This window comes from Nicotiana tabacum, chromosome 8, assembly GCF_000715075.1.
Source record: "Nicotiana tabacum cultivar K326 chromosome 8, ASM71507v2, whole genome shotgun sequence".
NCBI lineage: Eukaryota > Viridiplantae > Streptophyta > Magnoliopsida > Solanales > Solanaceae > Nicotiana > Nicotiana tabacum.
Window position 1 is genome coordinate 13398710 of NC_134087.1, and position 72089 is coordinate 13470798.

General features: G+C 39.1%; 1 protein-coding gene across 2 annotated transcripts; it reads right to left on the reverse strand.

Moving 5' to 3' along the window:
- Window positions 1-26131: 26131 nt before the first annotated feature.
- On the reverse strand, window positions 26132-32904 carry LOC107783669 (uncharacterized). 2 transcript variants are annotated; one of them, XM_016604675.2, is made up of 9 exons: window positions 32733-32904; window positions 30551-31043; window positions 29714-29827; window positions 29423-29632; window positions 29220-29312; window positions 28812-29054; window positions 27575-27688; window positions 26992-27464; window positions 26132-26575 (listed from the first exon to the last, which is right to left on the reverse strand). In XM_016604675.2, the coding sequence occupies exons 2-9, from the start codon at window positions 31025-31027 to the stop codon at window positions 26323-26325; spliced, it is 1977 nt and encodes a 658-aa protein (XP_016460161.1). In that variant the 5' UTR covers window positions 31028-31043; window positions 32733-32904; the 3' UTR covers window positions 26132-26322. The 2 variants fall into 2 exon arrangements, with proteins under 2 accessions (XP_016460161.1, XP_016460162.1); XM_016604676.2 differs by having other exon boundaries at window positions 30551-31063; window positions 32733-32857.
- Between the last annotated feature and the right edge of the window lie 39185 nt (window positions 32905-72089).

The following is a 72089-nucleotide window of genomic DNA, read 5'->3' on the forward strand; positions in this document are numbered from 1 at the left end:
CTCTGAGTCTTCTAAATCATGGAGAAGGGTGCACTTCGTGTGACTTCTCTTCTGTTTAGAGTCTTACCCAATTTTAGAATGAGGTTCGGATAAGTTGCAAAGCCGGTGAAGCTTCTGTATTCCCGGTACGCTGCCCCCCTCGGCTCGAGTTGTCCGCTCGGGTAAACCAGGTCTAGAACAATAAACCCAGGTTTCAAACCTAGTATAACAAAGCCTCATGCCGGATCCCTAGTAGGAACGTTTGTTTGCATTGCGTGCATTTGACTTAGGAAACTCAACACATGGGTTGGGTTTGTCTAGGACAGGTGTACCCCAAATGGAAAGGCCATCCTGATGCATCCTACTTGCTACTTGTGCATTTATTTGTTTCGGATTTGCATGTTGACCGTTTTATGAATAATAGGAAAAAAGTTGGGAAAAGAAAATCAATGTGAGGGCTCGGAGAGATAATCACTTGTTTTGAAAATCAGTGTCCAAAAATATGATGAAACTCTGCCAAAATTTTGACAAAAATTTTCTGTTTGAAAAATAATTGGTTTATTTTCATCCAATCTGCCCGAACTACGCCAGTTTGATTCTCACCGGATGTGGGATATGTAGGCAACCCTCATCGGGTCCAACTTCCCTTTCTGCAAAAATAGCCCAAAAACAACAAAATTTTATTTTTGTCACAATAAGCAGGGTAATGCTGTTCTTGCTTAAACTAAGCCGAATGTCCTCAAAAAGGCGCCGGAAGGCTGTTTTTGCAAGAATAGCCCCTTTTGGTCATTTTTGTAAGGTTAGTAGGCACAACCATAAAATCTTCTTCCCCGAAGTGTTGCAAGGCCGTATCTGCAAAACTGGATTTTATTTTCAAAGTAAAATTTTGAAAAAAAATTGGTATCGCTTTTGGGTCAAAATGAGTGACTAAAACACCTTAATAAATGTGCAGGATGAGCGCAAATGAAATTGAACCCTTCACAGTCCTTAAAGAGATCCCCTTACAGCTCCACATATGGTGGAATGATCTTGGAAAGGCAATAGAGAAACAGTGGTAAGAGTTCTGGGAGGCCTCATCGGACTATTGAACATCAAGCCAAGGTTGGACATAATTGAAGCTTTAATACCTTTTTGGGACCCGACTCGCAATGTGTTCCGCTTCTCTGACTTTGAGCTCACACCTACATTAGAGGAAGTTGCAAGTTATGCGGGCCTTAACGGAAACTTTAGAAGTCAATATACATTGGCACCAAGACTGGTATCCCCCCACAGATTTCTGGATTTGCTGAGTATTAGTCGGGATATTCGGGACAGAAATTTATCTGAGGGGTATTGCATGCTCCAGTTCTTGTATCATCGATATGGTAACCCCGGCATTTTGAAGAGCTGAACACTGGTCTAACCCATGCCGAAAATAAAGACAAATGGGAGGCAAAGCGGGGTTTAGCTTTTATGGTAGCCTTCTTGGGTGTTGTAGTTTGTCCACGAAAAGATGGTAATATAGAGATAGGTCTCATGGGAATGATCGATGTTGCAACCAAGAAAACCAAAAGCACTTTGGTTCCTCTAATCTTATCTAAAATCTACTGAGCCTTGACTATCTGTCGGGAAGGAGGAAAGTTCTTCCAAGGTTGCAATCTGTTACTACAATTATGGATGCAAGAATATCTTTACCACCGGGTTGGGTATATGAATTACGGTTTGACCGGTTTGAGCTGCATTGAAGAATTTGAAAGACGAGTGGTAGGTATTGAATTCCCCGAGGGTACTGAAGCTTGGCTTTCACACTTGAGATCCTTGACTGACAATAAAATTGAGTGGGCATTCGGATGGCTTCCTGTCACCGAAGCAATGTACATGTCAGCTGAAGTGTGTTATCTCCTCTTGATGGGCATCCGGAGCATCCAGCCTTATGCTCCACACATGGTTTTGCGCCAATTAGGAAGATTTAAAACCGTCCCCAATGATGAAGATTTGAGTAAACATGTCATTGAATTGGGCCCAAAAGCCGCATTTCCAGAAGGGAAAATTCACCAAGTGTGGAATGAATCTAGGGTTCTTGAACCTAAGACCATGGTGCAAAATCTAGCTAGAGGTGAAGTGGACCCTAAGCACATTGTCTGGTTCGGCAAAAGATTACAGATTCCTGAAAGGCCTGCAAAGATACCCCATGTCCAACAGTTCACCGATGGGGCACAGGTGCAACGGAACTGGTTGACCAAAGAAAATGAGTACAAGGCCAAAATAAGCCAGTTGGAAAGGCGAGTCATGGAGCTTCAGTTTGAAAATGGTGTTCAAGCCGCCGCAGACAAGGGAGAAAAGAAAAACTAACTCAGGAAAATGAGGCCATCAAAGCACAGATCCGGAAGATGAAAATAGGTGCTAGAAACCCGGAAAGTAGTCGGGTTGATGAAAGACTTATAAGCGGTCTGCAAAAGAAAGTCCTGGAGTGTCAAGAAGACCTGGAAAATTCTGAATCCAGTCTAGCAAAAATTCGGGCACAATGGACAAAGAAGGCAGAAGAGCGGGGATGGGTTGTGCAACAAATGAAGAGGAACTATGATGGGACCATCACTAACCTAAGAAGAAAGGTAACCACTCTCAAGAATGAGGCAGCCAAGCGGGCTAAAGATTTCAAAGCTGATAGGGAACACTGTTATGATTTGATGGCTCAAATGGAGGAAGGAATGCAACAGTTGCAAGATCAACACCTTCATGACTCTCAAGTGTTAGAAGCCCAGAATCAGCAGATAGGGCGGTTGCTTCAGGAAAAAGGCAGAATTAGAGAAAGGATCAGAACCATTAGTGAATACATTACCATGAAATGCCAAGCGTGCGAGGACATGACTCGTACCACCTTTTTCGCTGTAGTGATGACTTTCGTCCGCAAAGTTATGAGTGATTTGGAGCGACTGCAAGTGGATCTCGTATTTAGGCCCGCGGCGAGACCGAATGATGTCCCGCGGGCACCAGGAGTATTAATGTATTCTTGATTTTTACTTGAGTCTGTATCTTTCTTTTCTGTTGGAGTCTGTTAGTTTATCATTTCTTGAGTCTGTATTGTCATCTTGTTGTTGGAGTCTGTTGTTTTCCTTTTAGTTTTGAATCGTTGTAATCCAGAGTATTTCCCTTTTATGAGAAAAATTGAAAATCCCAAAATATTTTATTATTTAGTTTTACATTTTATCGCCTCAGAACTATGCTTGGCCTGATTCATGCGGGGTCATGATACGTAGGCAATCTACATAGGATTCGAGCATAACAAAAAAAGAAAAAAAAAAGAAAGAGCAAAAGAGAGTGGAAATGGAAAGAAGAAAAATGGGAAAGAACAAGTAAAAGCTGGGATGAAGCATGCAACCATTGCAAAACATGTAGAAACACATTTAATTGTATAGGTGCATCACACCCCAACGTGTGATTACCTATCTGTTATTTGTGTCAAACTAACTGTTTGCTGCTATTCCCAGTTCAGGGTGTTTACAGAACAGTGGTTGGTTTTCGTGGTAACCTGGCTTCGCACCCGTACTTTACTAGATCGAAGGGGAGCATCAGAATGTCTTCAAAAATGACTCTGCCAACAATTCCCATCACGGATGATAGCCCAATCTTGGGCATCCCGACCTCAGAATCGGCAGTTGCCGAAGAAAACAGAATCCTGCATCTTCGGGTTATGGAAATGTGGGACGCTTGGGCAAATGGAAGAGAGCCACCAAGCGCAATCTCGAGATTCCCCGAACTTTTTCCTAGATCAGGTGGTACTTCCAATGTTCCAATCAGTCACCCAAATACCCCATTAAGACATCCAACTATCTCAGCTCATTTCGTGGGAACACCTTCTGAGGTTCGCCCCCAGGTGTTCATCTCCAGTGTAGCTTCAAGCATCTTCACCACTCCCCCATGCTCGGCCACGGCACATCCTACACTGCCTAGGCCTAGTTTTGACCCCTCAGCCTTCACCTTCCAAACACCCACCTTTCAGATAGAACCTCCTCAATTTCCCACTTATACTTATCCTCAACCACCCCAATTTGAGTTCACTGCGGGAAAAGAAAAGACCACCAAAACTCTTAAGCAAGAAGAGATTGTGAGGAAGATGAGGAGTATGGAACAGAATCTCAAAAAGCATACAAGGTTTGAGTGGACAAAAAAGTGTATCCTATGCCGACTTGTGCATGTTTCCCCATGTGCACCTACAATTGGGATTCAAAACCCCAAAAGTTGAGAAGTATAATGGACACGGTGATACTATTGCTCATCTCAAGAGATATTGCAACCAGTTGCGAGGAGCCGGTGGAAAGGAAGAACTCCTCATGGCCTATTTCGGAGAAAGTCTGGTGGGCATCGCATCTGAGTGGTACATGGACCAATATACATCCCGCTGGCACATCTGGGATGATCTTGCTAGAGACTTCGTCAGGCAGTTCTAGTACAACATTGATATTGCTCCAGATAGGAACTCGCTGACGAACTTGAAAAAGAAATCCTCGGAAAGCTTCTGGGAGTACGCAGTTAAATGGCGAGAGCAGACATCTAGGGTAAAACCTCCGATGGATGAGGTCGAAATGGTCACAGTTTTTCTCCAAGCTCAGGAAGCCGACTACTTCCAAAATATGATGTCTGCTATGGGTAAACCGTTCGCCGAAGCCATCAAGATTGGCGAAATAGTTGAAAACGGATTGAAAATGGGTTGAATTCTAAGCCAATCCGCTATTAGAACTACTTCCCAAGCCATTCAGGGTGGGTACGGAGGAATAGCGAAGGGCAAGGAAAAGGAAGAAACATCTATGGCAGCATCGGGTGCAAGAAAACACCGTACTCACAGATCCTTTTTCTTAGAAAGAACCCCGCAACACTACTACCCCCACCATGACGTAGCCTATGCTCCTCAGCCATACCCGATCATGAATGCTCAACCTTATGTCCGGCCACAACAACAAGCCAACTGGAACCAAGCTCCATTTCCTAGAAACCAACCTCCTTACCAAAACCACTACAACCCCCGGCCTCCACAAAACAATTTCCACCCTCATGAACCACCCAAGAGGCCAAATTTTACACCAATTGGCGAACCCTACTCCAGCCTGTTACCAAAGCTTGTTCAAATGGGTCTGCTACAGTCTGTTCCTCAAACTAGGCAAAACCCCGCATCACCCGCTTACAGAGCCGGTACCCGATGCACCTATCACTCAGGGGCAGAAGGGCATGGCACAGATGACTGTTGGACTCTGAAGAGAGCCGTGGAAAACTTGATAGAACAAAGGAAGATAGTGCTAAGGGACGAAGATATCCCCAATATGACTAATAACCCCACTGGCAGCCCACAACAACAGGCCGGTAATCAGAATGATTTGTGAGGATAAAGAATTTGACCCGGTGTTGAAGGCCATCATTGCCATTGCTGATGTAGAAAAGAAACCAAAAGATGCCCTGAAGCAAGACAAAGAGGAGAAAAAGAACAAAACCACCCCTTCAAAATCAGAGAAGAAAGTTGAAGTGGGGACTGGGGCAACGCTTCCCAAAGATGTTGTTCTCTATGTCCCTCGGGGCCGCAAAGAAAGGCACATGACTTTGAGTCCTCCTAGGAGATTCGAGCTAAACAAGGCAGCCCAAATGTATGTGCCCAAGGGAGCTTATGTGATGCGGGGGCCAATTAATCCACCAAGGCTGAGTGAGCCCGTGGTTATTGGCCGCGCACCGCAAAAGCCCATGACAGATCCTACCGTTGTTCCCTGGAATTACAACAAATCAGTGGTAACTTACAAAGGCAAAGAAATCTCGGGAGAAGTTCAAGAAAATAACTCGGCTGAAAAGTATGTCAATTTGGAAGAGGTGAACAACGCCACTAGAAAGCTCTTCCCATCTAAGAAGCCCGTGAGTGCCGAAGAAGCGGAGACCTTCTTTCAAAAGATGAAAATGGCGGATTTTGAAGTGATCAACCAGCTTTGAAAATTTCCCAAACAAGTCTCTTTATTGGCTTTTCTGATGAACTCCACCGAACATCAGAAGATATTGATCAAGACCCTTAAACGAAGCATATGTGCCTGTTGAGACTTCTGTAGAACAGTTGGAGAGGATGGCATAAAGGTTTTTCGCAATTAACCAGATTTCCTTCAGCAAAAAATGACTTGCCCCCAGAAGGGGCCGTGCATAACAAATCCCTGCACCTGACAGTCAAATGCGAAGGGTACTACGTGAAAAGGGTTATGTTGGACGGAGGCTCTGGGGTAGACATCTGCCCACTCTCAACTCTACAGCGCATGGAAATCAGGACTGAAAGAATTTGACCCAACAATGTCTATGTACGGGCTTTTGATGTTATAAAAAGGAACACAATTGGAGAGATCGATCTGATTCTGACCATTGGACCAGTAGATTTTGAAGTAACCTTCCAAGTTCTGGATATGGACATATCCTACAATTTTCTTTTGGGGAGGCCATGGATTCATGCAGCGGGGGCTATACCTTCTACCCTTCATCAGATGGTAAAATTTGAGCATGAAGATCAATAGATTGTGGTCCACGGGGAAGATGAGAAATCAATTTATCGGGACCCATCAGTCCCATGTCTTGAAGCAAGAGAGGGGAGTGAGCACATAGTTTATCAGGCCTTTGAAATTGTGGTCGCAGACTAGTACAAAGAGGGAAACCCTTGCCCCCAACCCTTTCTTTCTAATGCATCAATCATGGTGGCCAAAGAAATGATCAGACATGGCTTCAAACTGGGGAAGGGGCTCGGGAAATCCTTGCAAGGGATAACTGAACCTGTCACCCTGACCGCCAGTGAAAAGATCTTCGGGATAGGTGTCCGACCCACTCCAACTGATGTAAAATGGGCAAATGATAGAAAGAATGATGGTTGGGTCTTGCCTCAGCCGGTGCCGCATCTGTACAGAACATTTGTCAAGCCAAAATACCATGAGGAAAAAGAATATGAGGCATTCACGGTCGAGGAGTTTGAAGAGATCTGTGGGGCAATGATGAAGATACTATATGAAACCCACATGGTCCAGCCAGGGGAGGGCTCAAGCACCGCTGAGGTGCTGTATATGGGACCTGACGCTAAGCTACAAAATTGGAAGGCTACGCCATTCCCAATCAGGCGGGAGTCCCGGTAGACCTATCCTGCCACCTTTTCTGCATCACGAGTTATTTCAGCGTGTAACTCGGATGTTTTCTTTAGTTTCTTGTCTTTTAATTTTCCAATGTAAACCCTTTTATCTTCAAATTCCAAGAAATGAAATCAATATTTCATCATTCATCTTTCTTTATTCTTTCTGATTTTTGTTATTTTTCCCTTTTGTTTCTTCTTTCAGTTCTAACAATACGGCTTTAAATAACATGACATGCTTGCAGATTTCATGCCCAGATCCGAACACACTGTTTAACTATGAAATGATGAACCAAGAACCGGAGTACGATGAAGAAGAGGCTTTTAGGGAAATAAATCGAGAATTAGAACAATTTGAGAATAAACCTAAGCCGAACTTAAATGATACGGAACCAGTTAATTTGGGTAGTTCTGAAGAAATCAAGGAAACCAAGATAAGCATCCACGCACATGAAAAAACTCGAGACGCCTTAATCCAACTCTTGTTTGAGTTCAAAGATGTATTTGCTTGGTCATATGAAGACATGCTAGAACTGAGTGTTGATTTGGTGGTTCATAAGTTGCCTACTTACCCGGATTGTCCCCCAATCCAGCAAAAGCAAAGAAAGTTTAAAACTGATATCAGTGACAAGATCAAAGAAGAGGTCACAAAGCAGTTGAAAGCAGGGGTGATCCTAGTGGTCCGGTACACTACATAGTTAGCTAATGTAGTCCCAGTGCCAAAGAAAGACGAGAAGACCCGGGTATGTGTGGATTATAGAGATTTAAACAAGGCAAGTCCCAAAGATAACTTCCCTTTGTCGAACATCCACATCCTTATTGATAACTGCGCCAAGCATGAGATACAGTCCTTTGTGGATTGTTACACAGGATGTCACCAGGTGTTGATGGATGAAGAAGATGCAGAGAAGACAACTTTTACCACACCTTGGGGTACATACTATTACAGGGTCATGCCATTTGGTCTTAAGAACGCCGGGGCAACCTATATGAGGGCCATGACAGCCATTTTTCACGATATGATGCACCAAGAGATAGAGGTGTATGTGGACGATGTAATCATCAAATCCAAAACCCAGGATGACCACGCTCGGGACTTGAGAAAGTGTTTTGAGCGGCTGCGCAAATATGATTTGAAGCTGAACCTAGCCAAATGTGCATTTGGGGTGCCATCCGGCAAACTCTTGGGATTCATCGTCAGTCGGAGGGGCATCGAGTTAGACCCAACAAAGATAAAGTCTATTCGAGATTTGCCTCCTCCGAAAACCAAGAAGGATGTTATGAGTTTGTTGGGTAGATTGAACTACATCAGCCGGTTCATTGCCCAGTTGATGTCCACATGTGAACCCATATTCAAATTGCTGAAGAAAGACGTAGCAGTCAAGTGGACAGATGAATGTCATGAAGCTTTTGATAAAATTAAGGAATATCTGTCAAATCCGCCAATCTTGGTCCCACCTGAGCCAGGGAGGCCTTTGTTCTTGTACCTGGCAGTCTTGGAAAATTCTTTCAGCTGTATCCTCAGGCAACACGATGTGACCGGAAAGAGAGAGCAGGATATTTACTATCTGAGCAAGAAATTCACCAGTTATGAAGCCAAGTACACTCTGTTGGAAATGACCTGTTGCGCTCTGACTTGGGTCGTTCAGAAGTTGAGGCATTATTTGCAAGCCTACACCACTTACCTCATAACCAGGTTGGATCCTTTAAAATACATATTCCAGAAGCCAATGCCCACTGGGAGGCTAGCAAAGTGGTAGATCCTGCTTACGGAATTCGACATAGTATATGTCACACGCACGACAATGAAAGCCCAGGCGTTAGCAGATCACTTGGCTGAAAATCCAGTCGATGATGAATACCAACCTTTGAATACTTACTTCCCGGATGAAGAGGTAAACCTAGTTGAAGCAATATCCGAAGACATCGACGCTTGGAAAATGTTATTCGATGGAGCAGTAAACGCAAAAGGTGTTGGAATTGCGGCAATCTTGATTTCGCCCACCGGTCAGCATTACCCGGCCACAGCTAGGCTTCGGTTTTTCTGCACAAACAACACTGCTGAGTACGAAGCTTGCATTATGGGTATGAACATGGAAATCGACCAAGATGTCGAAGAACTATTAATCATGGGAGACTCAGATTTGATTATTCGACAAGCTCAAGGAGAATGGGAAACCCGAGACGTCAAGCTTATTTCTTATAGGCAACATGTGGAAGAACTTGGTAAGCGATTCAAGTCAATAGAGTTCAGGTACATTCCTCGTTGCCACAATGAACTAGTTGATGCACTTGCCACTTTAGCCTCAATGCTACCATACCCGGGTAATGCCCACATTGACCCCTTGGAAATCCATATCCGGGAAAGGCATGGTTATTGTAATACGGTTGAAACAGCACCAAATACCCAACCATGGTATCATGACATCAAAAGGTTTTTGAAAACACAAGAATACCCCGAGCAAGCCAGTGGAGAACAGAACAGAACCATTAGGCGTCACGCAAGTGGTTTCTTTTTGAGTGGCGATGTCTTGTACAAGAGAACTCCAGACCTCAACTTGTTAAGATGTGTTGACGCAGAAGAGGCTGGAAGGATCATGCATGAGGTACACGTGGGAGTATGCGGACCCCACATGAACGGGTATGTTTTAGCAAAGAAAATCCTTCGAGCGGGCTATTACTGGATAACCATGGACAAGGACTGTTCCAGTTTTGTCCGGAAGTGTCATCAGTGTCAGGTGCACGGTAATTTGATTCATGTACCTCCCAGAACTGCATCCCATGTCAGCACCTTGGCCATTTATTGCTTGGGGTATGGACGTCATTGGGCCAATCGAGCAGAAAGCCTCAAATTGGCACATATTCATACTAGTTGCCATTGACTACTTCACGAAATGGGTTGAAGCCATCACTCTCAAATTCGTCACCAAGAAAGCTGTGGTAGATTTTGTGCACTCCAATCTTATCTGCCGTTTTGGCATTCCTGCAACTATTATCACAGACAATGCTGCAAACTTGAATAGTCATTTGATGGGAGAGATATGTGAACGATTCAAGATAACGCACCGGAACTCTACTCCTTATCGGCCCAAAGCCAATGGGGCCGTCGAAGCAACAAACAAAAACATCAAAAAGATTTTGAGAAAGATGATTCAAAGTTCCAGGCAGTGGCACAAAAAGTTACCGTTTGCATTGTTGGGATATCGCACTACTGTGTGCACATCAATTGGAGCCACCCCGTATCTTTTGGTTTATGGAATTGAAGCCGTAATACCCGCAGAGGTTGAAATTCCTTCTCTCCGGATCATTGCTAAAGCTAAAATTGAATATAGTGAGTGGGTTAAAACCCGGCTGGAATAGTTAACCTTGATCGATGAAAAGCGGATGGCCGCGTTCTGCCACGGGCAGTTGTACCAACAAAGAATGGCCTGTGCCTACAACAAGAAAGTGTGGCTTAGAAATTTCGAAGTGGGGCAACTCGTGTTAAGGTGTATCCTTCCCCATCACCAGGAAGCGAAAGGAAAATTTGCTCCTAATTGGAAGGGCCCATACATCATTAGAAAGATATTGCCAAAAGGGGCATTGTATCTGGGCGATATCGAAGGGAATGATCCCGAAGCAGCTATAAATATGGATGCAGTCAAAAGGTATTATGTTTAGCTTTCCTGCAGTGACAATCTTGTCCAGTTGGGATAGCGAAGGCTTTCATTCTCGCTACCCAAACACTATCCACCCTTTTGCAAACCCATTTGAGCCGGTTACTTTTCTTTGATTACCCTCTTGGGAACCGTAAAGTGTTAAAAAAAAGAAGGCAAAAACAACAAAACAAAATGTTTCCCTAAACTACGTTCGACTTGATTCTGAAAGGATACGTAGGCAGCCTCTCTAGGGTTCATTCACACCAAAATAAAAATCCAAATTCCCCCAAAAGTGAAACTGGGGCGGATGACATAGTGGATCAGCAATAAGCCTACCAGAATGGTTCTGAAGATATAATTCCATCCAGATTCTTTTACCCAAACCTTGTCCAAGTCCTTCTGATCAATTGGCAAAGGCGTCGGGATTAGAAGACACTGTTGTTTGGATCTGATACAATCAAACTGAGAGAAATAAAATGAGAGAGTCTTATCAGTGAAAACCTATGGGCACCATAAGGCGACGGTGAGCAGAGAAATTGAAAACGAGAGAGCCCATTTAGTGAAAACTCATAAAGAGCATTATCGGGCGACGGTGAGAAGAGAAATAAGAGAGGTCAATTGGCGAAAACCCGCAAAGGGCATCATCGGTCGAAAAGAAGACGCTCTCACCACTGAATGAGTCCTGGCAAGATTCCCTAGTTTTGAAACATGGGTCTCAATGAGTTTATGAGAAGTTGGAAAAGTTTGTATGGGTCGGGCATCCAGTCCAAGAAGCATGTCATGTCTATTTGAAGCCTGCATGCACCCCAGATAAGTCGTTCCTTCCTTCTCGAAAGGGACACTTCTCTTTAAATTCATTTTTTCTTGCCTTTTGTTTACTTTTTCCTTGAATCCCTCTCGGTCTAACTCCACTTCCGAAACAAATACAATGAAAAGGTGGAAAGATTGGCTTTACAGGGCTCTGCCTAACAAAAGCTAAAGAAAAGTACCCAGCCTCAGCGGGTGCATCAAGTCGATCCCGACTGGCCATGATGGCTGATGCCTTGAAATCAAAGTTATTGAAAAAGGAAAGAAAGTCAAAGGCAAAAGTCCTAAAGGCAAAATAAAGTGAAAGGGTCGAATCCCCATACCGGCGAGTCTTCATGAAATCTTAAAAGTTGAGTCCCTAGGGTTGAAAGAGAGATCAATCTTCAGAAAATCAGCAAACAACAGAGGTTCTCGCCAAAAGTTGGGCCGAGATCGAGTGATCGAAACCATCAAGCCACAAAACCAACCACCATTTCAAAACTAACAATTGTTCTTTTTTGAAAAGATTGAAACAGGTGCAGCCCAGGGCAACCATGCAAAAGTAGGTGTAGACGAAGGAGAAGCTGCGCAAAAGCTAGAAAAAGCTTCGCAGTAACAATCACCCCAAAAGGGAAGTTTTTCTCCAAAACTCTTTCCTGCATTTTATTAAAATAAAATGAAATGAAAAACGAAAAATGAAAAAAAAAGAAGAAGAAAAAGAAGAAGAAGAAAATCCAAACAAAAATGATAGCTTCGGATTCCCAACCTCAATCTTTTACTATTTTTGCCAACATTAGGGCTCCAATCCCTAAGTTGAGCCTTTTAGACATAGGGCCTCAATTCTCTAGTCGTCTTTCGCCAACATTAAAGCTCCAATCCCTAAGTTGAGCCTTTTAGACATAGGGCCTCCATTCCCTAGTCGCATTTTTGCCAACATTAGGGCTCCAATCCCTAAGTTGAGCCTTTTAGACATAGGGCCTCCATTTCCTAGTCGCCTTTTGCCAACATTAGGGCTCCAATCCCTGAGTTGAGCCTTTTAGACATAGGGCCTCCATTCCCTAGTCGCCTTTTGCCAATATTAGGGCTCCAATCCCTGAGTTGAGCTTTTAGACATAGAGCCTCCATTCCCTAGTCGCCTTTTGCCAACATTAGGGCTCCAATCCCTGAGTTGAGCTTTTTAGACACAGGGCCTCCACTCCCTAGTCGCCTTTTCGCCAATATTAAGGCTCCAATCCCTGATTTGACATTTAGACATAGGGCTCCATCCCTTGATCTTTTCCTTTCTGGATAGATGTAATCCTTATTTCATTTTATATTTTAAAAAAAAGAAATAGCTTAGGTTTTTGTTACAATAACTCACGAAATTTTCCTAGTGAAACTGGGGCAGAAAAATTTCGTTCGTTTGTTGTTTTGGTGTCTGAACAGGTTTGACCTCAAGGCACAGGGTTCGAGACAACCAAAAGAATGAGTCTCAATCCAAAATAAAGAAAAGAAGAAGAAAAGAGCCAAAAGAAGTGAATTTAAAGTGCTGAGGCAGACAAAGATGTGGACTGCTCAAAACTTGATTAAATGCACAAGCTTCGCCTGTCCCGCCTTGATCCAGTGCTGAAGAAAGAACCAGCACCTATAGCTTGCGAGCATCAAGATTCGGATCGGGGTCCACATCAAAATCAGCTAAGACTCAAGATCAAGTTTCAAGAGATTTATAAATAGGAATCTTGTAACTCGTAGTTGATAGGCTTAACTAGCTTAGATTTTGATTTTCCTTTTTGGTGTAACAAGGAGGTCATCAAGCAGTAGCAACAGCAACAGTGAAATCACAGCTCCGGTAGTCACAGCTACCAAAACTTCCAGAACTATATTGACCTGATTCCTTTATAGCCAAGGATATGTAGGCAACCTCTGAAGCAAGGTTCGGTCAGATTCTTTCCAAAAAAAAAATGCTTTTCATGGAGTGCCAAGCAGGCAAAAATCCTTCATCGTTGCTCATTTTATCTTTGTCCGAAAACCCTTCGTGTCTCCGAGCAAAGAGGAGCAGCTGTGAGCACGTGATTTTTGCCTCGCATGAATTACTCCTACAGAATTCCCAAAAATTAGGATTTTTCTTTTAATTATTTGATTTTTAGGGATTATTGCATGATTTTTGTGTTTGTTTGCATTTTGTGTGCATGTCTAATTTATTTAATTCATAGAAAATACAAAAATATGTTCATTTGCATTTAGGATTTAATTTAACTTGTTAGGATTAATTAATTAATTAAGTTGTTTTATAAAAAAGGAAGTTATTTTGCACCTTTTCATTTTAATGTTGATTTTGAATAGTTTTTCTTCAATTTATTATTTATGGTAATTATTTAGGATTAGTTAGTATTTTTGATGGGTTAATTTGGTTTTATAACTTAATTTAGAATTTTTAGTATTGAGAAAGAAAGAAAAGGAAAAGAAGAAAGAAGAAGGAAAAGAATTGACTTGGAAAAGAAAAGAGAAATGAGGGGATCTCATGTGGGCTAAAATCAAGTCCCTCTGAATAGGCCCAACGCTTCCCTCCTGAATCCGGTTCAGCCCAGGCCCAAATTCCAAATATGCCCGGTCCAAATTCTTCCCCTCCCCCCTTTTTCTTAAACGGAACACTCTCGTTCCGAATTTGGTAACGCCAAAGAGATCCTGGCCATCAATCGTCCATCATCCAACGGCCAGAGTTCCGCCCCTCATTACAATTAATATGTCCGAATTCCCTTCAGACACAAGGCCAGTTCTGTTCCCCATCTCTCATCTTCCTTGTCTCTTTTACATCTCTCAACCCTAGTTCAACCCTAAGTTCCACCATTTTCGAAGGAAGAAAGCTCCGAATCACTCCGAAACTCTCACCATCTACTCCTTATACCCCTTCAAAACGTTAATCTGGTGCCAATCTCCCCAAAATCCCCAATATTTACTTCAAGTCTAGATTTGAAAATTAGAAAGAAAATAACGTTTCAATGCTCGACTTGACTCAGAACTTTCGTTAAGCGATTGTTCTTGCTTAGAACAATCGATTAACGACGATTTTGGATTGTGTCGAGATTTGTTTTTCCCGGACCGGACCAAGAGCATTTGGCCAAGTTCATCATCTTCAGCGGTCCATGGCAGATTGCATAAGTACTTTCCCTCTTTCTTTCTTTTCTTCTTGTCCTTTGTTTATTTATTTTTTCTGGTTTTCATATTTTTTTGTGATTCGAATCAGTTTTTTTAAATTTTAATTAGTGGTTTTAGCTATTTAAAATCGTGTAATTAGGATTAGTACCTTATTGGATTTTATCTTCGCCTGACTTTGGATTTCTGCTTGGTTCAAATCGGACTTGTTAATTATTTTTGGGCTTTTGTCAGCCCTTGCTTGATTTGTTACCAGGCTGATTTGTGATTAGTTTTAGGGCCTTTGGTAAGGTAGACTTGGGGGCATTAGAAACATGTCTTTGTTTGGAGCTCAAAGGTTTTGGGTCAAGCCGAATCTTGTTTGGTTGCTAAGGGTAAAAACATAAGACTTAGAGGTTAATTTGGGGAAATTGGGGATGGGGAATCTATTGGTAGCTGCTTAAGAAGCTTCCTAGAAGTTGAAAACAGGCTTACTTGGCAAACAAGTCAAAATTTCAGGGATTAAGTAGCAAAACTAAAAATTGGAGAAGGATAAAAGAGGAAAAGTTGAAACTTATTTCTGCTGCCCTAACACCCTGTATAAAAGGATCACATTGCTGAAAATTGGGGGGAGGAGAAAAAGAAAAAGGAAAAAAAGGAAACGGCTGAAAAACTTGAAGAAAAATACTATTCAATTGAACTTTGTTCTGAATTTCGAATCTTCATTTCACTGGAACAATTTCTAATTATCTTTTGAGGTGGATAATGGTTTGAATTTGGGGAATTGGAAGATCTGGGTTGATTCTGTTGGTTGATTTTCTGTTCCATTAAATTTTCTTTGGTGATTTTGAAGTTTCCAAGTTCTGAATCAAATCTCTAGCTTATTTGAGACTAAAAACGGCTTAAGTATTCCTGTGATTTTAGCATCTTATGGTTTTAAAAGCTCCTGGGGGGTTATTTTGAGTTTTAACTTGGGTCATTCAAGCTTGGTTTGAGTTGATTTCTGCTGTTGACACCGTTTCTGCTGTTGCTGATTCCCTTCCTTTCCTCTAATTTTGCTTTCCCATGTATATGTCTGAATCTTATCTAATGTGATCCTCAAGCTGGAGATTGAAATAGAAATGAAGCTTTGAAGTTTAAGCATCCATTTATTTGTTCTTAGTTTAGTTTTACTTCTTTTTTTTGCATGTGAATCTTTTTCTATTTTGTATTTATTTAGCCAAATTTTCTTAAGTATAACCAAGTCATGTAACCAACAATATATGCTCATTTGCGGAGTAGGTGTGGAATGTTGTTTCAAATGTAATCGATCTAGAAAAATGTTAGATCTTAGGGATGTGTTTGAACTGGAATTTTGATCCTTCAGCTGTGATCGTGAGTCTGATTGACTTCAGGTGTAGTTATAGGGTTGTATGTTTGTTTAAATCAGTATTTTAGGCCCTGCATTCCATCATCTGAATCTTGTAATGTGATTGGATTCTTTCCCCGGTGCTGCTTGAGTAATGAATATATGATGACACTGACTCTGCTGTAGTGCTCAAACTTGACTTTGTTAAATTAATTCCAAGCGGTTAGTATTTATCATTGCTTGAGTTTAATTTCGCTACTACTCCTTTTCCCTCTAAACGGAGGAATGACGGAAAGCATCAGTAAATTTGGGCCTGTCGTGGTTTCAATTATAGGACTTGCATATGGGCTCAATTCTGAGCCCACTAGATATTGTTGCCTTTGTTTCACTTGGTATTTACGTGGTTTATTGGCAGCTTCAGGCGTCATGGGGATTCAATATTGAGGATTGTACATGGGTTGGCTGTAAGGCCGTTGGAATTTGGGCTCACCTTCGGGCCCAAACTGGACAATCCATTTGAAATGTAATTTGGATTACTTCTTTTCTATTGGTCCCTTCACCTGTTTGGTGCTGGGGTCAATCCCTTTTTGCCCAATTTTTTTTCATTTCACATAAGCCTTTGGTTAGTTTGAGAGAAACATTTCATTGCTCTTAAGTGTTTATTTAAGTTCATGAACTAATGGAGGTGAGCCATATTGGATAAAACAAGTAGTTTATGGCCTTTCGAACTTTAGTTTGAATACCCTTTTAAAATGGAATTGAGATGCGTCATGCCAAATAAAATCACAAACGCGTGGCCCTCATTTAATTAATCCTTAGACTTTGAGGCGTGTCATTTAGCAAATTTCCATGGCCCTCGCAAAGTTAACAACGCATAGCTGCTTTAGGCGCATTATTTTAATAATATCACCTTCCTAAACTCGGGTGCACATTTCATGTGACCCAAATCCAAATCTCAATAACGTCGAATAAGGTGTGTTTCAGATTGCGGGTGCATTTCATGTGGCGCGATCCAAAGACATGTTTTAGACGACGTTAAATCTTCTTTAAAATTAATTAAAAGCGGTTAATAAATCTTAAAATAAACCATAGGCTAAAACATGTATTAAAATCAGATAATAGTCTAATTATAATAGTTTAAGCGACCGTGCTAGAACCACGAAATTCGAGGGTGCCTAACACCTTCTCTCGGGTTAACAGAATTCCTTACCTAGAATTTCTGGTTTGCAGACTTCAAAAGAAAAGTTGAATTTTCCTCGATTCAGGATTTTAAAATAAACCGGTGACTTAGGACACCAGAAAATAAACCATCCCAAGTGGTGACTCTGAATAAAAATAAATAAATAATTCCATTTCGAATACTGTCACTTTAATTGGGAAACTCCCTATATATACCCTCGGGTGTGTGAAAAGGTAGTGTGACAGAGTCACCAACAAAATTCACACTTACTTCAGGTTTAGCACACTTGTAGAATCTCCTTCCGGGTTGTTTGTAGTCGTTCAAGTGAAGTTGTTCGCAATCTCTCCACAGTAGCACCTCTTTCTCGATGTAACACTAGAACTAGACATAGAAAAAATACTATCAGAGTTGACTGGTCGAAGAAGAAGAAAGAATTTTTAATGAGAAGTTATAGCATAAGAGAGGGAGGGATATCTGCAGATAGGAGTGCACAAATTAGGCTTCACACATTAATAAGGGTGAAGGGTCTAGAAGGGTTAAGGTTGGGTTGGGTAATGGGTTAGGTCGGATCTATTCTAAATGTAACCGGATGGTTTTGGTGTTGCGCGTGTCCCATCCGTTAAATTAAGGGTATATGTGTTTAATAGTATAACGTTAGGGGTTTGGTTGTCCTAATAGTATAACAGAGGCTTTTTAAACTATTGATGATAGTAGAGGGACAAACCAGACCCTTTGCCGTTCTTTCAATTACACCATTTTGTTATGGAGTTCTAGGAGCAGAAAAATTATGATCTATGCCATGCTTATTATAAAATTCAATAAATTTAGCATTTTCAAATTCAGTACCATGATCTGACCTAATTGATGCAAGTTGATTACCTAGTTGTTTCTTAGTTTTCCTAACAAAAGAAGTGAACTTGTCAAATGCTTCATCTTTATATATTAGAAACAGTGTCCAAGTAAACCTAGAGTAATCATTTACAAGCACCATAATATATCTCTTACCATCCCTGCTCAATGTTCTCATTGGTCCACAAAGATCGATATGGACCAGTTCCATCGTTCTGGTGGTGCTTACCATTTTCTTGTTTTTGACGGAGGATCTTACTTGCTTCCCCCTTGCACAAGCGTCACAAACTTTATCTTCCTTGAACTTAATTTTAGGCAGTTCTATCACCAAGTCCTTGGAGACTAGTTTGTTGAGTTGAGTTAGACTAGCATGTCCAAGTCTTTTGTGCCAAAGGAGGGGATCATTATCCGACACACTTAAGCAAGTGAGTTCATTATCTGACAGTGTGGATAGATCTACAATGTATATATTGTTCACTCTTTTTCCCTGCAAGACTATCTTGTCAATGATAAGATTAATCACAAAACATTTCGTAGAGGTAAATGCAATTATATTTCCTTTATCACACAATTGTGATATACTTATTAGATTATACTTCAGTCCATCTATCTGATAGACATTCTCAATAAAGTGAGAGCCAGTCTTACCTACCTTGCTAACATGTGATGGCCCAAAATATCATCTTTAAATTTAACATTCATTCATGTATTCTAAGACCTCAAAAAGCACTATTTATCATTCCTTGACTTGTGTGCGCGGTCCGTATAATTTTTTGGAAAGTTTTTATGTGAAAAATAAATTAAAATATGAAATAGAGCTTTAAAACTCAACTAAGTTGACCTCGGTCAACATTTTGAGTAAGCAAATCCTGATCAGTATTTTGACGGTTCCAGTAGGTCCCTATCATGATTTGGGACTTGGGCGTATGTTCGGAATCAAATTCGGAGGTCCCTAGCTCAAATTATCGCCATTTAACGAAAACTAGAAATCTAAAGGCTAAAGGTTTCCAAAGTTTGACCACGGAGTTGACTTTATTGATATCGGACTCAGATTGAGATTTTAAAATTGGAATAGCTCTGTTATGTCATTTATGACTTGTGTGCCAAATTTGAAGTCATTCCGAATTCATTTGATATGTTTCGGCACGAGTTTTGTAAATTAAAAAGTTCAAAACTCATAAGTGAGAATCGAGATGTGAATTGTAATTTTGATATTATTTGACGTGATTTGAAACCCCGAGTAAGTAAATATTATGTTACGGGACTTGTTTATATATTTGAACGGGATCCTAATTGGCTCAGGTGAGTTTCGGGGTGTGTTTTGAGCGAGTCCGGACATTTCGGCACTCTGATGTTATTCTGGAACCTTTGGAAGTGCGAAACGCACATTTTTAGTGCTAAGGCAGAAGAAAAAGTGTTGTGGTAGAAGAAAAAATGTAGACCGCAGAGGAAAAGTGTGGACCACACAATTCTTCTCGCGACCGCATTTTGGAGATTTTCAAAGATTCGATAGTCTAACTTCAGAAACATATATCATTTAATCTACAAAGAATTTGGAGATGATTCAAAAACAAAAGTTGTAGCATGTTGAATCTAGTTTCCAGAAAGGTATAGAATTAATCATTTGAAAATTTGTAGAGAAAGTTATAGTCAAGTTATTGAAGCCTGGTAGTGGGGCAGGCTATGAAGTGCGGCCGCACAATTTGGATTGCGGCCGCAGAAGTTGGAAATGTGTGACCGTACTTGAAAATGTGCAAACCGCACATTGAGAGGTCAAATTATGTAATATATATAACCGAGGGTTAGGGTATTATTTCATATTTGGACTTTGGGAGCTCGATTTGTGACGTTTTTTCGTGGATTTTTCAAGAAATTCATCGGGATAAGTGATTCTAACTCAGATTTAGTTAATATACATGAATATGTCATTGTTTTCATCATTCAATTAGTATTTTGAGATGGAAATTACGGAAAAATTGTAGAAACTTCATAAATTATAATTTTAGGATCCGAAGGTCAATCCGATGTTGGAATTCAATAATTTTGTGTATGGTTGAACTCGTATCGAAACAAGTATTCGGATTTCGTAATTTTTCATCGGGTTACGAAAAGTGAGCCCCACGTTGATTTTTGGTTGAATTTTTCGAAAACACTTAACTTAAGTTTCTTTCAAATTGTGAATAATTTCTAAAGCTCCAGTTGAATTGTTGGTCAATAATTTGATATATTTTACTGGTTTGAAGACTAATTCAAAAGGAAAATTCATGATCAAGTAATCACTTGAAATTGCGAAACAAGGTAAGTGTCTTGGTTAACCTTGGCTTGAGGGAATAGAACCCTTGAATTATCTGTTATGTAAATTCCATGTGTACGACGTATAGGCAAGGTAACGAAGTCGTCAAATTAATTGTTTGCATAATTGTCTGAAAATCATAAATTATTTTAAATCATGAATTAATTGTAATATTAATTATTTCTCTCATATTCATTGCTCAATAATATGCCTTGAATCCATGCTTTGATTCTACATGCTTAATTGATTTATGTGACTTAACTGCTACGTGACATTTAGCATACTAAATATTAAATTGACTATTTCCTCCTTAATTTTTATAATTAATTGCTACTTGTCATCACTTGTTTCCTAAATAAATCATAATTATTGTGTGCTTGTTGTCTTATAATTTCATATTAACTGTTGCATTTATTGGAGTAATTTCTTTTATATGAATCGGTAAATTATATTATTGGAGGAGCGGGTTGCACGCCGCAACAGAATTGATTGAAATGAATATATTGGAGGAGCGGGTTGCATGTCGCAGCAGAATTGAAAATGAAAGATATATTGGTGAATAGGGTTGCACGCCGCGACATAATTAAACAAAAAATTGATTATATTGGTGGATCGGGTTGTACGCTGCAAGGGAAATTGAATGTAAATATATTGGTTGATCGGGTTGCACGCCGTAACGGAATTATATGAAAAATGATTATAATAGAGGATCGGGTTGTACGCCGCAATGGAAAGTTGATTGAAGCAATAATTGATCATGACTGCTGAGTTGGCATTGATGGTTGATATGACTACCTGTTTTATTTCTGTTCCTGTCATCCTATTATTATTGTTGTTATTATTATTGCGTACAGGTTAATGTAAGTGATCAACCTTAGCCTCATCACTACTTCATCGAGGTTAGACTCGGCACTTACTAGGTATATGGGATCGGTTGTATTCATACTACACTCTGCACTTCTTGTGCAGATACCGGAGTTGATCCTAATGCGCACAATAGACTTGCTCGGATTCAACTATCCGTAGGAGACTTGAGGTATAGCTGCATGGCGTTCGCAGTTCTGAAGTCCCCTTCCACTTTATCATAGCTGTGTATTTCTTTCAGACAACTTTATTTTCACTTAGACCTTTATTTGTGCTATTCTAGTAGCTCATGCACTTATGACACCAGTTCTGGGATGGTATTTAGACATCGCTATTATTATGGATTATTTGCTTTATTTCAGATTTTATTTTCGCATTGTTTCTTGTTGTTAATTAAATTAAAATTTGTTTAAAATGGCTAATATTATTCTAATGTTGGCTTGCCTAGCAAGTGAAATGTTAGACGCCATCATAGTCCCGAAAGTGGAAATTTTGGATCGTGACACAACCCCAATGATCTCACCTTTCTTCCCATTTCTGAAGGAGACATATTGCCTCCTTTAAGGTCCTCAAGTGAAAGGAAATCGTTCTTGCTTCCTGTCATATGCTTTGAGCAACCACTATCCATGTACCATATTTGGCTGCTCCCCTTCACTTGGACCTGCAAAAGGAAATCAGGGGTTAGTCTTAGGAATCTAAACTAGTTTAGGTCCCTTTCTATAGGCAAAAGGGTGAATCAAATTCTTTTTAGCTTAAGTTGGTAGCCTATTTTTCCTTTGAACAAATTCTTTGTTCTTTTGAATTGCCTTTTTTGTGTGCAGTGCATTCATTTTTATAGTGACATGTTTTATCATAGTGTGTGCAAATCTTGTTCTCAGAAAATATAAATTACTTGCTTTTGGGATCCCACTTAGGTGCAGGGTTCCCAAAGTCAAGTCCTCTTCTGTTGCTACTATGGTGTTCTTGTAGCCATGAAAGTGCATCGGAGGACCTATTCCATTTACAAGTTCTATCTAGCTCGTGCTTGACTTTGCTTAGATCCTCATTTAGGCTTCTTATTTGCTCATCTCTTTTGTACAACTCATCTTTTATTTTTCCTACATTTTCTTCTAATGTGAGTTGTGTGTGATCAATTGTCTTTTTAACTATTCCTAATTTCAGTTTTAGATTTTCAGATCTAAGTTCTAGGACAGTTGTGTCAAGTCATGAACCTGGTTCTTTAACACAGTATTTTCACTTTTAGTTTCACTAGCCCTAAGTTCCAGATTTTTGCACTTAGCTTTTAAAACTACACACTCTTTTGACAGATGTTCCTTTTCATTATTTACATCCTCAGATTCATCAATTAGTTCTAGGAGCAACTCAGATAACCTTTCCTTAGACAAAAATTTAATCTTGTCTTTGAGATGAGAGACACCTACCTTAGTTTCTTCATCAGATTCTCCAATGGCCATAAGTGCTCGATTATCATCATCATCATCATCTGAGCTATCTCCCCAAGCAGAGACCATAGCCTTTGCTGGTCCTTTGTTACTTTTCTTGGATTGAACGTATTCCTTCTTCTTGTTCCTTCGTTCAGCTCTTTCCTTCTTCCATTCAATTTTTCGCAAAGGTCAGTTCTTGATATGGTGATCAGTCTTTCCACACTTGTAGCAGCCATTATTAGTTTGCTTCTCAGGAGCTTTTGATTTTTTGTATCTTCCACTTCTTGAAGAACCCTTTCCTCTCCTTAGGTACTTCTTGAAGTCTTTGGTAATCAGTCATTTTGTCATCTTCTAGATCAGAACCTTCAGTGATTCTGAGAGCCAAACTCCTTTCCTTCTTAGATACATCTATCTTCATGGTCTGTCTCCTAAGTTCATTGGCAGTAAGATTTCCAATCAATTCATCTAGTAGGAGAGTGGCAATATTCTTTGATTCCCGGATGGCAGTGATTTTACTCTCCCAAGTGATAGGCAAAACTCTAGTTAATATCTTTTTGATCCTTTCTTCTTCAGGAATAATCCTTCCAAGAGATTTTAGTTCATTTTTCAGTATAGTGAACATTGTGTGCATTTCTTGAATAGTTTCTCATTCCTTCACAACAAAATTCTCATATTGAGAGTATAGTAGAGTTCCTCTGGATCTCTTCACCTGAGGTGTTCCTTCGCGAGCCACTTGCAGTGTGTCCCAAATTTGCTTAGCAGTGGTACAACATTGGATTCTGTTGTACTCATCGGGACCAAGTCCACAAACAAGTCATTTCTTGGCTTTAACATTCTTCTCCCACTTCCTCAAATCGTCAACAGTGCAATCAGCTCTTATTTTTGGCACATCTACTCCTTCAGTATTTTTCTTCAAGGTAGCCAGTGGACCATAGGTGACAATATCACATAGCTCATAGTCTTCTCCTATAGTATGATCTCTCATCCTATTTTTCCATCAAGAGTAGTACTGGCCATTAAAGAGTGGTGGCCTAGCAGTGGATTCCCTTTCCAGTTTTCAGGTGGTGCACTCATGTTGATCTTCTCCTAAGGTGTAAGCCTCTTTAAGGATAACCTGCTCTAATACCAATTGATGTTTTATACTTCAATGCCACACAAGAGGGGGGTGATATGTGTGATGTCCAATTTTCTTGCGCACAAATTATAGAGGGACATAGTTCTTCTATGTGTTCCTTATACTACTATTGCAAAAATAATAAATGTGGAAAGTAAAGAACACAAGTATTTTTACATAAAAAATACTTGGCTCAGAAGGTGAAAAATCACGGCCTACTACTCAGTAGGAGTTTTTCCAGCATTTCACTAAATCATTGAGCCAAAATAACATTTACAAAACTTTTTGTAAACCTATGGATTACCTCTAATCCCGTTATAGCAACCAGACTCTAACTGTTGTGACAACTTCAAAGTAACTCTAACTTGAATACTCAGAGTGTCTAATACAAGTGCTTCTAGATAAAACTGAAAGGTATAATTTGAAAACCCCTACTACAATGAAACTAGAATAAAAAACAGATACTAGGAACTGGTTCTTCTATCTGGTTCATATAGCTTCAAGTTCGCACACTTGAATCACACAAGAATTGCTTGCAAAATCCCTTGTTATTTTGCTCTCAATTTACGTTTAACTTCAGCTTTTGTGCGTACCTGTAAAGTGAGAACATCCTGAAATATATAGAGTTAGTAGAATAGGAAATACCTAGAGTTTCAATGCTATACTCTTCCTTGGTGGAAGAGTTCTAGTTATCTTCAACTTTTAACTCCTCCCTTATCTTGGATAAAGTTCTCTTTGAGTAAGGAGTCCTTCTCCTTACCATTTATGCAACCTTTTTGATCAGGAGATATCAGATATACCAGCTTAAGCTTATCTCCTTCACGTGCATCCCTTATGCTCGAATTTGCTCGTGTTTGTGTGCACTGTGTATGGACCTGGTTCATGCTTGAGTTCCTTTGTCAATTATCAAAACAAACGTCACTTGGGCCAACGGTATTGGAGTTGAATGGATGAAGTGGAGGCTCGCTTCCGGTGTCTTATGTGATAAAAATATGTTGCTGAGACTTAAAGGTAAGTTCTACAAGGTTGTAGTTAGACCAACTATGTTGTATGGCGTAGAGTGTTGGCCGGTCAAGAACACCCATGTCCAGAAGATAAAAGTAGCTGAGATGAGGATGTTAAGGTGGATGTGTGGGCATACCAGGTTGGATAAGATTAGGAATGAAGTTATTGGGATAAGGTGGGAGTGGTTTCTATGGAGGAAAAGATACGGAAGGCGAGAATGAGATAGTTCGGGCATATTAAGAGAAGGAGTACATAAGCCCTAGTCAGAAGGTGCTAGAGATTAGCCTCAGTGGGTATCAGGAGGGGTAGAGGTAGGCCTAAGCAGTCTTGGGGCGAGGTTATTAGGCGGAACCTGGCGCAGCTGGAGTTGACTGAGGACATGACCCTAGATAAGAGGGTGTGGAGGTCAAGAATTAGGATAGAAGGCTAGTAGGTAGTCGAGCGTATTTCTTTGTCTTTCCCAGTTTGCTAGCATTAGTGTTAGTATGATATCCTTTTATTCATATATTGCTATTATTACCTAGAGTTTAACTGCTTTCTTGACTTCAGTATTTTTATCTCGTTGTTATTCCTTCTTGTTGCCATTACTTTTGTCATCCATTCTCTGGCTGAGAGTCTATCGAAAACAGCCTCTCTGTCCCTTTAGGATAGGAGCAAGGCTGCACATCTCACCCTCCCCAAACCCCACTTGTAGGAAAATAGTGGGCTTCTTGTTGTTGTATAAAAAAAATATTCATTTTGTTGAAATAGAAAAAAAATACTCTATCTACAACATTAAAAAAAAAGTACTCTAAATAATATTTCTATTTAGGGTGGGGATGGAGGTTGGGGTGGTGGGAGGTGGGTTAGGGTGGGTGTGAGTTCTAATTTTATTACTTTTTTATTATTTTGATCTTTGTTAGTATTATAAGATGAAGAACTATCAAATAAATTCTAAATCCAAATTGAGGAAAGAAATCATTTGGCTTGAATTGACATTTATTCCAAAATATAAGATAATTTTAATATTTGTTCAAAATTGAGAATATTGCAAATATTTGGGTCAATTTGGACGGGTTAGGTTACAACCCATTGTTTAGTCCATCTTATCCCAAGTAAACTTTGGGCAGGGTTGGGCAACGACCCATTTAATGAGTCAGCCCAAACAACCCATTTGTCACCCCTAGTTGTTGAACCAAAGTTCACTTACGCAACCAAAATCAGTAGCTAGCTGTGTGTCTTCTGTGTCTAACAGAATAGCATGACCACATATTCTAACACTTCTTGTTGGCAGTTGGCACCACAGTCCTTACTTTGTGGTCAACAATATGGCAGGCAAGAGGTCAACCACTAGAGATTCGTACAATCGGATGGACAGTGGAGCAGAAACAGATTCCCACATAGGATGTGAATTAGACGTTTAACAAAACCAAACTCATACGACACCAGAAGATCACGAAAGCAGATCCTAAGTTTACCACTAACCACAATTTGATCATATTAGCATTTAGACACAGCTTGCTTCCTAAAACAAATTTACATTTGCCTCCATGGCACTACAGATATCTTCGGCAAGAAAGTTAGGCCTATTGAAGAAGTCTTTTACATTCTGACCATTATGTTAACAACCCAATCATCAAAAGTTTACCCGAATTGCCTTGCAAATGAATATTGGAATGAGATGGAAGAAGTCTGTTGGATTACAGCTTCTGAAACATTCTGTTGAAAAACTTGAGGAACATAAGGAGCTGAAGGGCCAGAGTAGTAGTTGTGTATAACAGTACTCTCTTGAGGTGGCAGCATTTCTTGCTCTACCCGCGAGTACCATTGGTAATTCCTGTCATTTAGCCCCATGAATTGTTGCTGCGAAAGGACCACGTCTTGCATTGATGTATACCTGTCAAAGTGACAATTTAAGATCACCCTTCTATATTTATTATGTTTGAAAATGGACTGGAAAAAGAAAAACCAATAAACAGGGAAGCAATTTTTATTCACATAGAATACTTGAGACAAACTCTTAAACATAGGGCTAGTAGTCCAGAGTTCAACTTAATACATGCTAAAATAGTTGCCTTAACAATACCAAAAGATTCAAACACAAAAAGATAATTGAAGAGAAAAAGGTCACTGTGCTGAATGGCAAATATAAATGCGTCCAATTGCAAACAGCACGAAGTACTACAATCTTAATATTAAGCAAGCAAGCAATTGAAAACCTCACCTCTTCTGCCGCCCATCTTCCAAAACTGAATAGAACAATAAATCCTCACAGAATTTAGAAAAAAGACAAGAAAACAAAGGGCAAAGAACCTGATATGTGGGTCCCGTATATCGGTGACATATGGTTGATAAGAATATGCATGACTGGGAGCAGTCAATTTCTGATGATTATCCACGAAATCCCTGGTTCTAAGCCATCCATGCTGAGCACTTTGCAGTTCATAGACTGGTTGAGACTCCATAACAGGTGGAGGATGACTGTGCTGCATTTTGGTCGTATATGGATCATCTGCAGAAACAGACATCGGGGGGTACCTAACCTGATGTTCCATATTCCAAGTAGAAATTCTATTTGGAGGTAGGACGTTGGCCATTGATGAACCCACTTTTTCCTGGGGATATGACAGCACCTTAACCTGATCTTCCATAGCCAATGTGGGCATAATCTTTGGCATGCCAACATTAGCCAAAGACTGGTCCACTTTTGCCAACGGATGGGGCACAGCTGCTGCTGCTGCTGCTGATGCAGTCAGTGGACGAAATAAGGACAATAGAGTCCTCACCTGTATGTTTAAAATTCTCTTTAAAGAGCAGAAAGTGGTAAAGCATTTGTAAGACAACTACTTGTGTGAAATAGGTTGGTACCCCATATCTAAGAAAGAAACCCCCTTACTTGACGACCATTTAGTTCAGGTTCAAACTTTCTGCCATGATAATTGTCCTTGATAGCATATCTGAAAGAAGCTTCTGGCAGGGGAAGACATTCCTTAAAAATTCGAAATTTCACCTGAATGAGAGCAATAGTAACATGAATCTAGTAACTAGTTGCACAAATCAATTAGGTGGAGGAAGTGATTCTTGTAAATTCAAATAACCTAGACATCAAATACGTCAAGAATACCATTATTTTTTTTTTGATAAGGATACCATTATGAAAACCCAGTAGCTAAATTACTACCTTGACAGCTTACAACCTACTGCAGCAATAAAGGAATCGATAACAAGGGAAGAATAGCCAAGTGGTAAAGACCCTCTACCTCCATACATATAAGATTAGTGGTTTGAGTCACCAAGGGAGCAAAGTGGGAAAGGACCATTGCTGCTCTGTTAGGGGTTTTGGGGTAGACAAAAATGCCTTTTTAAGTAAGTAATCCTTGCATAGCAATTCCTTCAATATTAATCACCGCATAATAAGTCTCTTCACTATTATTCATCGGATAAACAATCCCTACAGCTATAATCCCAAATTCCCAGTATAACTAGTATGTGCACCAAACGACCCTAAGTTCAGTAGTCAATTACAATCTCAGATGTTTGTTGGGCTAAATTCTGCTTGTACATGATTATACGTTCTATGTTCTGGTCTACTTCTGAATTTTACTCTGAAAAACAAACAAACAACATAACAACCCAGTGAATTTTACTCTGAAAAAATCTAGATAATTTAGCGTCTTAGGCCAACAACACCCAACATTGCAGGAACTATTCTTCCATGTGACTAACAATAATATGCTACAAACTTACACTGAAGACAGATAACAGTAGACAGAAGGATGTAGAATTAATGAGCAATGACTTTCTACTGATAGTGACAACATTACAAACCAAAAAAAATGCATCACGTGGAATAGAGCCAAATAAAGGAACATAAAGAATGGATCGGAACTTTTCCTTTTCTTAGAGAAAGAAAAAAAAGAACATTGGTGAAAGAAAATTCTTGAATAATACACATATATGCCAAGGTTGAGGGCTTAAAAGCAAAGAAAATCATAAATGCAAGCAGGACGAGTTTAAATCACATTGAACCAGAGATTTCCAAACCCATTTCTCACTATCATCATGCATATTTTTAATCAAGACCAACAAAGAAGTGGCCACAATTTTACATAACTGACAGCAAAATGATTTACCTGTGCTGGAAATTTGCCTCCAAAAGCAAGTGGTTCCAAGTTTATTTTTCCAGTGGATGTTGCCTCATACACACCATATAGAAGCTTCAACTCGAAATCAAAGAGGAAGAGCTTTGTTCCTGGCTTAATCTTTTCTACCGTTTCCTTTTTGTTTGATCGAAGCCCAAAAACACGGAATCTATAACAATCAGGTTTTGTATTTGCACCGCACAAAAATATGAAGCCAGAAAGGACAGACTCATCCTGCAAGACCAAAAAGTACACATTTCAAAAACTAAGAAATATAACAGAGTGACTTAGTGTATGTTTTGATTGCCACAATGATGCCAAAAAATATATAGCATGGTTATTTTGTGACAGATGGATAATGCTTTAAACGACGATAGAAGGAAGAGCAAAAAAGAGTACCTGGGTGTCCTCAGATGGATCGGTTTCTACATCATTACCAGTATTTTGCTCATCTATATAAGCAGTAGACAAAGGAGGTCGCTCAGATTCATCCTGCAGTGAGGGACCAGTACATGAGGCTCTACAATGGGTGGAGCATGAAAGTGCTGCATTCTGGTAATATATGGATCTTACAAAGAAATGGGTACTGACATATACTTAACCTGCTGTTCCTTAGCAAAAGCAGTATTAGTATTTGGTGGGCCAACATTGCCCATTGATGGACCCATTTCATGAGGATACGGCAACAACTTAGCCTGATCTTCCATAGCCAAGACGGGCAAAATCTTTGGCACGCCAGCCAGTGGATGGGGCACAGCTGCTGCGGTTGCAGATGCAGCCAGGGGACGAAATAAGGATAATAGACTCCTCACCTGTATATTTCAGATTCTCTTTAAAGAACAGAAAGTGGTAAAGCATTTGAAAGACTTGTGTGAAATAAGAAAACCCCTTACTTGACGACCATTTAGTTCGGGTTTGAACTTTCTGCCATGATAATTGTCCTTTATAGCGTGTCTGAAAGAAGATTCTTGCAGCGGAAGGCATTCCTTAAAGAGTTTGAATTTCACCTGAATGAAAAGAGAGCAACAGAAGTATGAAGCTAGTATCTACTCACGCAAACCAAGAAGGTCGAGAAAGTGAATTTCGTCAATCCGAAGAACCTTTACACCACACCAATTGGTGGAGCATCGAGGTGCGCACAACCTGGCCCAGACACTACCGTTAATTAAAAAATAAAGCCTGAAAACATCTGAAATAACTAATTGGTTTGAGACGTAACAATCTAATAAAAGCCCGCAAGCATCTGAAATAACTACCTGTCCCTGTGACTACAACCACAATATGTTACACACACACACTGACAAAACATAAAAGTAGACAGAAGAATGTACTATAAATTAGCAATGGCTTTCTACAGTGGATAGTTCCATGAGATAGTGACAACTTAACTGAAATAAATGCATCACTGGCCTAAAGCCAAGTAAAGGAAGATATTTATCCCTCAGAACTTCCTCCTACCAGGACAAGATAATGTTCTCATCAAGGCCTAAGCACTTGTTCCAATCACTTGGAAAGATTGGTGAAGAGAATTCTTGAAAAATACACATACATGCCAAGGTTGAGTGCTAACACAAGCAAATCATAAATGCAAGCAGGATCAGTACGAATCACGTCGAACCAGAGGGTCCCAATCCAATTTCCTAAGACATCATACACCTTTTATATCAAGAACAAGACTGACAAACAATTGGGCCAGAATATTAAACAACTGACAGCAAACAACGATTTACCTGTGCTGGAAATTTGCCTCCAAAAGCACTTGGTTCCAAGTGTGTTCTTCCAGTAGATGTTGCCTCATACACACCATATAAGAGCTTCAACTCAACATCAAACAGGAAGAGCTTTGTTCCAGGTTTAATCTTTTCTACAATTTCCTTTTTATTTGAACGAAGCCCAAAAACTCGAAATCTGAAACAATCGAGTTTTGTATCTCCACTGCACAAAAATATAAAACCAGAAAGCTCCTCGAAAGCTTCCTCGTCTTTCTCTTGTGAGGCAACTCTACCAAGACTAGAAGCAGGAACTGGAGAAGCAGAAGGAGCAGAGACTCCTGCCGGGTAATTAATAGGAAGAAAAGATTGATTTATCACAACACTTGGCTTAACCTTTGCAGCGACCTTTTTTTTCTTCATCATAAGTTTCTTTGTATTTGATTGACTGAAAATTTTCCCTTTCTTTTTCCACTTCTTGCCTTCCATCCCAACCATGAGTGAAGTTGTTGCTCTGCAAAGGAAAAAGCACTCCTAAAATGCATGTGTACCACAATGAGAAAAACAGAGGGTCATATTGAAGAAGCAGGAATGTATACAGAGAACCAATGAGTTTGCGAACAACAGGAATGGGGAATCATATACTGGTACCAATGAAACTGACAAAAATAAAACCTGCAATCTTGAAAAGACATATGGCTGCTTAAGAAAGTAAGTACATCCTAGATCACTTTTCTGTTATCTGCTATAGGAACAAATTCTCTGACTTTTTCTTTCTTTTGGATCAGTAACAAAAACGACCATATCTATGACTTGAAGATCTTATTTCTAACAGTTGATGTAGGAAAGACAGTTCTTATTGACCAAATACAAATCACCTAAGGTCCTTGGAAAGTTATAATAGACCAAGATTATCTTGTGTGCATTTGTTCTCTGAAATTGGAAAATGTCATCAGTCTATGTTTAAGTAAGCAGCTCATAGGCTCACTTATAATTTGAAATGTACATTTTAGTAATCCCTTTTCCAGCAAAAGGTAGGGAATCGTGTTTTTTTACTTTTCCCTTCGTCTTCTTCCATTCGCCAACATTTAAAGAACCCAAGTACCAACACTAAAATTAAGGAGAGTGAGGCATTTGGTGTAACTCAGTTATGAAGCTTGTCAAAATATTTTACCAATAATACTAGTCAAGGTACCGTACTAGAAAGAACAGAAAGGAGATTAAATGTCGTATTAATAGATAGTTGATCCATCTTGTCCCATTCTATTCCCACTTTCCCATAGTTTTCTTAAAAAGAAATTGCAAACACAAGAATTTGCACTGGTAACACGTCGCTAAGAAAGAGGACAACCTAAATCCGCCAATAAGATATACAAATTGATCCCCAATTCATTGCCACTATCTTCGCTATTATGAACATTAGCCAACTCAAAAGAGGCAAAACAGAGAAAATGAGCAATAAGAAGCTTAAAATTTTATTTTTGTTTATCAGTTAACAGTTAATAAGTTTATTAGTGCACCCAAGGGAGTGACCTGGCAGTCGAGCTGTAAAAAAAGACCATGAGAACCAGAGTACAAATCCCCGGTAGAGTTTTTTTTTTCTTTAAATGTAGGTGATTTCTTCTCATTTATCACGCTAATTCAGCCGATATATGAGGATACCGCTAGAAATACACAATGTGCATACAAGTTGACCCAAACACCATCGTTAATTAGAAAAAGCTTTGATTTTTATTAGTGTACATACAGCCGATATATACATAAATTTGCATTACCATTTTACTACAAAATCAGTCCCATCATAAAGTGCCTCATAAAGAAATCGGAACAACCAATGTCAATGTAAAATCGGAATAATTCTTTCCCTAAAAAGAAAAAAGAAAAAAGCAAATGTTCATGCATCAGGATACCCAAAAACACAAAAAACCTCTTTAAATTCCGAACTCAGCTAGACTTAAAAGACTACCGCGAAGAAGGCAAGAACCCCTAATAAGAAAGTTACAGTCCACAACGAAAATTCCCAGCAACTCTACATAATTAAATGTACAGGCATTAAAAAAACTAGTTGCATTCGACCCAAAAATTAGCTAATTACTGGGCGACTAACGGACGAATGGTAGTTGATAGCTCAGTCAAATCTGAACTGGCATTCCGTACATATTAGTAGTGATAAAGATGTAAATTCGGGTGAGAGAGTGCATACCGGCGAGTAGGGAGCAATGCTTCTGCTAGTGAGAGTGAATAATGGACGGAATTCGGGCGTCCCTTTCAATGACCGCTGTTTCGCTTTCCTTGTATTCTTTTGTTTTCCTAATGACGTGTAGAATCTGTGTATACCTATATGTAGAAGAAAACCTCTTTAATCGTCCTTTGGCAGGATACATTACATAAAACAGTAAAAGTAATATTATCCGGTCAAAAGACTTCTTGCCGTTACACTATTAAATAAAAATACTCCATATTGACGGGACCGACACGTGACAAGGATTTAAGGCTCAAGGTCATCTGGTTCTTTTTTTATCCGATTGATTTGAACTCGCTCCCGACCCACAAACTTGATCCACTTTTTTCCAACTAATTTAAAGTTAAGAACCTTAATTTTTCAGCGTATTTCGTCCCCCTAATATGAGAACCTCTCTATTGCTCAGAATTCAAAATTCTATAACTCAAAATTCAATCACTCTTTGTGCTTCTTAGTTAAATATTATAAGGTGGTGCTAAAGGTAGATTCAATATCCGATTCAACTACTAAATCAAAGAGGAGGTGCCATTGTAGGGAGATTGCCAACAACTTCCAATCAACCATACCTCAAAATCCCGGAAGGGGATTCTATAAGCGTGCTCAACCTTAAGTAAGTTTTAATTTTATTTGTGATTCGTTGTTTGAACCTATTATACAAATTTTATTTCCTTTTTCCGTAATATAATTATTGATTTTTGTTAGAATGAGTCATGCGGATATTGAAAATGGTAAGACGAAGCTTTCCCGAATAGAGCGTTAATAGAAATCAACAAGTTGCAGTATAAATTAGATGTTGCTAATGTGACAACCAATATGTTGAATCAGTTATTGGATACGTGCAAGCTTGAAAGGGACAAATTGCTAGGAAAAATTAATGTACTAGAGGCTATAAAAGATATTAAAGTGAAGAAAGTAAGGGAGATGGAAGAGAAAGTGTTGAAGATGAAGATGTTTATTTTGATATCATTTGTACTATTTGTTGGCTTGGTTGAGGCAATGATGATGAAGTAATGCACCAATAGTGCCTATTATCTTTGATGAAATTAAATGTTTTTGATGAAACGTATTGTTGTAATCAAAATGCCCATGAATATTTTTGTATTAATCAACTGGTTTGTAATGTTACGAAATATTTCTAGTTTGAAATTTGTGTAGTGCCTACTGATTTGCAATGTTTTTGCATGTTGCATTATTACTTAAAACTGTATCATTTCAACACAATTTTAGTGCAATACCTAGACAAGAAAATTTAGGCGCACAAGCAAAAGAGAGATGGTAAACACAATCGAATGGGGAGAAAAAAATTGCCCAAACAGTGTATTTTTTAGTAACAAGTTATTGCAAATTCTTAAATAGAGATGAGCATAGGGAAGAAATGGTTTTCTCTGTTTGTCAGTTCTTTGGTTACCCCAAATTGAAGATGCAGATACACCTATCTATAACTCAAGACAGATTCAACACTGCAATACCATACCCAAAACTGTATCATTTCAAAACTGCAACAATGTTAAGACACAACTTTAGTGCACTACCATTACCATATCTCCAGCAGAATTAACTGAATAAATATTAGACATTCAACTTTAAGATAATATAACTTGAAAACATTAAACATTGTCAAGCATTTTATTACTGGCATCACAGTAGTTACATCACCAAAAGATTACTTAGACAATATCAAATGAAAGAATGGATGTCATACTATAACAACAAAAACTTACACAATATAAGTCCTAATGTGACATCCAAATACAATACCAATATTAATAGAATTTTAGATATGAGGTAAAATATCAGTAAGTTTGCAGTAAATACATACTGACAAAACACATAAAAAAAAGTCCAGCTTGGTCATCATTTTCCTTTCCTTGGTCTAAACTTCTCAATTCTCTCTTGCCTTTGTGTTTCTAATTGATTTGCGATTGAAGCAGATTTTCCCTTCCATCTTAAGGATGGTGGTGAGTATGGAACGTTTGTCGGATTACTAACACTAGTGTGATCACCAGTGAAGTTGATTGGCCTTGTGTCAGTGGGTATTAGTACCTTCTGTCTCATCTTAAGTCTTGTATTGACTTCTCGTATCACTCTTGGCCTCAACACAACATCTTCATCATGTCCAATATCTAAAAATTCAATGTCCTAATCCTTGCTTGAATGGCCAATACACCTAACTCCATGTGTAGGCATGAACTTTAAGCCACAGTCCTGATTTGGTTGACTAATTGAAGGTGCTGAACAGTTAATTTCTTCTTTTAATTTCTTCATCTATCAAAGTTCTTGGCATCTTTCTTTGTTGTTTTCCTTTTCCTTTAATTACTGAAAAGAAAAACAAGTTAGAAAAACATTAATAAGTTCAAATTTTACTAAATAAATATTCAAATTATAGCTTATATGTCCACAAGTCTCAGTGTTGTAGGTTGTCTCTCCATATGTATTACAAGTTATGACTTTTCCTTTTCTGGATTGTAACCATAATTATTGCCTTTTAATTGTCCCATCCTTCTGCCTATATCTCTTTACCTTAGGCCTGTCAGTCAACTTCACCAACTTAGGTGGCTCTATTGCTTGTGATGGGTCAACCTTTCAAAAATTCTCCTTTTACAGGTTGCAGCTTGTGTTTATAAGTGAACAGAAATATTTTATTGCTATACCACTAGTTTATCTCTGTCATAGGATCACCCATATTGTGAAGTACAACTTTAATAACATGTGGACATGTGATTCTTGTAAGGTCTCACTGACTACAAGTGCACTTCTTCGTAGCCAAATTCACACAATGCTTATCAGAACCTTTCGATACTTCATAACCATTTTCTCCGTTGGAATTAACTTTACAAGTTGTTTGAGCAATTTGCATGTACTCATTGTACAACTCCATATTTTTTAGACTAAAGTCATGACTCCTACTCCTCACCTCATCTTCATGTTCTCTTAATATGTTCATGACTTTGATTCTAATGTCCTACAACATATTTATTATAAGCTTATGCCTTGCTTCCAAAATTCATTTGTTGAAAGATTCAGTCAAATTGTTATCAACTGACTGGTTCTTATACTGTGTCCAAATAAGCTCTACACCAAGCCTGAGGTGGGTACTTCAACAAACCAGCAGCTGCATCCTTGTTCAACTCCCCTAAATTCTTCAGTTAGTCCTTGAATTCCTCCTCATAGGTAGATCATGTACACCACTAAAGTAGTTTTTGTCTCATTATTTTATATCTTGCACTAGTTAGCCTAAATATGTCTAGCACAATATTATTGTGCCTGGGGGATGATAGTTCTAACAACATCAATAAATTCCCATAATAGTTACATAAACATACAGTCACTTGGACATTTTCATGAACAACAAATAGACAAAATTAAAATGGATAGAATTAGGAAAAACAGAAATATACATGGACAGAAATAAAAAATGACAAGTATAATTAGCAAAAATAGGAAAAAGAGAAATATATGTGGACATAAATAGAAAATGACAAATATAATGAACATAAATAGGAAAAACAAAAATATATGTGGACAAGAACAGAAAAAGACAGATATAATGAACAGAAGTAAAAACAAAAATGAAATATAAATGAACAAGAACATAAAAAGACAAAACTAAAAATACTTTTTGCATGTCTGACATGAAATTAATTCCTTCCCCATCCTTGAGGTCCAGAGAATATTGAAGCAACTGCAGGAACCAGTTCCATATATTCTTTGTTTCTTTATCAACAACTGCCCAAGCCAAAGGTAGAAATGGTTCTGTAAATCTTGTCCATCCGCCACTAGCAGTTGGCCTTTAGCTTTCCCTTTTAAGAAAGTGTCATCTAGACCAATAAAATGTCTCAACCCTAGGTTGAAACTCATCTTTAATGCTGTAAGGCAAATATACATCCTCAAGAATCTTCTTCTCCCTTCTTCAAGTGCATTTTTTGAAAGGTTAATAATTATATTATTACCTGGATTATTATCTGTCAATTCAATTGCATAAGCCTCAAGTTTATTGTACTTATCACTAAAACTACCATCCAAGGATTCCAAGACCATTCTCTTTGCTCTCTTACACTTCTCATGGCTAATATTTAGTTCAAAAACCCTTTTCAAATCTATCATCATCTCCTTTACCTTATATCTAGGATTATCCTATTATTGTTTCTTGAAATATTGTGTAATGGTATTGAAATCAACTATGCTATTATCATAAGAAACACCATAATTATGTTCTGTATTTAAGATCTTGATTTTTAATCCCATCATTCTTCTATTTGGATATCAAACACAAAAAAGGGGCAACAAAAAATATCACATTTATACCTAAACCTTATTTTGTCACTCTTCAACAATTCTAATTTTTTTCTTGTTTGCTAAATCATACAACTTCATACACTTCCTAGCTTCTCATATGTACTTAAAAGTCATACCCTTATACAACTCTTTGTACTCATTTCAGTTTTCTCCCTTTTTTGTATTGTCAATGTTTCTAATTCTTCAAAATCATATCCTTCTGGTTCAGAACTAGAGTCAGACTCTAAATCACTTAAGCTACAGTCAGTACCAACCTCATCGTCATGGGGGTATGATTCTTTATGGTGTATAATACCATGGATACTATAAATAGGGGGTTCACATTCATCCACAACATAAAGGTTAACAATATTGTATTCACCACATATCAAGTACAGTAAATGTCTAATCCCAACATCCCTTTCAATCTCACAGAATTAACCAGAAGGACCAGCAACAATAAATTGTTGAACTCCTATAAACCCTAGCTCATTTGTATATTCTTTCACTATATCTATATATGAATGTAGGTCTGAATCATAACCTGTCAAGTGTGCACCGATTTCTTTGTGTATAAGACTTGAGGCTCTGCAACTCATTCACCACCATAATTGAATATTATATCAATTAACACCATCTCCAATAACCTTCAAACATAGCAAATAAGTCCAGTTAGAAAATAATAAAGAAACTAGTAAAAAGCATAAGTAAAAGGGGAATAGTTTAAGTAAAATATCATATAAGACTAGGGCCCCCCTTCACCACCTAAAAGACCACATTCATTTCTATCATACCACCATTGAAAGTGGTCCTACTCACAAAATATTTAATATTAAAAGGTCACACAATTGGGGACAACTTCACTTAATAAATAAAGAAGAAGTTCAGAATCTTAGGACCAGACCACCTAAAAGTCCACTTTCAGGCCCATCCCTTAATAAATTATCAACAAAATCATTGAAGGTGGTCTTACTCACATAATACTATAATTAGAAGGTAATACAATTGAGGATAACTTTACCTACTAAACAACAAAAAGAACTCAGAATATTGGGACCAAAAGAAACCCTAAACGACCTATCAAAATAAAAAATTACGTCGGGACCAAAAAATAACTTCACATCGGGACCACATCAATACTAAATCATGAAAACACTTGAAGTAGACAAAAAATATGAATATATAACTGAAAGTGCAGAAAAAAATGTATGGATGTCGATTGAAGCCGAGAAATTGAAACCCTAAACGAAAAACCTAGAAAACAAATATACCTGCAACACACAAAATACTGAGTAAAAAATAGTTAAGGAAAGAAAAAATGAAGCCTTTTTATGGAGAAAAATGTTACTTTTAGAGAATTTGTAGCGAAAATCGGCAATTTTTGTCTAGGGTTCCAGCAAAGTCTTTTAGAGAGAGTGAAAAAAAATCAAAGTGGTCCACTACATAGGTTTCAGTGTTCTAGTTGGAGAAGGGTCGGTCAAGTTTGTGGGTTGGGAGCGGGTTCGAATCAATTGGGTAAAAAAAGAACCAGATGTCCTTGAGCCTTAGATTCTTGCCATGTGTCGATTCCGTCAATGTGGGGGTATTTTTGTGTAATAGTGTAACAGTAAGGAATCTTTTGACCCGATAGTATAACGAAGGATAATTTTATACAATAGTTAATAGTAGAGGGACATATCAGGCCTTTTATCGTAGATAAAATAATGCATGCATTAGCTTTGTGTAGTAATAATACCTTGTTTGTTACACCTTTTAAACCTATGCACTAGTTATGCAAGCATTAGTTACATACTCTCTTTTGTATTATCCTATGCATAATTAATGCATAGGAAACCATGGTATTAACAATGTAATGGATTTTAATACATGAATTGTCTTATTTAAAGATAAAATTATCCTTCAAAATTCATACTTGATTAAAATATGCTATAATATTAATACAAGTTTGAAATAATCCAAGAAAGTGAAAAATAAATTTATATTCCTAGTAAATAACTAAATACTCAGCATATTTTTTTTTATAAATAAATATTCAGTTCTATACTACAATATAGGTAGACAAATTAAATAATCTTTTTAAAACCTCTTTCATATAAAAACATTCCTCAACATCGTTTGTTTTAAAAGACAAAGTGATGGACTAGTTATGAGTGTACTTTTATAAATAAATAATTCTTTTAAAAATTGTTCAATGCTTTAATATATCAAACCAAATAATGGATAAGAAATATGTCAGCATAACTAATGTCAGTATAACTAATGCAAGCATAATTATCACCAGTATTACTAATATACTATATTCAGTATTATTCTTATACACCCTACAAAACGACCCCTAAGAGGGCAACAATATGCATCATAAATACACGTATAAAAAAGGATATGAATATTTTACAAGATTCATATGTAAATCAAAGTAGGTGGCATTTGTCGCACCCCTTTTTCTCGCGAAAGCGGGTTTCGACATGTGACAACTCTTTTAAAGGAGGTATTAAAAGAGAAGAGTCACTATCTAACGGTTTTGAGGTGCGTTAGGGCACCTATTTGCAAATAACTCTATTTTACTAGTCTGTGTCACCAAAGATTGGGTAAGGGCTCAAATTGCCTCGAAAAGAATGTGTTAGGCACTCTTCGAGGTCCACAACTGTAGGTCACTACTAAATTTTAAACTATGTGGATTATGTAATTAGGCTAGGTGATCAAATAAATAAAGGTAAATTTAGAAGTCGAAGAATCTTATTAAAACATATGAGAGTCGATACAAGTCTTAATAACTACGTACGTACAAACCACGTTGATCTATGTTAAGTATGCACACAAAAAAAAGGCGGGTCCTAAGTTTTTTAACCTAAAAAGTATCACCCCGTGCAATATAAATAATATTTCGCAACTCCATTTAGGTAGGGGTTGCTCATATTATTCAGCGGGCACAAACTATCATCTCCTGCTACCCGATTACTATGTTGAAGTTGTTTACTTAAAGGCGTTCTAATTCATTTCTAAGTCGTACCCTATGTGTGCACTACCTGTCCTATGCCTATGGTCCAAGAGGCTTTGGAACTACTATTTTGGTAGTTCTAGACTCAACTCAGGTGCTCAAAATGATAAAACTAGGCAACAATCAAAACAGATAAGACTGCATGTAATTGCAATAAAAAGCCCAAATAGCCTCCACACAGAAACAAGGAAGCACACAAACTGATTTCTGGTATTAGACAGTAGAACATTTCAAAATTAAGACTTAGATTCCTTGAGTCCTATAGGCATGATCTTTATATGATTCCAGTATTAAAAAGATAATGCTGCAGTTTCTAGACTAACATACGGGCAGATTAGTCAGTTATAAGTCCTATAGGCATGATTTCTAATTGTTTGCGTAATAAGGTAACAAAATCAATCTCATAATTCTGAATTACTAATGCTAGTTTTATATACATGCATCCTAGGAAGATAAGAGTCCCTATAGGCATGATCTCTAACAGTCGCATAATTAGGCAGTGAAGTCACTTGAGAACACATGATTAGCAGTGTCAGTTAACATCAGGATTTCTAACCATTGACAAATAGACTCGATTTTGTAACACTTTATCCCTATAGGCATGATATCTAAGTGAAGCAGTACAAAACAACAGTTGATTAATTAGTTAATACCCTATGGTCATGGTATCTGGATGAGCAAAGGTATTGCATTGCTGTATCCTATAGGCATGTTATCTAAAAGTGTCGAATAGTACACATGGAAACAAGTGTAGCATATTTGACAAATAAAGTGAAATGTGTGCGTGATTCCTATAAGCATGCTTTCTATTAGTGTTCAACACATGAAACTAAATAGCACATATGGCATGTTGAACAAAATATCAAATAGTTTACGTAGACCTTATAGGCATGTTTTCTACCCATTCATGCAAGTATTATAATACCCACCCCCCTATTCATTAATACCCTGATTGTTTGTTTACAAATTATTACAGGCCCAATTAGAACAATAAAACAAATACAAACTTAATAGGGCTGTACAGGCCCAAATACAACAATTATAGGTCCAGCACAATTACAAAGTAACCTAGCAGTGCCCTTCTAGGACTTCACTAGCCGTACTATTGCATATCTTACAGGCCCAATATCTAGGCTTGCAAACTTATCTGACCAATGCTTAGATCCAATAATACCCGTGGCCCAATAAGCCATGCCCCAAACATGATAATAATTATTTTGCTTACCTATTAACGGAGAATGGGAACACGAGGACATAAAATATGTCATTCAAATAGCTCAGAGTTCAGGCGAAGACACATGGATTTCCATTATTACAATCATCAGTAGAAAGGTTTTCTAAGTATCACTTTAGGGGTGACATCTAACAGGTGAGAGGACACACATGTACAAAGACTTTACAATGAGCACATATGTGAGGCTTTCAAACTACAAACAAGTTCAAAGCACGGAGTTCTCAAGATGCACCAGAGTAGTTATAGGAAAATATGAATCCACAAAGCAAGAAACTGAGCATGAAAGTTAAGGACATGGATTAGTTTATTAACAAATGACAATGACATGCTCGAGAGACCCCCCTTTAAGGTAAATACCGCAATAGTCTTCCCAAAAGAGAACATAAGGATTCAAGGCGGGGGATAACTAAGAGTTGTAGACCAATTCAGGACAAGTAGAAGTGCTACTAAGGAAACCTAATACAGGAACTTAGGGTCAACAGTACCACAAATTCAACACCACAACTAGTCGTAAATAAGTAGTTAATACAAATTGATCACATATAACAAGTTTAGTTATGCACATCTAAGATTCCCTAGGCATTAAACCTTAGAAATAGCAGGCATGAGTCTACAGAACAGGATGGTAGTAAAGCAAGCAACTGTAATAAGGATTGGGGTTTACGAATGATAAAGTATCATGCTTGTCGGAAGAGTTCAAAATACAGACATGACCAAGTAGAGAGTTGTTCCTGAATTGCTTAGCATAAAGGAATACAGTCGAGCAAATTCTGGGCATGAATAATATCCTAAGAGTTTTAACATAATAATTCAAAACAATACATGAATATAGGCAAGCAACATACATAGGAAACTCATGTGTGCATAAACATAGTAGACGAAGTAGGTTCAAGATGGTCAAAATATACACAGTGGGCAGATATTCAAGTGCAGAATTGAGGCAAGTTTAGATATTAAAGAATACATGACTATAGGCTAACTTCGAGATAGATAAGATTGCAAATAAAGGTAACGCCATATTGTAATCACATAGATTCAAAAATTCGAACAAGCATAATACCACAACTAAGAATAGAATTGCAAGAGTCAAGGTACTCACCATTTGCAAATTAAAAGAACAAGTAAATTAAGTTCCAGCAACAAATCAACTAGCAATAAATAGCAAGATTCCCAGAATCTTAGTGCGTCAGAGTTTCCAAGGGTCTCGAATGAACCTCGGGCAATGCTCACACTGAGAAAGGAGTGACAATTAAATTCTGGTGGCCTTGACTTCCAGCCGACCAATGTCTCAAATTTCAGAATAGTAGAATGAATGATAGTGAGAGCATAACAGTGATTAAGGTCAATGGGTGTTAGCCCTTCTAATGGGAATGGGAAGAAGGGTTTATATAGTAGTAGGAGTTGAACGGACAACATGGAAAACAATTAATTAAGTACAAATAAAGAAAAGAAATATCACATGCAAATCAGAATCAGTAGAGGAGATGTAGAATCTCAAACCCTAGTTGGGTCCAATCACTTGAAAATCGAATCAAAGGTGCAAATCGATCCTTATTGAGCGTATATAGATGGAATATCGCCTAAAATCCAAAGATTCAAGTCATTCCAGTCGGATCTTGGAAGTGGTACTTGCCAAAGTTAAGTAAGTACCTATGTGATACCATCAACGTACAACCAATAACGGGAAAAGGCTAATAAGGTAAGTAAATCATAGGTGGATTCCATTTCTAGGTCGGAATCGGAGAGAAATCAGGCAACTAATGCTAGGGTTTGCAGAAGAGAGGAGAAGTTCCAAGAGAGTATAGAGGCGGCTGGCTAACAAAAGTGGTCTCTAGGGTTAGGGTGATGGGTTATAGGGAGAAGGGGTTGGTTTATTATGGATTGTTGATCATTTAAGATCAACGGCCAAGTTCGAATAGGAAATGGGCTGGTTAAATATAACGGAACATTATACAAATATAAAAATGATATTTGGCACAAATAATGTGAAAATATATAATTATGCATATCACATAGGTTATTATTGTAAAATTATGTAAATAGCCTAGAAATACAAATATAACTATATAAAATGAGGTAAAAATATTATGAAACTTAGATCTGGATATAAATAATAAGTTTAGATGATTAATCCATCCCAAAATAATTTTAAAGGATTATTAATAATAATCAAGTAATTTAAATGCAAGGAAATCAATTTTAAAGCTCTAAGAATTATAAAAAATTATAGAAAATACTTGTATGACTCTTGTAAACTAAGTAATGATGCAAACATGATATTTTGAAAGAATATATACTATTTGAAAAATAGGAGGGTAAAATTGGGTATCAACAGCTGCCCCTCTTTACCCGAGAATAATGAAAGAGTTATCGGGTAAAAAAAATAATGACTAATTTTGTCTGAATTGAATAAGGAGTGATATATTTTGAAACAAAAGTGGGGGCCGAACCCTGGTTCTTGAGTTTCCTACATATCCCAGTTTTACGAGAATCATGTCGTGTGTAGTTCTGGATCCAACAACGAATGAAACCGATGGAGTTGTTATAAGAGTAGTCGTATGTTTCAAAAAGATTCTTTTGGGTAAGATAGTTGTTGATACCCAATTTTTTCCTATGTATTTTTATACTCAAAATACTTTCAAAATAGCATATGTATGCATATACAATCATGCCCAAAGGCTTTGGTATTTTCCCAAATTTTTAAAGATTTTTAAAACCAATTTATGGCCTATTTTGCACTATAAAAACCAATAATTATTTCCAAAACTTGTCATTTTGGCGAATAATTTATTTTATTCTCGAATTTACACAAAATATAATTTACATGATTTTTGCATAATTTTACAAGTCTATTTGGTATTTATAAACTAAAATTGCATGAAATTGCAATTTTAGCCTATTTCTCGATTTAATAGCATTCGTAATCACAAAATCATTTCTAATATTTTTAAATTAATACTTATGCATTGCTTATTAACTTGGTATTTTTAATTTGATTTTTAAACACTATTTACTATTTTTATAAAATCAAAACAGGAAAAATTGGCTATTTAAATTGCAGTCCCTTTTTATTTCAATTGTAGCCCAAATTGCACCCTCAATTTCAACCCCAATCCAACCCAATTCCGACCCAATTTCATTAATTACCCGACCCACACCCTATTAATATAACCCGCACGGATCCCCATTTTAAATCGTGGCCGTTGATTATTTAGATCAACGGTCTACGTTAGCCCCTTCCTTAATTAAACCCACAAGGCCCCTAACCCTAAATCATTTACACAAATGAGCCGCCCTTGTATCCCCTCGTCTCTCAAAATGCTCTCAACCACCCTCTGAAACCCTAGCCCTCTCCGTTGATCTCCGACCTTGTTCCACCGGAAATCATGGCTTCCCATGCCCTGTGTAACCTATATCTACCCCCACGTACCTCTATACTCCTTTTTGCTCGAGGTTTTAGAGTCCGACCTTGAAGACCTTGACTCATAATCTCTCCGATTCAGTTTCTATGGCCATTTCCAGCTCATCTCCGGCGAGTCCTAGCCCTGTGAGTCTATCTCCGACTCAGGACCAGCCCGTTCCAGGCCTTTCTCATTTTTCTAGGGTTTTCTCTGAAACCCTAAGCCTTCGAGGTTTTCTTTGTTTCTCTCTAATATCTACTTCAGATCCGTACTATTTTCTAGGATTTTTAAGTATTTTTCACATTTTTTCTATTTTTTGTTTTCAAAACTGTTCATCTTCTCAAAACTTAGGGTTTCTGTGATTTCTACTTGTTATACTGTGATTTCTCGCATTATTTGGCTTTGTTGTAATTCCTAAATGTTTTCACTATGATTTCTGCATATTTTTCTTTATTGTAATTCCTCCTAGGGTTTCCGAGTAATTTCTTTACTGTATTTTTCTTTACTTAGGTTTCCATGAATGTTTGTGTTCTTTGGACCTCCTGAGTTTATTTTTGCCTGATTTTATATGCTTTCGACTCTACACTTGACTTGTGGAAGAAACTCTAGATTTTGGAGAATTTTTCAAACTACTTGTGTGCGATTGTTTGCTGCCTGCCTGATTTCAAAACCCTAATTCTCCAAACCCATCTCATGTTTCCGATTCTTGCTAAGCTTTGCAAGACCTTTTTATTCCTCGCATATCTATGTTCTTCTATTTTGATCACATGACTACACTGTTTGTTTAATCTTAGCCCTGCATGTTTAAGTTTGTACATCTTTTATAGTCAAACATTTTTCTTTCAAAATAACCCTAATTTTGGGGGTTGATTTCCTATAAATCTATTTTGATTCTTTCTTTTTGACTGATTTGGACCTATTCTCTGACTGAATTCAATACTGAGCTCGAATCCCTAATTCCTTGATTTACTATGTGATTAGTGATTCTATTCTTGCCTTATTTGCTTAAAACCGTGTATCTTTCAAAACTTTATATGTATTTACCCTTTATTTTACAATTTATTCTTGATTCTTCTTTCCATAAATGAAACTCTGTTTTATTACCTTAAGTCCGATTCCTTAATTAAAGGAAGTCCTTTCCCTAATTGATTATGACTTGATACTAAGTTATTTTCTTGCCTTACTTACTGCTTACTTTCAAACTATAAAAAAACCCCACCCCTTTTATTTCAAAGGGAGGAGGAACAATTGCAAGTTCACACTCACTAAACTCTTTCTTCTCTTCTCTGCTCTTCTCTGCTACTTGTTCTGTTGCTTGGGTTTAGCCGGCTGAAAGCCAAGGCTAAGCTATAGGATTCTATTTGCCCTACTTGCTTTACTGTTTGAGTTTGCAACTGATATGTCCATGATTTAAATACCATCTCCAAACTACGTGATTATTTACCTTTTTCATATGTCTGTTTATGTTCGACTTTCTTACATTATGCCATTAAACTTCAGCATGTTACATCCCTACCCCATATTCCCATATCTTTGATTCTGTTATGCTTGTATAAGTACTTTCCTGTACATCCCTTTCCCCAAGTCCCCGTGGCTTAACTCTGTTTGTTGGTACAAATGTTTTCATATCAATCCCTTTCCCTGAACCCCCTTTGTGTGTGAGTATTGTTTAGACTAGGGTGGAACCCTATTGCCATCCCTAGTTTAGAACCAGGTTGCTCTAAACCTATACTCAAATTAGTCTCATTCCCTTAACCCTGTTATGCGTTGATCTTGATTCAAGTCTGGTGGTGTCCTAATCACCATACAGGCCTAAGTCTGACTTTCTAAAGTTTTCTCACTTATTTGCTTGAACCAAGTAAAGGATTAGGGGTATGCCAGTCCCATCCATGGCTAGGTATGACCACCCTTTTCTTTGGTCTCCTCTAATCCCCTCACTTTTACACTTATTCTTAGTTCTTTAAGTCCTACCCCCCTATGGTAAGCCACCCTTTGGGACCCTAGAGTTCCCTCTGAACTTGGATGCCTACGGGCTGGTAATTCCATACATTGCACTATTCTACTCAATCTTTAGGGTGTAAGCATTGCCTGAGCTTCCTTAAAGCCCTTGGAACTTTGAAACACTCTAAGAGAAGGCCTTTGAATCTGGAGCCCGGATTTGGTAAAATACATGTGTTGGACATTAAGGTTGCTTTGGGCTTCCTCGGGTCCGTTTTAGTTTTGATGTATTTTTTTATAGTCTTTCCCTTCCACTTTTGTAATAATTTTGTAAAAAAAAAAAACTTGGGGAATATTAGTAAAAGGGTGTGGGAGGGGTTTATGTTGTTTGCATCAGTCAATGAGTAGAAATCATGCCTATAGGACTTCAATATTGCAAATCATCTAGAAATCATGCCTATAGGACCTTAACGTTACAAATCACTTAGAAACCATGCCTATAGGGTTTAATTGCATACCATTCAGAAATCATGCCTATAGGATTTTGTATTGCAAGCATGATAGAAATCATGTCTATAGGAACTGCATATGAGTTAGACAAACTGTAGGATAATTACGCTCATCTTTTACCAATGCTTTAACAACCCCCTTTAAAATCGAAACGTAGATGTCATGCCTATAGGATTAATTGCAACTCGCTTGATCCGTTTAAGTAACAGCAGTCTGTCAATTGGTTCTTAACGTTTTTTAAGTAATGTTTTCAACAAAACTCTTTTGTAAACCATGTGTGCTTTCAAACTCTACAAATCTGCATTCTTTTCCATGAACAGTTTTTTTTCTTAAATAGTTCTGCCTAAGCATTTTAATCAGTCCCTGAAACTGCCTTTAAAACAATTCTGCAACCAAATCCTTTTCTCAAAAATATTCCTGCCTTCAAAATTCTTGCATAACTCTTTTGCTTTTTTTTTTCACTCAAACAGTTTGATGCTTTCAAAATCTGTACTTTCCTTTAAAATTCTTCTGCATCTGATTACCTCTTCTGAAATCAGTATTTTCTAAATCATTCGCCTAAAATACTTTTGATTTCTAACAAACCGGACCCGAGGGGCTCAAAGTAGACTTATTATCCAACTCTATGTGTTAAACTAATCTGTCCACTGTCAGTTTTCATCTTAAGACCAAATCAGTAATTGTAAGACATGCTAAAATAATTGCTATGTGATTTATGGGGTTTGTATGAGCCTTTTGAGTATTTGTTTTATTTCCCACTTATCTGCTATTTGTTTTGATTGATGCCTAGTATTTTATCCTTTTGAAACTCCATATATGCCTCTACCCCTTTATTTCTTTTAGGATTAGAAGTCCAAATACCCCGGGACTAATAGGTCGGGACGGGTACTAGCATACAATAAGCAAAACGAGACTAATCGTGTTTAATACCTTGACAAGGTGGGAAGGGTAGAATATGGAGATGATGACCGATGCGCTAATATCACGTGCGACCCCTCTTCTGAGGAGTGATTGCTGGATATTGCATTGAAGTGATCCATATTATATTTAAACCTAGGACCCCTTTTCTCCTTCTTTAGTTATTGATGTTTTCTTAAATTAATGTTTCTTCAACTAAGCTTTCTCCTTTTAAAATCACTTGTGTCTTTCTTCGTTCAAAAATTTTTAACTTGTTATATGCAAACTTTGCTTGTTTATTCCTACTCTTCTTAAAGTCATAATTAAGCACGGTCGGGAACCACACTAGTGGATCTTGAGGGGTGCCTAACACCTTCCCTCGAGATAATCTCAAGCCCTTACCCGAACTCTGGTTTATCTTTCAAAAAATCTTATCTTCTTTAAAAGTGTCCTAATGCACTATAATCATTAGGTGACGACTCTTCAAATTTCATAACCCGATTCCTCGAAAGGGAATAAGAGTTGTTTTGTCCATAATGTCGTAAAACCCGATTTCGCTCTTTAGGAAAAAGGGGGCGTCGACAATAGTGTCGTAGGTCAAATAAATTTAGGTGGAGTCATGAACGCGATTTGAACATTACAGGTGTATCACAAGGCAAATATTTGAACGGTTATAGAGCAAAAGGTAATCAATTACTAGTCATCGGTTATGTTTGAGATAGTCAGGGGTGCGAATGTTGAGAATGGAAATCAGAGCGAGAATTGCTCCTGTTTGTAGAACGGTTACCATTCCAGTTGCCTGCAAAACTTAAAATATGATGCACATGAATATATATAGGTTATTGCAAAAATTTAAACCTGATGCAAATTCCCTTTGGACCATTAAGGTTGTCTTTGGGTGATGAGGATGATGTCTTTAAACCATGACGTCCTGGACTATAAAGTGTATGGTAAGGGATTCGTAGGCCATAAAATGGTGTTCTTGGGCCATGAGAATGGTGCCTCTGGACTATGACGCCTTTGAATAATAATGTGCAGTTTCGAGAGATCCTTAGGCCATAAAATGGTGTATTCAGGCTATGAGGATGGTTCCTTCGGACTATGACGCCTTCGGATAATGTGGCGATGTTTCACCCCATGAAATGCAAATATATGGTGATATTGATCATTTGATAGAGGAAATAGGTAATGCTGAGCCATATGCAAGGACAAGACAAGACAAAGCTTAGTCTTGTATGAGATGAGGGCAGTGCTTAGCCCTATACGAAGAAAGGAGATAGTGCTTAGCCTTATGAAGTACAGCGGAGACAGTGTTTAGTCTCATGTAAAGATAGGTAGTGTTTAGCCTTATGTAGTAATGGAGGAAATGCTTAGACTCATGCAAGGAATGGAGGCAATGCTTAGTCTCAAAGAAAGGCAGTGTTTTAGACTTATGCAAGGTGTGGGCAGTGCCTAGCCCTATGCAAGTAGTGGAGACGATACTTAGTCCTATACATAAAAAGTAATGCTTAGACTTATGCAATGATGGAGGTAGTTCTTAGCCTCATGCCAGGAATGGAGGCAATGCTTATTCTCATGCAAAAAAAGCAGTGTTTAGCTTTATGCGATAATGGAGGCAATGCTTAGCCTCATGCAAGGAATGGAGACAGTGCTTAGTCTCATGCAAAGAAGGCAGTGTTTAGCCTTATGCGATAATGGAGGTATTGCTTAGCCTCATGCAATAAATGGAGACTGTGTTTAGTCTCATGCAAATGAGGCAGTATTAGAACTGGAGATCGTGCTTAGTCTCATATAAAGAAGACAGTGTTTAGCCTTGTGCAACGATGAGGGCAATTCTTAGCCTCATGCAAGAAATGGAGATAGTGCTTAGTCTCATGCAAAGAAGGCAGTGTTTAGCCTTGTGCAATGATGAGGGCAGTGCTTAGCCCTATGCAAGAAAAGCAATGAATAGATGCAAGAGAGTAAAGCGCTTCTTAGCTTGACCTTTTTGCGTTTGGCAACTTCGTCATTATGAAGAAAGTGATTTTGCTGCGTGTATGTATTTTATGAATATTCCTATTATGTTCCTTGTGCCTGCATTCAAAGAAAAATTACGAGTTTTGTGGGGGACGATTGACTTGTGCTTTCGATTTCCTTGCTTTGCCTTTTGCCTTGAGTCCCTGCTTGAGTTACCCTGGGTAACGTCTGGCTGCCATAGAAACATTTTGTTTTCGAAAAAAAATCATGTATTTGACAAATTATTATTTTTAGAAATGTAGTTGTTTGAAATATGTGATAATGCACGAGATTAAATAATTTAGATGAACTGATGACTGTGACGCATTTTGAAACATCGCAACCTCCTTGCTTTAGAATTTTGAGGGTCCTCCTCAAAATTCTGCCCCAGTTTAAATGCATAATTCTGGAAACACATTCCTTAGCTATTCCAAACGTAATGAAATTGGGCAAACTCAAGATCTTGCCCCAGTTTCTGACCATAGGGAAATGAAGATTTTATTATGATGTGACCGAACCCACAGGGCTGCCTACGTATCCCCTCTTAAACGGGAATTGGGTCAAGCGTAATTCAGTTACATCAAATAGAAAAATGCAAACAATCTTAAACATAGTATCTTTTGACTGTGCATGAATTGATAGGTTTTGGCAAAATTTCTCCGTCCATTTCTATAAATATAAGTGCTCCTCTTGTCAATACTCGGTGAAGCCGACTGGTCGTTTTGAGAATTTTCACTTTGCTTGCCAGTTCTCGGGTATGACTAACCCTGTATGATGTATTATGACTCATGTAAATTGTTGGCTTTGATTTTAAGGTTAATCGGAATAGATATGGAAGAATGGTTCTCAGCTTGAAGCTTTAAATTTGAAATGCTTGACCAAGTTTTGAATTTTTAATATTTGATATTGGATTTGGATTTTTATGATTTGGTTAGCTCGGTTGGGTGATTTTGGACTTAGGAGCGTGTCCGGAATGAAATTTGGAGGTCCATGGTAGATTTAGGCTTGAATTGCGAAATTAAAAATTTGGCGTTTACGGTCGGCAATGGAAATTTTTATATCGGGGTCGGAATAAAATTTTGGAAATTGCAATAGGTCCGTTGTGTCATTCGTGGCGTGTGTGCAAAATTTCATGTCATTCGGAGGTGATTTGATAGTTTTAGGCATTGTTTGTGGAATTTGAAAGTTCCGAAGTTCTTGAGCTTGAATCCGAAGTGATTTGGTGTTGTTTTGAGTGATTCGAAGGCTTAAATAAGTTTTAATGATGTTATGGGAGGTGTCGGTATATTTGGGTTGAGGTCTCGAGGGCCTCGGGAATGTTTCGGGTTAGTTTTGAGCGAGTCCGGGCATTGCCGGAACTCAGGCAATGGTTTTGGTGCTTAAATCTACCGCTAAGGCAGAAGTTTTACCACTGAGGCAGAAGTTTTACCGCTGAGGCGGAAAAAGGAGCGCTGAGGCGGTCCAGGGGAGAATCTGCAGGTTCATTAGTCCAACTTCGTAAGCCTATATGTTTTTCTCTACAAGAAATTTTGAGATAATTCAAACACGAAAGTTGTAGCCCTTCGTGTCTAGTTTCCAGAAAGATAAAGAAATCATAATTTGAACATCTGTAAAGAGAGTTATGACCAAAATACTAAGGCCTGTCTGTACAACCACCAGAAGCGCAATTAGCGGTGGTTTACCGCAGTCAGCGGTGATTGTCCGCGGTCAGCGGTGATTTTGTGCGTCAGTGGTGATGGGAATCCGAGAGGTGCGCTATAAATACGAGATTTGGGATTTTATTTCATATTTTGACCTAGAGAGCTCGGGCTTTGGTGATTTTTCAAGGGAATTTCAAGAAAATCATCGGGGTAAGTGATTCTAACTCAATTTTGGCTAAAATACATGATTCTAACGTTGGATTCATCATTTGAGTAGAGATTTGGGATTAAAATTTGGGAAAAATTGTGGAACATCATACAATAAATTTTTGGGATTTGAAAGCTGATTCGGAGTTGAAATTGAGTGAAACTAGTATGGATAGTCTCGTAATTGAATGAGTTGTCGGATTTTGAGATTTTGGCGGATTTCGAGACGTGGGCTCGGAGCCCGTCTTTTGAGTTGACTTTTTGACTTTTTTCCTTAATCTTAGCATTTCCTTATGGGATTGATTCATTTAGCTCATGTTGATTGTATCGTATTATTATGGCTAGATTCAGAGCATACGGAGGCCAATTCGAGAGGCAAGGGCTTCGTGGGTTAGAGTTTGGCTTGGCTTGAGGTAAGTAACACTTGCAAACTTGGTTCTGAGGGTTCAAAACCCCGAACTATGTGCTATATGATGGTATTGAGGTGATGCGCATGCCAAGTGACGAGCATGCGGGCGTGCACCGTGAGGATTGCGGCCTGGTTCATTCTATGGCATCGCATAGTAACTCTTTCTTGTTGATATCCGTGCTTCTATCATGTGACTAAGTACAGGTGCTATGAATCATGCTAGACATCCTATTAGGGCTTTACGCGATACTGTTGAGACCCGAGTGGTCGTTTCCTGTTGTCATCTCATTACCTTCATTGATATTCTGTACTCAGTCTTGCTCATGCATATCATATCATGTCTCAATCTCAGTTATTATCATTTGGCACATTATATCATTGTTTCGGGCTAGTTTCATGGCATTGTGAGCCCGTGTGTGTGAGATTGGAGAGTGATGACTGAGCGAGGCCGAGAGCCTGATTATGAGTGATAGTTATGGGCCGGGATGCACGCCGCATCGGATTATTGATACATGCCTTCGCTGAATATGTTATGGTGTTTGGGACGTAGGAGCCCCTCCTGAGTCTACACACCCACAGTGGGCGCGACTGGTTATATTGAGGGATGGATCTTCCCTAAACATAGATCTTGTCCAAAGTACTTATATCTGGAGATGGATCTTCTCCATGAAGCTGGATTGGCCTATACCTCGATACTAGAGACGGACGATCTGTGATATGTATATATTCCAGGATGGATTTTCTTTGGGCCTTGTGAGCCATATACAGTACCGAGTGGTTGTGAGGTTATTATTATTATTATCAGGAAATGGATCTTCTCTATAGGCTGGATTGGCCTTCCTCAGTACTGAGTGACTACTGTCAGAGATATATATGTTACGGGATGGATCTTTCCTGGGTCGTATGAGCCATATACAGTATTGATTGGACGAGCATTTAGATAATGGGCACATGAGGCACTTGGCATAGTGCATTTCATACAGTATGTGCATTGGCATGTAGATGTAGCAGAGTTATACTCCTTTACCATGTTCATATATGCTTATTTCCCTATTGTGAGTTGTTCAATTTACTGAAAGCATGCCATATTTTTGTACGATATTTTTGTTATCTTATGAAGTGGTTGAGTTTGTCACTACCTCTCAGTCCATAGTTTGGGCTTGTTACTTACTGAATTGGTGTACTCACGTTACCCCCTGCACCTTATGTGAAGATCTATGTATCTTATGGTCCCAGCAGTAGCCGTTGATCGAGGTTACATGTTGTGGAGTTGCTGAGGTATCTGCATGGCGTTCGTAGGCCTTGGCTATCATTCTCATTTCCAGTTGTATTTTTATGTTGGTTCTTAGACACTTTAATAGACTATGTATTTACTATAGACGCTCATGATCTCAGTGACACCGTAGTTTTGGGACGAGTGTATCGTAATATGAATCTTTCTTTTATGTCTTAAATGATTTGTTTTAAAAATGATGAAAGTTTTCGGTAAATGATTTTTAATATTTACATTGTGGCATTGGATTGCGTTGGTTTGAGGCTGGCTTAGTTCCATGATAGGCGCCATCATGATGGGTTGAGTTTTGGGTCGTGACAAGTTGGTATCAGAGCCTAGGCTATATAGGTCTCACGAGTCATGAGCGGGTTTAATAGAGTCTTGTGGATCGATACAGAGACATCTGTACTTATCTTCGAGAGGCTGCAGAACCTTAAGGAAATTCCACACTCTTGAATTCTTATCGTGCATCATTGATTCAGCTTGAAGTGTAACTCTTTAAATTCTTTCCACACATTTGTATGCGCACATGAACGCTCGGTATCAATTGTGCATTGACGATTTGTGATTCTCTGGATGAGGTACGCGATATGATATTGGCATGCTGATAATGGGCCGGTCTAGAGGACTTGAGGCCGAGTTTTGTCTGTGGCTGGAGTACTGAGATTTTGGTTATATGAGCACGTGCATTTGTCCTTATTGGTGGGAATTGTGGCTGGATGGCTACATGATGAATATGATTTGATTGCGAGATATGTTCAGATTGTTCGAATGTGGCAAGAGAATTTTGCTTGAGGGTAGAAATAACTATTTGGTACTTGATTTCCATCTTGATTTGATGTGTAGCCATGAGTTGTGGGTGTGTTGGAGGAACTTTTCATGTTGTCTAGTTGGGAAGTGAAGTAGATTTCATGTTGTGATATGAGTTCGGACTTAGGAAGATTTAGTGATTGTGTAATAGTTATGATTATGGAAGAGTATAGAGAGACACCAGTTTAAGGCTAAGTAGTGGGTTATCTTCTGTAGGGTGTCTTGAGAGTGTGTGATCCCTATGTTGTTTAGTAGTGAGTTTTCTTCTACTAGTGAACCATATGTAGTACAATTTGAGTTTGAATCGCTTACGAGAATGAGCTTGACTGTTACGAGGGTGAATGTGAGAATTGCAGATGATTTGAAACACTAGATGGTTTGTATTGCATGAGCTTATGAAGGATTTAGTTGAATCTCTCCATGGTATTATGGCAGTAATAGAGTATGGCAATTGTGAGTTTTGTGTGTTTTGATCTATGTCTTTGAGCTAAGTAGGGGAGTCTGCTATTGATTAGTTGATTGTACGGTTATGTGTTGTATTGGTTTCAATTTGAGGTATACGAGTGAATCAGTTGTGGCTTGCAAGGTTGGATATCAAGGATGGCTTGAGTAAAGGAAATCTCGGATAAGGGTTGTGTTATGATCTATGGATATGTGAGAAACATGGAATGATTTGAGTTGTTATTGGTGAAGGATGTAATATGCGTGGGGCAAGAATTTATTTGGTTGCATTAAGGTGGGTTACTTCCTTGGGTGTTGGAGTGCTAATGGGGCACATGTCGTTCAGTCCGTTCAATCAGTCTAATTGAGATTTAAGTATAATGGATGACTCTTGAGAACGGTTCTAGTGAGTTGAAGATTTATACTTGGCAATTAGGAATCTTTAGGATGTGTGTGGGCTAGAAACAGAGATTTATATGGGAGGATGCCAGGACTTGTATCATTTCTGTATCATTATGGATCCTACGTATCAGTATCAGGAAGGCGAAGGTAATGGCTTTAGATTCGCAGAAGGTCTCTTCAGAGCGGGTATCTCGGTTGTGGTACTTTTGGAGGTGCTTCAAAAGAATATAACAGTTTATGAGCCTTAGGGCGGTGCAGTTTTATGCTAAAGTTCGTGGGGCAAGTTTTAGTTAAGGATATTGGTGTTCTAGCAAGGAAACGTATCAATTTGAAGGTAATTCGGAAGGAACTCAGAGAATTAGGACAACATAGAAGTAGGTTGGGTCAACATGGTAAGCGATATGATTAGTTCTTTGGGTGTTTATGAGATAATAAGTTTCTACAGGTGTTTTGTGGCAAAGCTCTTAGGTTTTGATGTCTTGTATAGCTTGGTTGAGTTAAAAGGATTCAGTCTTGACAGTTTGGTTTTGTGCAAATGAGATCCAGGGAGTTCTTGATGATCTCTACCACGGTTGGAGGCGTACATTTCTGTTGGCACGAGGAGCATGTGATGTATAGCAATTTTCTTCTAGATGGGACCAAAGGAAATGTCTTGACTAGTTGAGTACGTAGTTACTTGTAGCTCAGAGTGGATTATGAAGTTCTCACATTTATCATAGGATAGTGTGGTAGATGTGGTATGTTGTATGAGGTTGAGATTTGCAGGTGTAAGGTCACTGTTCAGTTTTGAAAGGAAGGTTATAAATTCTTAGGCAGGATGGACAGATTCAGATGACTAGATAAATGAGATCATTGATTGGTGTGGCTTGATGAGGGTATACATTTCAGAAAGGGCGATGTGTTTGAGTTATGGATGCTTCATTGGTATTGCGGCACTATCTTGTCTGATCAACTGCTGATATTCAAAGTTTGCTTGGTAGCACAGAAGAATTTTTAGAATTACCCCTCGTGGGATAATCGAGTATTAGGGATGTGTTAGATATTTGAGCGGTAGAGTTTGGATCAGATATGATGATTAGTGTGTTTTATGGATTTGGAGACTGGGAGTTCTCATAAGCAAGTTATTTCGTGGTTGTGGACAGTGAAGAAATGGGCACGCTAGTCAGATGATAGTATGTGCTATGATTCAGTCATTATGAACTTTCGGAGAGTTATTCATCTATTGTGGGTGACTAGAGTTAATTTGGGGTTCATTGGTAGGCCCAACATAGGTATGTGTTCTGCATCGAGTCGGATATGTTGATTCCGAACTACTATTATTGAGGGAGGTGCCATTCGGTTGTCCGTGAGCTTATTAGTGTTCTGAGGTTATTTGTGAGCTACTCTTATATGCTACATGGGATTGGGATTCGTTGGTTAAATGCACAAATGATATGGTTTTATTTGGGCTTTATAGCGGAATTTGAGTGTGATGGGTATCTAGGTATTGCACGATTGATTGCACATTGGGTATGTTCTTTCGGGCTGGTGTGGCATTGCATCAATTGCTTCTCCGTGGTTACAGTGATTCACTCTTGGTACTAGACATCAAATTACGCGTGGTTGTTTATTTTGAGCATGGTGACTTGAGGTGTTTCGTATGGGCCAGTGTTTGGATAGGATCGCGCATTGCAGTGAAGTTATGTGGAGGTATGATCCTTTGGGTTAGATTCGTATGTTCTGGTTCAACGATGTATGATTGGTTCTTAGCATCATGTTGTGGTGGTACCGGTGAGCTTGCGGTACAGCTCTCTCATTTGAGTCATGTTTCATGATTTGAGTACATTTAGATTGTTGCTTATTGGTGCGTGGATTGCATGGGTTATGGCTGTAGATTGTATTGATGTGTCATGTCATCAGAGTAGCCGTGTTGGATGAGATAAGATCATTGGGCCTAGAATGGATACTATCAGATTCGATTTCAGCGTGTTGGAAGGATAATATCGAAGTTCGGCTTAAGCAATTCACTATAGTCCTTGCCGAAGGAGAGGGATCTCCATGATTGGTTGATCTGAGGAATGGTTATGATTTCTATGTGTTTCTTTCATCATTGGCAGTATACGAAAGTGTTGAAATGAGGCTTTATTAGATAAGAGGTTTATTACCGGCATTGGGTTGTATGAGCAGTTGTTGTGATTAGAAGTTATCGCTATGAACGTTTGAGTTGTGTGGTATATCATGTGATTTCATATTGAGTTGCAGATATGGTTTGATACAGGTTGTCGGATTTATATGGTGAATAGATATGAGATTATGATCCTATAAATGATTTCGGAAGTGGAAATTTAGTTCTAAGGATTATGGGCTAGGATGGATTACAAAATTTCAGTTATGTTGTGCTATCGGGCCTATGTGGGATATTCTTAATGAGCCTGGATTGGCATGTTCCTCGGTACTGGAGACAGACGGTCTGTGATGTGTATATATTCCGGGATGGATATTCCCTAGGCCTTATGAGCCATATATATTACCGAGTGGTTGTAAGGTTATTATTATTACCAGGAGATGGATCTTCTCCGTAGGCTGGATTGGCCTTCCTTAGTACTGAGTGACTGCTTTCAGAGATATATATGTTACGGGATGGATCTTACCTGGGCCGTATGAGCCATATACAATACTGAGTGGACAAGCATTGGGATATTGGGCACATGAGGCACTTGGCATAGTGAGTTTCATACAGTATGTGCATTGGCATATAGATATAGAGGAGTTATACTCCTTTACCATGTTCATATCTGCTTACTGTAAGCACGTGATTTTTGCCTCACGAGAATTACTCCAAAAGAAAAGAAAATCAAAAATATATGCATAAGTGTTTTTGTCATTGAGTGATTTTTATTTAATGTGTGGTAATTATTGTAAGGTGTTAACCAATGTGTGTGTAATTGTATTTTTAATTTTTACAATTTATTTAGGAGTTAGTTCAATTTTGGTAATTGAAGGAAAGAAAATGGTTGTGGAAAGTCGGATTGGGCCCCAAAGTGAGGCCCAAAACCAAAGCAAAGACCCAGTCTAAACCAGGCCTGCCTAAGCACGCACCCAAACGATGCCGTATCGGCGCCTTGGTTTAGATCCGTTGATATGATTTAAATAAACGGTCCTGATCAGACCTCCCATTTAATCATAACGACGCCGTTTAGGGCGTTTTGATCTGAGTTGTCCAATCCCTTTGATCCAACGGATCCAGGCCCCCCCTCAAGACCCGTTAATTTGATCCGACCCATTTCCTTACCCGGTCTCACCCACCTTCCCACCTAAATGACGACGTCTTGCCTAAAGGAATAGATCCTGGCCATAGATCTCCCTTGATCCAACGGCCAGGATCTAAAACTCTAAAGCGTATATAAACCCCCCATCACACCCCACGCCCCCTATCCAAGCACCCCTTCAATCGTCTTCTTCACCAAACCCCGAACCCCATGAAACCCTAACGCCGCCCCCTTTTCCCTCACCATTAAAGCTGACGACAAGGACGCCGGTGACCACCCCCTTTACACCCCTGAGGCACCTCAACCCCCTGAATCCAAATCCACTTACAGCTTGGCTCGAATCCTCCCCCACCTTCTCGAATCTTCATTTGAAGATTCGAGACAAGACTCGATCTACACCAAACCACCCCAGATTCACACTAGACAGTCCCCTGACTACCCTTATGACCAAACCAAGCCTGGTTTGGTCCAAATCTACCCACAACTCCTAGAATCTCAAATCTGAAGATCCAAACCCTAGAACACAAGAACCTGGGGAATCCGGCCAGTTTTAATAGGGCTTTGAGGTCTAATAGACTTTAATCAAGGGGTTCTCGGTTGAGAACACCCCGATTAAAGTTTGTTCGGCCTCAAATGGTCAAATCTAGTTCAGACCTGGGTCGGCTTTGGTTGAACATTTTTAGTAAGTTTTCCTTTTTCTTTTCTGTTTTATTTGAGTACTGATTGGGTTTGTTAGCATGTTCTGTTGTGATTGTTTGGTATTTCTGGTACTTTCATTCCAATTTCTTCCGTCTTTGTAAGGCCTTTCATTTGGTTGAGTGTTTTCTGTGCATGTCTGAATGCATTCTATGATGTACATGTTCGATTAGATTAGTCGTCGCATAAATAATTCATATGGCCTCCCAATATTGTGCAAAGTTGTCTGAAGTTATTCAGGACCCCGTACGTGTTGTTTATTTAATCGACTTGTTATACCTGGTTATAATTAGTATAGTCGACCTGATAAACGTCGTCGATTAATTTTCTATGACTGAATGATCAAATGGATTAACAACTTCACATGACTGATCGAACCCTGTCGTTGACTGAATGCCCGACATGGTTTGAAATTAGTTTGTTTGCATTGCAAAACAACTGAAAAGATTCAGTCCAGGGCAGCTCTGAATTTGAACTTTTAGGAGTTCAAAAATGCCCTACTGTTGCAAAGGGTTAATACAGTAATAACCAGGGTTTTAACAAGGGTAATTTGGGTGTAAAAAAGAGCAGAAATGATTAGTTTAAATGAGCTGACAAATAGGGTACTAGATTAGGATTAAAATAATGTAATAGTGGGGAGCCAAACTTGTTAGCATGGGGCTGATTGAATAAAAAAGGGGTGCCCATGTTTTTGGGCAGAAAATACAGGCTAAAGGCCTGTCGAATGGATGGGCATGGGGAATATTTTGATTAGTTTAAAAAGAAGTTATGGGCAGGAAAGAGGGGAGGGGTTCAAGGCAGCTTAGTGCTTGGCATTTCTGCCTATAAGTAGGACTGATTCAGAACATAAAAGGGGGGACATTTTTTTAGTCTTCAGAGAAAAAAGCAAGAAACATAAAGAAGTTTTCAGAATATTGTAACAAAACACTGTCTGAAAACTGCTTAGGAGTTCAGATTGGTCAAGCTGTCTTGGCCAATTGTTGTTGGTTATCTGCCGAGCTTTTTGTGATTACTGGATTGCTGTTGCTATTGCATTGAGTCTTCTGGGTTTTTCCTGTTGATTGCAACTCTGTTTCTGGGTTTGTTTTGTGGTGCTCGATCACCTTGGGTTATCATTACTGAACTATTGTTGCCATTGCATTGAATATTCTGGTTGTCTCGACTGTTTTACTACTCTGTGTCCGGGATTGTTTGCTTGGTGCTCGACCCCTGTGGGTTTCCTCGTTGTTGAAACTGCTGTTGGTTGCTTGTGGGCTATTGGTGACATTGTTGCTGGTTGTTGTTGCTGTGTTTTTGCTGTTTGGTTGCCTACTGCTGATATTTTTCTTCTTCTCCTTCTTATTGTCCTAACATCCAGGTACACATTCTAAATTCACTGATGTAATGATGAGTTTGGAGCTGAATAAGGGCATAAAGAGTGTTGTAGTCTAAACATTAACATGGTTACCTTTATTCTGCTGCTTGTAGTTTAGAATATTTGTGTGTTTAACATGTAAAGTCTGGCTTTCAAACCATGTAATAAAACAGTTTTCAGTCCATAAGGAATTTAGTCTGGCAATCTATTGTTGTATATAAATCAGGAAGAAGCTAGTTGGATAGTAACGATATTCGGCCAACAATGGTTTCACATAGGGTCTGTTGAATTGAAATGCATTAATCACATTAGCTTCACCTTAACTCATCAGTTGGTAATGCACAATTCGAATGCACTAGGCAATCTGGGTTAAAGCAAAAAGGAAAAATCGTGTAGTCAAACATGTAGTAATATCACATTAAGTTAGATAGGTTCGTTTCAAATGCCTTGTTTTCAAGTATCAAGCATGCAAGGAATAATTAACTGAACCTCGTCCGAATGCCCGTCAATGAATAAGGCCGAATATGTCTAATTTCTTCGCCTAAAAAATCTGCTTCGATATCATTGTACGTTAATCTCATGTTTCAATTTTTCCTTGAATAATAGAATAGAGAACAAAAGCAATATCTCTTTGTACAAACTCCGTTGCAATTTTCCATTTGTATCAACCGTAAACTAATAATTAATAAGCTACGTTTTTCAGCATGTAAATAATTAAGAAATTTTCTTTTATTTTTAGAGACAAACTTAATAGAAGAAATGTAGTCACTATAGGTTTATCCTTTTAAATAAAATGAGACGAGCCTCGCCAAATAAAATGCACAGATTGCGGGGCCCTCATAAAAATGTACGCTTTAATTGCTGAGAACTCGGGATCGGCCGTTTAGCAAAGTTCCACGGCCTCACCCAGAAATAATAATACGCTAATCTTTAGGCGCGTGTTTAATAATTTACTTTCTTAAACATGGGTGCGCATTTCATGCGACCCAAATCCAAATCCCAAAACGTCGAATAAAAATATGTTCCGGATTGTGGGTGCATTTCATGTGACGCAGTCCAAAGACATGTTTTAAGCGATGTTCACACTCTTAATAATAATAATTATGAAAGCGGTAAAAAGTTAAAATTTGCACATAAGTTCATATTTGTATAAAATCAGATAATCAAGCCGAATATAACAGTTGAGCGACCGTGCTAGAACCACAGAATTCGGGAATGCCTAACACCTTCTCCTGGGTTAACAGAATTCCTTATCCGGATTTTTGGTACGCAGACTGTAATATAAAGTCATTCTTTTCCTCGATTCGGGATTAACATTGGTGACTTAGGACACCCTAAATCTCCCAAGTGGCGACTCTGAAATAAATAAACCAATCCCGTTTCGATTGTCCTTTAATTGGGAAAAACTCCCTTGTACCCTCTCGGGTGCGAAAAAAGGAGGTGTGACACTTACTTCCCTGTTATGAGTTGTTCAATTAACTGAAAACATGCCTACGTTTATGTACGATATTTTTGTTCGTATGCCTTGGCTCTCTTTCTTATTTCCAATTTTATTTTTTTGATGGTTCTTAGACACTTTAATAGACTATGTATTTACTTTAGATGCTCATGATCTCAATGACACCGTGGTTTTGGGACGATTGTATCGTAATATGAATTTTTCATTTATGTCTTAAACGATTTGTTTTAAAAAAAATGATGAAAGTTTTTCGCAAATGATTTTTAATATTTACATTGTGGCATTGGATTGCGTTGATTTAAGGCTGACCTAGTTCCATGATAGGCGCCATCACGACGGGTTGAGTTTTGATTCGTGACACTTAGTTACAGCTATATAAGATGCAACTTCAACCCATTTTGTGAAGTAGTCTATGGCCACCAGAATGAACCTATGCCCATTTGAAGTAGCAGGTTCGATTGGGTCGATAAAATCCATACCCCAAGCGGAGAAAGGCTAGGGTGAACTTGTTGTATTGAGTTTATTGGGTGGTACTCGTATCATGTCAGCACGTATCTGGCATTGGTGACATTTCTGAACATACTTGATGCAGTTTCCATAGTCATCCAGAAATACCCTGCTCTTAGTATCTTTTTGGCTACCATTCATGTGTGGTCTGCATGTCCCGGCATGTATTTCCTCGAGTAATCTGGATGCTTCCTTGGCATCAACACACAACAGCAGTCCTAGGTCAGGAGTCCTTCTATACATAATTTCTCCGCTTTGAAAGAAATGGTTGGCTAATCTTTGAAGTGTGCGCTTCTGAGTATGGGTAGCGTGCTATTGATACTCTCTCCCTTTGCCAAGTATTCCTTGATGTGGTGGAATCACAGATTTCCATCAATCTCTTCTTCAACATGAGCACAATAAGCTGGTTGTTTATGAATTTCTATTGAGATAGGATCGATGAAATTCTTATCTAGGTGTTGTATCATGGAATACAAATTGCCTAACGCATCTGCAACTCATTCTGGATCCTCGGAACATGTTTGAATTCTATCTTTGTGAACTATTTAATTAGCTCTTGTACACAGTGCAAATATGGCAATATTTTGGTGTTCTCCAAAGCCCATTCCCCTAAAGCTCAATGCACCAAAAGATCTGAATCTCCGATTACCAACAGCTCCTAAACGTTCATTTCAATGGCCAACCTGAGTCCCAAGATGCAGGCCTCATACTCAGCCATATTGTTGGTGCATAGACACTTGAGTTTTGCAAATTCTAGCTAGTGTTGGCCGGTTTCTGATACTAAGACAGCTCTGATACCTACTCTTTTGAAGTTTGGTGCTTCGTCGAAGAACATCCTCCAACCATCATATGCCTCGGTGATTTCTTCTCCTATAAATGACACCTCCTCATTGGGAAAATACGTTTTCAATGGTTCGTATTCTCTATCTACAAGATTTTATGCCACATGATCCGCCAATGCTTGCCTTTAGACTGCCATCTGAGTTACATAGACGATGTCGAACTCACTCAGCAATATTTGCCACTTTGCTAACTTACCCGTAGGCATGGGTTTCTGAAAGATGTATTTTAGCGGATCCATCCTTAATATGAGATACGTAGTGTATGCACAGAAATAATATCTCAACTTCTGAGCTATCCATGTTAAAGCACAACAGGTGCATTCTAGCAAATAGTATCAGGCTTCATAAGGCATGAATTTCTTGCTCAGATAATATATCGCCTTCTACTTTCTTCTAGTTTCATCATGTTGTCCCAAAACGCAACCAAAAACCCCATCTAATACGGACAAATAAAGCAGCAGAGGTCTTCTCAGTTCTGGTGGGACCAGAGCGGGCGGTTTAGATAAATACTCCTTAATGTTGTCGAAGGCTTTCTGGCATTCTTCAGTCTAGCTTGTCGCAGCATCTTTCCTCAGCATTTTGAAGATTGGCTCACATATCACGGTTGATTGTGCTATGAAGCGGCTGATGTAATTGAGGCATCCTTAAAAACTCATCACATCTTTCTTATTCCTTGGAGGTGGCAAGTCTTGGATAGCTTTGACTTTTGATGGATCTAACTCAATCCCTCGGGGCTGACGATGAATCCTAACAAATTTCCAGTAGGGACTCCGAAGGAATATTTTGCAGGATTCAACTTCAAATTGTATTTTTGAAGCCAGTTGATAATTTTCTTCAAGTCTGCTATGTGATTTGAACTCCTATTAGATTTGATGATAACGTCATCTACGTATACCTCTATTTCCTTATGTATCATGTCGTGGAAGATGGTTATCATGGCTCTCATATATGTGGCTCTAGCGATCTTCAGACCAAACGACACAATTTTGTAACAGTATATCCCCCTAAGTGTGATGAAGGCTATCTTTTCAGTATCCTCTTCATCCATCCAGATCTGATGGTATCTTGCGAAGCAATCCACAAAGGATTGGAGCTCATGCTTGGCATAGTTGTCAATCAGTATGTGTATGTTGGGAAACGAAAAATCATCTTTGGGACTCGTTCTACTCAGATCTCGATAATCGACGCATACTCTAACTTTCCCATCTTTCTTTGAAACTAGCACAATGTTGGCCAACCAAGTCAGTTATTCGACCACACGGAGAACCTTGGCTCTGATTTGCTTGGTGACCTCCTCTTTTATCTTTAAATTCATATCCGACTTGAACTTTTTGAGCTTCTGCTTTACCGATGGACACATGGGTTTAGTGGGTAGCTTGTGAGCCACTATGGATGTGCTCAAACTAGTCATATCGTCGTAGGACCATGCAAAGATATTGTCACGACCCAAGTTCGCCCTCCGTGAACTATCGTGATGCCACCTAGTCTCTACGACTAGGTAAACCTAACAAATTGCAAAAAAAGGAAAATGAAGTACGAAACTAGCAAAAACTGCGGATAAAACATAATAAAAATGTTTAAGATGTCGCTCGGCATATACATATACACACTCTCAAACTGAATCAACTCCCAAAAACCCGGAATCTCATGAAATCACAAGCTGTAGATACTACATAGTGTTCTAACTCTAGAATGTCTAATCAAAAGAAAGTACATAAGGTCTATAACTAGAAGAGAGAATAGAGAGGGACTCCTTGGTCTGCGAACGCGGCAGATATACCTCGAAGTCTCTGAAGATCGCCTCACCTCACTGATAGTATGGCTGAGCCGAAGAATCTGGATTTGCACACAAAAAATATGTGCAGGAAAGGGCATGAGTACACCACAATAGTACCCAATAAGTGTCAAGCCTAAACTCGGTCAAGTAGAGACGAGGAAGGTCAGGGCCCTACTGGTGTTATATATATAATCGAGGTAAAAAAGTATGAAGTGCGACAGTATAATTAGAGACACTAACAGTTGATAAAGAGTAAAATCACAGACAGAATATGCTCAGTACACAGAGATAGCAACAGGGAATCTCCCAGTATATCGTCCCGTAGTCCCAAACGTAAATGTACAGAGGATCTTCCAGGATATCGTCCCGTAGTCAAATCATAAATATGCAGGGGAAAACTCTCGGAATACCAATCCGTAGTCCCAAAGTAAATATCCAGTACAGGGGAATCTACCTGGTGTTGTCCCGTAGTCCCAAATATAAATGTACATGAGATCTACTGGAATACCGATCCATAGTCCCAAAGTAAACATGCAGGGGGATCTACCGGAATATCGATCCGTAGTCCCAATGTAAACACACAACAGTCTCAAGAAAGAATCTACAGTTCTATTCAAGTTCATACCAAGAAAAGCAGAGATTTATATTCTAAACATGCCACATGGAATTCAATAGACAATTTAAGCAGATAGTACAATTAAGTCACTTAAGCATACTTTCCTAATCTAAATAGTAGGCTTTAAATACAAGTAGTGTTCAACAAAAAGGAAGCGCAGATATTTACTTAATGAAAATAGGGTTTTCAATAATTAGCATGTGTACGCACTCGTTACCTCACGTACACGGTACTCATATAACAACAGAACAAAAATCCTAAGGGGAGTTCCCCCCACAAGGTTAGGCGAGCCATTTACCTCGAACCAACTCAAATCAACTCGAAATCACGTTCTTGCCACGAGTACCCGTCACCAAGTGTCCCAAATCCAATGATTCTCCTTCAAAATCCCTCGAAAAATTGTCTCCCACCGAGCTCCAATTCGATTTTTGTGTTATGAAATCTCAAACCCTCGATTTTCTATATCTGCCCAGTGATTTCCGCTTATGCGGTAATGGGACTTCACTTGCGGTCTCACTTCTACGGCTGGGGACTCACACTTGCGAGTTTTCATTAAACATCCATAACCCGTACCTACGCTTCCTTCTCCATAGATGCGGTCCAATAACCGCATCTGCGGTCACTAGACAACAGTGCCAGAATCGCACCTACGACTCACTCCATTGCATCTGCAGCCCGCACCTGCGGGCTCCTCACCGCAGGTGCAAAAATACCAGAAGCAGAAAACCTTCAGATTTTGCCTAAGTCCAAAATCACATCCGTTAAGCATCCGAAACTCACCCGAGGCCCTCGGGACCTCAACCAAACATACCAACCAATCCTAAACCATCATACGGACTCAATCCAACCCTCAAATCGCATCAAATAATGCTAAATCCACGAATCACCCTCCAATCCAAGCCTAAGAAACTTGAAATTTCAAGAATCCTACACCCGATGATAAGACCAACCAAACCAAGTCCGATTGACCCCAAAATCTGCACACAAGTCACAGTCAACACTACGGAACTATTCTAACTCTCAGAATCAAATTCCGACCCCGATATCAAATTTCACTATCGAACCGAAAACTTCAAAATTCAACTTTCGGCATTTCAAGCCTAAACAAGCTACGGACCTCCAAAACACAATCCAAACACGCCCCTAAGCCCGAAATCGCTCGACGGAGCTAATGGAATCAACAGAATTCCATCCCGAGGTTGTCTTCACATTGATCTGACTACCGTCCAAATTCTAAAGCTTAAGCTCTCCTTTAGGGACTAAGTGTTCCAAAACACTCTGAAACTCACTACGAATCATCCCGGCAAATCAAGATAGAAAAAACAAACACGGGGAAGGTAGTTAATAGGGGATCGAGACGTTAATTATGAAAACGACTGTTACATCCTCCCCCTCTTAAAACATTCATTTGTCCTTGAACGAGCATAGAGACATACCTGAAGTGGTGGAAAGATGAGGGTAACGGCTGTGCATATCCTGCTCGGTCTCCCAAGTCACCTCCTTGACCGGATGACCCCGCCATTGAACCTTCATTGATGCAATGTTCTTTAACCTCAGCTTTCGAACCTGCCTGTCCAATATCGCCACTGGCTCCTCAACATAAGATAGATCCTTGTCCAACTGGACTGAACTGAATCCAATACGTGTGATGGATCACCGTGATACTTTTGGAGCATCAAAACATGAAATACCAGATGAACTCATACTAAGCTAGGAGGTAAGGCAAGCTCATAAGCAACCTCCCCAACATATCGCAATATCTCAAAAGGACCAATAAACTTTGGACTCAATTTCCCTTTCTTACCAAATCTCATAACGCCCTTCATAAGCGAAACCCGAAGCAAGACCCGCTCTCCAACCATATAAGAAACATTACAAACCTTCTGGTCCGAATAAAGCTTCTGTCTAGACTGGGTTGTGCGAAGTCTATCCTAAATCACCTTAACCTTCTCCAAGGCATCGTGAACCAAGTCTCTACCCAACATTTAGTCTCACCCGGCTCAAACCAACCCAGTGGGGATCTATACCACCTACCATATAAAGCCTCATACGGTGCCATCTAAATGATGTACTGATAACTGTTGTTGTAGGCAAACTTCGCCAGTGGCAAGAACTGATCCCAATAACCTCCAAACTCCATCACACACGCACGAAGCATATCCTCAAGAATCTGAATAATGCGCTCAGACTGTCCGTCCATTTGGGGGTGAAATGCTATGCTCAACTCCACCCGAGTACCCAACTTATGTTGTACGACTCTCCAGAACCGTCATGTAAACTGAGTACCTCTGTCTGAAATGATAGAAACTAGCATACCATGCAGTCGAACAATCTCCCAGATATAAATCTCCACCAACCAGTCTGAAGAATAGGTAGTACACATAGGAATAAAGTGCGCGGACTTGGTCAGCCGATTCACAATCACCTAAATAGCATCGATTGTCTTCAAAGTCTGTGGGAGTCCAACTACAAAGTCCATAGAGATCTGCTCCCACTTCCACTCCGGAATCTCTATCTGCTGAAGCAACCCACTCGATCTCTGGTGTTCATACTTCACTTGCTGACAATTGAGGCACCGAGCTACAAACCCAACTATATCCTTCATCATATACCTCCACTAACAGTGCTATCTCAAGTCCCGATACATCTTCGCGGCACCCGGCTGGATGGAATACTGTGAGCTATGGGCCTCCTCGAGAATCAACTCCCGAAGCCCATCTACATTAGGCAGACATATCCGACCCTGCATCCTCAATACCCTGTCATCACCAATAGTCACATCTCTGGCATCGCCATGCAGAAACTTGACCTTGAGGACGAGCAAATGAGGGTCATCATACTGACGCTCTCTGATACGATCAAATAAGAAAGACCGAGAAATCACACAAGCTAGAATCTGACTGGGCTCCGAAAGATCCAATCTCACAAGCTGGCTGGCTAAGGCCTGAACATCCATCGCGATGGGCCTCTCCGCTGTTGGTATACAAGCCAAACTCCCCAAACTCTTCATCCGACGACTCAAAGCATCGGCCACCATATTGTCCTTGCCCTGGTGATACAAGATAGTGATATCATAATCTTTCAGTAGCTCTAACCACTTCCTCTAGAGCAAATTAAGGTCCTTCTGCTGAAATAGATGCTGCAAACTCCGGTGATCAGTATAAATCTCACAAGGAACACCATACAAATAATGACACCAGATCTTCAAGGCGTGAACAATAGCATCCAACTCGAGATCATGGACATGATAATTCTTCTCATGTACCTTCAACTGTTGGATGCGTAGACAATCACCATACCGTCCTGCATCAATACACTCCAAGGCCAATCCTCGAGGCATCACAATAGATAGTATAATACCACGAACCTGTAGGCAATATCAAAACCGAGGCTGTAGTCAAAGCTGTCTTGAGCTTCTGGAAGTTCGCCTCACATTCTTCTGTCCACAGGAATGGAGCACCCTTCTAGGTCAGCCTGGTCATAGGTATTGCAATAGATGAAAATCCCTCAATAAATCGATGGTAATAACCTGCCAAGCCAAGAAAATTGCGGATCTCTTTAGTTGAGGATGGTCTAGGCCAACTCTGCACTACTTCCACTTTCTTCAGATCCACCTTTATCCCCTCACTCGATACCACGTGACACAAGAATGCCACGAAATCCAACCAAAACTCACATTTCGAGAACTTTGCATATAATTTCTTTTCTCTCAAAGTCTGAAGCACTGTCCTCAGGTGATGCTCATAATCTTCCCGACTCCAGGAGTATACCAGAATATCATCAATAAAGACAATGACGAATGAGTCAAGATATGGCCGGAGCACACTCTGCATCAAATGCATGAAGGTTGTTGGGGCATTGGTCAGCCCAAATTATATAACAAGGAACTCGTAATGACTATACCCAGTCTTGAAAGCAGTCTTCGGGATATCTAGCTCACAAATCATCAACTGATGGTAACCTAAATGCAAGTCAATCTTAGAAAACACTCATGCACCTTGTAACTGGTCAAACAGATCATCAGTACGAGGTAAGGGATACCAGTTTTCACTATAACTTTGTTCAACTGGCGATAATCCATACACATATGCATAGAACTGTCCTTTTTCTTCACAAACAAGACAGGAGCACCCCAAGGTGATAAACTGGGCCAAATAAAACCCTTATCAAGCAATTCCTATAACTGATTCTTCAGCTCCTTCAACTCAGGAGGGGCCATACGATACAGAGGAATAGAAATGGGCTGAGAGCCCGGCAACAAATACCAAAATCAATATCTCTATCGGGCGGCATACCCGGAAGGTTAGCTGGTAACACATCAGGAAAGTCCTGTATCACTGGGACTAAATCAACTGAAGGGGTATCAATACTGACATCGCTCACATAAGCTAGATACACATCACACCCCTTCTCAACCATTCGTTGAGACTTAAGGAAAGAAATAACTCTATTGGGAGTGTGATCTAAAGTACCCCTCCACTCTTCTCGGGGTACACCTGGTATAGCTAGCGTCACGGTTTTGGTGTGACAATCAAGAATAGAATAATGGGGTGACAACCAGTCCATGCCCAATATAACATCAAAATCTACCATGCTAAGCAATAATAAATCACTTTGGTCTCAAACCACTAAGAGCAACCAACATGACCGATAAACGCGGTCCACAATAAGAGAATTCCCACAGGAGTAGAAACATAAACAGGGAAACTCAAAGAATTTCAAGATATGCCCAAATGCGGGGAAAATAAGAGGACACATAAGAATAAGTGGAGCCTGGATCGAATAAAACCGATGCATCTCTATGACAAACCAGGACAATACCTGTGATGATAGAATCGGAGGTGAAAGCCTTAGTACGGGCAGGAAAGGGATAATATCTAGCCTGGCCTCCCCTTCTAGGGCGACCTCTACCTCCCCGACCTTGACCTCTAGTTGGCTGAGCAAGTGGGGTAGCAACTGGTGCTATAATCATAGCCTGGGAACTCTGTGGAGCACATTTTGGCTGAGAAGTCTATGGAGGTGCACCCCTCCTAAGTCTGGGGCAATCCCTCACCATATGGCGTGTGTCACCATACTCAAAACAAGCTCTAGGAGAATGTCGTAGATGTAACTGGCTCGGGCCAGGTCTGTTGGACTGACCACTGAAGGCACCCCGTGCAGGAGGCGCACTAGATACTGGAGGTGCATAATAAGGCTTCTGAGGTGTTGGAGGAGCTGGAATACCACTGGCTACTGGAAGATCTGAATGAATGTGGCGACTCATATAACCCCTACCATGACGAGTTGCAGCTGAGGCACGTGCACCCGAATAATGGCCCGACTCTCGAGACCTCTTGGCCTCCCTCTCATCTCTGTCCCGAGCATGCATACCATCTACTCTCCTAGCAATGCTCACCACCTACTGATAAGAAATTTGTTAGTTTAAAACGGGGCGAATGGTCTTGCCATGATGTTGGGACCCCTTAATAAACTGTGAACTCTCTCACGAACTGTAGAAACCAAGGCTGGTGCATGCCTAGCCAAATCAATAAAACGGACATCATACTCCAAAACAGTCATAGTGCCATGGCGCAAATGCTCAAATTCTGCATGCCATGTGTCCCTGAGGCTCTAAGGGAAAAATTCTCTCAAGAACATATCTGAAAACTGAGTCCATGTAAGGGAAGCTGCCTCAGCTGGACTTTCCACCTCTAAAGTACGCCACCACTGATAGGATACTCCTCGAAGCTGGAAGGCAGTGAAAGAAACCCCACTCGATCCTGATATTGTTACACCCCATGTTTTCGTAAGTAAAAGTACACCATAAGTAAATTGATGAAAGCTTAGAAAGGAGATGTTACATCACGCATTTTCGTACGTTAAAATTTTATCGTAAGTTAATCGACATAAGTTCGAGAATGAGATTATTTTGAGATTATAAGCATTATGCAATTTTAAACAAGTGATAAGTGAATTCGTGAAGGTGAGAGTGTAAGCAGATCGAAGAAAATGAGTTTCATCGAAGTTTGGCAATTCGGGATAAAATACGATCCGTACTATAATACCCGGTATTTATGGACTAATGCCATTCAAGGTACCACATGACCATTATAGTGAGGTGTATAAAGTGTGTTAAAAGTGAGTAGTATTTTAAGTAATTTGAGATAATTCTTAATTATATGGATTATTGAGTAATTATTGATTTTTAGTGGGAGATTAACATATAATTAAGATTGTTGGATAAGATTAAGGAAATGATGGATAGGGACAAATCTTCCAATGTGGCAGCTAGTCTAAGCTAATTAGTGACTCTTGTTTTATATTGAAGGGTGTCACATTTAAGAGGTTTATGTAGCTAAGTCACCACATGAAATGGGCCCCACACCACTAAGACTTAAATGTCTCTAATT

What these genes read in the sequence shown, in the direction of transcription:
- LOC107783669 (XM_016604675.2), bottom strand. Translation starts at nt 31,027, where the DNA reads ATGGTTGGGATGGAAGGCAAGAAGTGGAAAAAGAAAGGGAAAATTTTC. An exon ending in GAGGCAAATTTCCAGCACAG is followed by an intron (nt 29,828 to 30,550) that starts GTAAATCGTTGT and finishes CTTTTCATTCAG; the next exon opens with GTGAAATTCAAACTCTTTAA. An exon ending in CCGAACTAAATGGTCGTCAA is followed by an intron (nt 29,633 to 29,713) that starts GTAAGGGGTTTT and finishes TGAAATATACAG; the next exon opens with GTGAGGAGTCTATTATCCTT.